Source organism: Staurois parvus, unplaced genomic scaffold (genome assembly GCF_062004578.1).
Source record: "Staurois parvus isolate SC_StPar_1 unplaced genomic scaffold, SC_StPar_1.0 ptg001532l, whole genome shotgun sequence".
Taxonomy (NCBI): domain Eukaryota; kingdom Metazoa; phylum Chordata; class Amphibia; order Anura; family Ranidae; genus Staurois; species Staurois parvus.
The window spans coordinates 189,437-261,525 of record NW_028319328.1 but is presented as its reverse complement, the minus strand read 5'-3'; the positions used below and the strand labels follow the sequence as shown (position 1 = coordinate 261,525).

The 72,089-nt window shown below is 47.3% G+C and overlaps 1 protein-coding gene across 1 annotated transcript; it reads right to left on the bottom strand.

The window, feature by feature from the left end:
* Positions 1–20,597: 20,597 nt before the first annotated feature.
* On the bottom strand, positions 20,598–70,654 carry LOC149435348 (uncharacterized). The gene is made up of 2 exons (XM_089662748.1): positions 70,546–70,654; positions 20,598–26,644 (listed from the first exon to the last, which is right to left on the bottom strand). Exon 2 carries the CDS (start codon positions 26,336–26,338, stop codon positions 24,863–24,865), a length of 1,476 nt encoding a protein of 491 aa, XP_089518874.1. The 5' UTR covers positions 26,339–26,644; positions 70,546–70,654; the 3' UTR covers positions 20,598–24,862.
* Between the last annotated feature and the right edge of the window lie 1,435 nt (positions 70,655–72,089).

Here is a 72,089-nt window from a genome sequence, read left to right as displayed (position 1 = left end):
CGAATACTGCTGCCTCGACCCCTTCCTCTGCTGCCACGTCTGCTCGCTCCTAAAACATTGCCTCCTCTGCCACTCCTCTGCATGTTGTCTGACATACTATTTAATTCAACGATTAGGTGTCCCTGAGTAACAATTCTCTGGCACTCAGTAACAATTCTGTCTGTCCCTGAGTATGAATTCTGTGGCCCTGAGTAACAATTCTGTGTCTGTGCGAGTAACAATTCTGTGTCTGTGCGAGTAACAATTCTGTGTCTGTGCAAGTAACAATTTTGTGTCTGTGCGAGTAACAATTCTCTGGCACTCAGTAACAATTCTGTCTGTCCCTGAGTAACAATTCTCTGGCACTCAGTAACAATTCTGTCTGTCCCTGAGTAACAATTCTCTGGCACTCAGTAACAATTCTGTCTGTCCCTGAGTAACAATTCTCTGGCACTCAGTAACAATTCTGTCTGTCCCTGAGTATGAATTCTGTGGCCCTGAGTAACAATTCTGTGTCTGCGCGAGTAACAATTCTGTGTCTGTGCAAGTAACAATTTTGTGTCTGTGCAAGTAACAATTTTGTGTCTGTGCGAGTAACAATTCTCTGGCACTCAGTAACAATTCTGTCTGTCCCTGAGTAACAATTCTCTGGCACTCAGTAACAATTCTGACTGTCCCTGAGTAACAATTCTCTGGCACTCAGTAACAATTCTGTCTGTCCCTGAGTAACAATTCTCTGGCACTCAGTAACAATTGTGTGTCTGTGCAAGTAACAATTCTGTGTCTGTGCAAGTAACAATTTTGTGTCTGTGAGAGTAACAATTCTCTGGCACTCAGTAACAATTCTGTCTGTCCCTGAGTAACAATTCTCTGGCACTCAGTAACAATTCTGTCTGTCCCTGAGTATGAATTCTGTGGCCCTGAGTAACAATTCTGTCTCTGTGCGAGTAACAATTCTGTGTCTGTGCAAGTAACAATTTTGTGTCTGTGAGAGTAACAATTCCCTGGCACTCAGTAACAATTCTGTCTGTCCCTGAGTAACAATTCTCTGGCACTCAGTAACAATTCTGTCTTCCCTGAGTAACAATTCTCTGGCACTCAGTAACAATTCTGTCTGTCCCTGAGTATGAATTCTGTGGCCCTGAGTAACAATTCTGTCTCTGTGCGAGTAACAATTCTGTGTCTGTGCAAGTAACAATTTTGTGTCTGTGAGAGTAACAATTCTCTGGCACTCAGTAACAATTCTGTCTGTCCCTGAGTAACAATTCTCTGGCACTCAGTAACAATTCTGTCTGTCCCTGAGTATGAATTCTGTGGCCCTGAGTAACAATTGTGTGTCTGTGCAAGTAACAATTCTGTGTCTGTGCAAGTAACAATTTTGTGTCTGTGAGAGTAACAATTCTCTGGCACTCAGTAACAATTCTGTCTGTCCCTGAGTAACAATTCTCTGGCACTCAGTAACAATTCTGTCTGTCCCTGAGTAACAATTCTGTCTGTCCCTGAGTATGAATTCTGTGGCCCTGAGTAAGAATTCTCTGGCACTCAGTAACAATTCTGTCTGTCCCTGAGTATGAATTCTGTGGCCCTGAGTAACAATTGTGTGTCTGTGCAAGTAACAATTCTGTGTCTGTGCAAGTAACAATTTTGTGTCTGTGAGAGTAACAATTCTCTGGCACTCAGTAACAATTCTGTCTGTCCCTGAGTAACAATTCTCTGGCACTCAGTAACAATTCTGTCTGTCCCTGAGTATGAATTCTGTGGCCCTGAGTAACAATTCTGTCTCTGTGCGAGTAACAATTCTGTCTCTGTGCGAGTAACAATTCTGTGTCTGTGCAAGTAACAATTTTGTGTCTGTGAGAGTAACAATTCTCTGGCACTCAGTAACAATTCTGTCTGTCCCTGAGTAAGAATTCTCTGGCACTCAGTAACAATTCTGTCTGTCCCTGAGTAACAATTCTCTGGCACTCAGTAACAATTCTGTCTGTCCCTGAGTAACAATTCTGTCTGTCCCTGAGTATGAATTCTGTGGCCCTGAGTAAGAATTCTCTGGCACTCAGTAACAATTCTGTCTGTCCCTGAGTATGAATTCTGTGGCCCTGAGTAACAATTGTGTGTCTGTGCAAGTAACAATTCTGTGTCTGTGCAAGTAACAATTTTGTGTCTGTGAGAGTAACAATTCTCTGGCACTCAGTAACAATTCTGTCTGTCCCTGAGTAACAATTCTCTGGCACTCAGTAACAATTCTGTCTGTCCCTGAGTAACAATTCTCTGGCACTCAGTAACAATTCTGTCTGTCCCTGAGTAACAATTCTCTGGCACTCAGTAACAATTCTGTCTGTCCCTGAGTAACAATTCTGTCTGTCCCTGAGAATGAATTCTGTGGCCCTGAGTAAGAATTCTCTGGCACTCAGTAACAATTCTGTCTGTCCCTGAGTAACAATTCTCTGGCACTCAGTAACAATTCTGTCTGTCCCTGAGTATGAATTCTGTGGCCCTGAGTAACAATTGTGTGTCTGTGCAAGTAACAATTCTGTGTCTGTGCAAGTAACAATTTTGTGTCTGTGAGAGTAACAATTCTCTGGCACTCAGTAACAATTCTGTCTGTCCCTGAGTAACAATTCTCTGGCACTCAGTAACAATTCTGTCTGTCCCTGAGTAACAATTCTGTCTGTCCCTGAGTATGAATTCTGTGGCCCTGAGTAAGAATTCTCTGGCACTCAGTAACAATTCTGTCTGTCCCTGAGTATGAATTCTGTGGCCCTGAGTAACAATTGTGTGTCTGTGCAAGTAACAATTCTGTGTCTGTGCAAGTAACAATTTTGTGTCTGTGAGAGTAACAATTCTCTGGCACTCAGTAACAATTCTGTCTGTCCCTGAGTAACAATTCTCTGGCACTCAGTAACAATTCTGTCTGTCCCTGAGTATGAATTCTGTGGCCCTGAGTAACAATTCTGTCTCTGTGCGAGTAACAATTCTGTGTCTGTGCAAGTAACAATTTTGTGTCTGTGAGAGTAACAATTCTCTGGCACTCAGTAACAATTCTGTCTGTCCCTGAGTAAGAATTCTCTGGCACTCAGTAACAATTCTGTCTGTCCCTGAGTAACAATTCTCTGGCACTCAGTAACAATTCTGTCTGTCCCTGAGTAACAATTCTGTCTGTCCCTGAGTATGAATTCTGTGGCCCTGAGTAACAATTGTGTGTCTGTGCAAGTAACAATTCTGTGTCTGTGCAAGTAACAATTTTGTGTCTGTGAGAGTAACAATTCTCTGGCACTCAGTAACAATTCTGTCTGTCCCTGAGTAACAATTCTCTGGCACTCAGTAACAATTCTGTCTGTCCCTGAGTAACAATTCTCTGGCACTCAGTAACAATTCTGTCTGTCCCTGAGTAACAATTCTCTGGCACTCAGTAACAATTCTGTCTGTCCCTGAGTAACAATTCTGTCTGTCCCTGAGAATGAATTCTGTGGCCCTGAGTAAGAATTCTCTGGCACTCAGTAACAATTCTGTCTGTCCCTGAGTAACAATTCTCTGGCACTCAGTAACAATTCTGTCTGTCCCTGAGTAAAAATTCTGTGGCCCTAATAACGTTTCTGTGGCCCTAAGTAACAATTCTCTGGCACTGAGTAACAATTCTGTCTGTCCCTGAGTATGAATTCTGTGGCCCTAACTAGCGTTTCTTTGTCCCTAAATAACGATTCTGTGGCCCTCATTAACAAGTCTGTGTCCCTGAGTAATGGTTCTCTGTCCCTAAGTAACTTCTCTCTGTCCCCAATTCTCGTTTCTGTGGCCCTAACTCTGTCCCTGTCCCTAGTACAGAGCGGTCTGCCTCTGTTCAATGACTGCAGGCAAATGAAGATTTCCAAAATGGCCGCTATATATACCTCGACCATTACACAGTGCTGGCTGGCTGGCTGCTGATTGGCTGATGCGATCACATGTCGTTGAGGAATGCATTATGGGGCAGCGCGCCTTGTCTGCGCGCCTTCCCCGACATCCCCGCTCCGTCGCCGCACATGTCAGCCGCCATTTTCGGAAAAATTTCGATTCGCGCGTCCGAATTAGGCTGTTTTTCGGATTCGGCACGAATCGAAATTTTTCCGATATTCGACTCGAATTCCACTTCGGATACTTCGATTCGCTCATCTCTAATTAACATGATAGATTTGTTCGGGTTTCCTTTTTCCTGGCTGGTAAACTTTATAATTTACTTCCCCCACTTTCTCCCTAATTTCAAAGGGACCTTGCCACTTTGCGAGGAATTTACTTTCCACGGTGGGGACTAGCACCAGCACTCTATCCCCAGGGTTGAAGGTACGGATCCTGGCACCCCGGTTATAAACCCTTCTCTGGACCTCCTGGGCTTGCTCCATGTGTGCTCCCGAACAAGTGGCATGACAGCTGCGATTCTATCCTGCATCTGTGAGATATGCTCGATGACACTTCTATAGGGCGTGGACTCTGTCTCCCAGGTTTCTTTGGCCACATCTAGCAATCCCCTGGGATGTCTACCATACAGTAATTCAAAAGGTGAATATCCTGTAGATGCCTGAGGTACTTCCCGTATAGCAAACATGAGATATGGTAGCAAAAAATCCCAATTTCTCCCATCTTTGTCCACCACCTTTTTTAACATATTCTTCAGGGTCTTGTTAAACCTTTCCACAAGCCCATCGGTTTGGGGGTGGTAGACCGAGGTACGGAGATGGGAGATTTTGAACAATTTGCATAACTCTTTCATAACTCTAGACATAAATGGCGTGCCCTGATCCGTTAATATCTCCTTTGGAATACCTACACGACTAAACACCCGGACAAGCTCTTTGGCGATATTTTTAGCGGAGGTATTACGCAAGGGGATGGCTTCAGGATACCGGGTGGCATAGTCAAGTATAACCAGTATGTGCTGATGGCCCCCGGGCAGACTTTACTACTGGACCCACTAGGTCCATGCCCACTCTTTAAAACGGTACTTCAATTATGGGTAGAGGTACTAGCGGACTGCGAAAATGGGGTGAGGGCGCAGAATATTGACATTCCGGGCATGACTCACAATGTGCTTTGACGTCTCCATGTAAGCCTGGCCAAAAGAATCTCTGGGTTATTCTCTCCTTTGTTTTCTCTACACCCAAGTGTCCCCCCATTATATGCCCATGGGCTAAATCCAGTACCATCCGGCGAAAGGGTTTGGGGACCACTAACTGTTCTACCACCTCCTCCCCTTGCTTTACCACTTGGTATAGCAAGTTATTTTTGAGAGCCATATAGGGAAAAGACACCCCTACATCATTGTCAACTGGTTCCCCATCAACCATTTTAATATTATCTCTGGCTCTATTAAGAGTGGAATCTTTCAGCTGTTCTGTACAGAAATCCTCTTTTCTGACCTCCAGGTCAGGCATGACATTCTGTCCACTCCCACTAGAACCCGAGATAATTTCTTGTTCCGTATCCTCAATGTCTGGGTTTGGATCCAACTCCTCCTGCTCCCCCGCCATTACAGAGAAAGGGAAAAGGTCTACACCTTCCTTGGACACACCAACAGTTTCCCCTTCCACCTTGCCATCAAAGGGGTCAGGAGTGAGTTCAGGAGTTTTCAGTGTTTCCCCAGCAGGGGGAGCTCAGTCCTCCGGACTCTTCTCCTTATCCCATAACTTCCAGAAATGGGGAAAATCTCTCCCCAATATGGCTTCATGAAGCAGGGAGGGCACCACTCCTACTGAATGTGTCACAGGGCCCCAGGGAGTATCAATCTCCACCAGAGCAGTCGGGTAATTACGTGTATCACCATGAATACAGATAACCCCAATCATGCTAGGGTGTAGGCTGGCAGGGTTTACCAAATCACTCTTAACTAAGGTCACAACACTACCCGAGTCTAGCAGAGCAGTTACTGGCTTTTCATCAATGGCAATCACACACATTTGCTTTTCCATGCGTTTCTGACATGCTGCAGTACATACCACCTGTGCAAAAAGAGACATGCGTTTTCCTAAATACGCATTTTCACATTGCATAGGTTCATCATTTAAAGGACAGTTTGCAGCAATATGACCCAACGCATGACACCGATAACATTTGAGATGTTCAGTACCTAAACCTCTAAACGGCTTCGGGGACCTTCCTGACCTATTTGGCCAGTCTCTAGGTCCTAAGCCTACAGTCTCATTATCTGACACAATAGTCTTATCATTTTTTTCTGAGCCTTTGGCCCATGGAACAGTCTTACCGGATCCTCCAGATAGTTTTCCACCCCTAGTGACCTTGGGGTACGGCCCAGGTGAATGAAAAATGTCCTCAGCGTCTGCATATCTCTCCACCAGGTCCACCAGCTCGTTTGCAGATTTAGGGTCTCCACGGCCGACCCACTTCCTCAAAGGGGCAGGGAGCGCACGTAAATATTGGTCCATGACCACACGCTCCACAATCTGAGGGCCTGACAATACCTCTGGCTGGAGCCACTTTTTGGAGAGATGGATCAAATCGAACATCTGAGATCTGGGTGGTTTGTCAGCCCTGTAATGCCACTGATGCACCCGCTGAGCCCGGACTGCAATGGTGACGCCCAGGCGTGCAAGGACCTCAGCCTTCAGTTTCTTGTAGTGCTGGGCATCCCCTGGTTCCAGGTCATAATAGGCTTTTTGGGATTCACCTGTCAAAAATGGTGCAAGCAGTCCTGCCCATTGCTCCTTTTTCCATCCTTCCCGAACAGCAACCCTTTCAAAAGTTGTGAGGTAGGCCCTCCACATCATCCGCAGGTGTCATCTTCTGCAAAACATAGCTGGCCCGCGCCATTTTCTGCTCCCCTGGCAGCGGATCTGCAGATTCCTTCTTTAATTCTAACAGGTGTTGGGCCACCTGCTTAAGCAGCTCTCGGTCTACTTGTTGGGCTTCATATTGTGCCTGTTGGGCTTCATGTTGTGCCTGTTGGGCCTCCGCAAACTGGCGATTTGTCTCCCGTTGTACTGCATTGGCCTGCAGTAAGGCTCTTATTATTTCCTCCATCTTCCCACTTGCTCAGGAAGTTGCCCGCATCCTCCACCATATGTGGGGTTAGCTCAGATGGGGGATCTCCTTCCCTGGGATAAAGGTAGACCGCACAGCAGGCTTTCTTCACAATCTGACTGGTTGTCAGTTTTATTTAAAAGGTTTGCAGAAAATATCAAAATAAACAAAACATGAAAATAAACCCTTGCCATCCAGGCACTAACTAAACAGGAGACGTTTCCTCTCTCAGAGATGAAGGGCTTCTCCCTGTCACCAAAACAAAACAAACACAAACCTTTTCTTGTAGGTATAGTACACACACAGCTCTCTCAGAACACCTCTCTGAGTCCCAGGCCACGAGCCACTCCTTGCTCCAGCCCTGCCCTTTTTGTATCACCTGTTGGTGGACATCAGTGGAGCCCAAACTCTGGCCCGGACCCACCTGCTTAACTGTGGCCCCGAAAACCCGGAATGGACTCCACCTAAACTGTCAGGTATGAGCGTATGCGAGGAGACACATAGCGTCCCTCTATCACCTCGCCATTCATTCTGTCACAGTATGTATATCTATGTATGTATGTATGTATATCTATGTATGTATATGTATGTATGTATGTATGTATATCTATGTATGCATATCTACGTATATGTATGTATGTATGTATGTATGTATATCTATGTATGTATGTATGTATGTATATATATCTATGTATGTATGTATGTATGTATGTATATCTATGTATGTATGTATGTATGTATATATATCTATATATGTATGTATATCTATGTATGTATGTATGTATGTATATCTATGTATGTATGTATGTATGTATGTATATCTATGTATGTATGCATGTATATCTATATATATGTATGTATGTATGTATATCTATGTATGTATGTATATCTATGTATGTATGTATGTATGTATATCTATGTATGTATGTATGTATGTATATCTATGTATGTATGTATATCTATGTATATCTATGTATGTATGTATGTATATCTATGTATGTATGTATGTATATCTATGTATATATGTATGTATATTTATGTATGTATGTATGTATGTATGTATATCTATGTAAGTATGTATGTATGTATATCTATGTATATCTATGTATGTATGTATGCATATCCATGTATGTATATGTATGTATGTATATCTATGTATGTATGTATGTATGTATGTATATCTATGTATATCTATGTATGTATGTATGTATGTATGTATATCTATGTATGTATGTATGTATATCTATGTATGTATGTATGTATATCTATGTATATATGTATGTATATCTATGTATGTATGTATGTATATCTATCTATGTATATATGTATGTATATTTATGTATGTATGTATGTATATCTATGTAAGTATGTATGTATGTATATCTATGTATATCTATGTATGTATGTATGCATATCCATGTATGTATATGTATGTATGTATATCTATGTATGTATATCTATGTATGTATATGTATGTATAGTGCCACTGATAACGATAGTGACATATAAACATGTACACACAAACAAACAATAACAATGACCCCGCTACAATAGGGGATAAATATCAGTGCTGAGTGCAGGAAAGTGTCCACACTTCAATACTGGACAACACTAAATAATCCAAGCGTCCATATTTCAATAAATAAGTGATGACGCAAATCTGTGACCGTCAACACACTTCTTCTACCGTGGCTACAATGCCTCCTCACCTCCTTCCGGTGACCCCTAGGGGCCAAAAAGCCTTCAGGATCACCCTGGATCCTTTGTCATTGGGGCTGCTACCAATCCTCATGTAGTGGGTCTCCTATAAGCTCCCGTTTCCCCAGATAGGACGTTTCTGTAGGACAATAGCTCACCAACACAGTCAGCAAACAAAGATCCTCTATAGTGCAGCATTTCTATAAACCAAGAACTCCTTTATGAAAAGTAGATAAATGGCACTCACATGTCAAGCAGTTCCCCTTCCTCACCGATGTATGGGTGGACTGCATGTGTATGGGACTTCCTGGGTATACCAAGATGGCGGTCAACGCCGGAAGTGAGTCACCGCGCAGCGGAAGCTGCGTATTAGAGTACCTACGCGTTACGTCACTGAAAACTCCTGACTTCCTCAGGGTATAAGTCACTTTAGTTATCAGTGGCACTATACATATATATACATAGATAGATATATATTTGTTTTTGTTTTTTTTGCACTGCATTGTGTATTTTTTGCACTTTTTAGTGTGTTTAGTCATTTATGTACACATATTTGTTTGTGATTTTATTTGCATTCTTGGAGAAAGTGCTGCACTATTATTTGTTAATATTTCCTTTCAGTGACACCACCAACATGGGACATTTATTTTCTTCCAGTGACACCACCAACATGGAACATTTCTTTCCTTCCAGTGACACCACCAACACAGGACATTCTTTCCTTCCAGTAACACCACTAACAGGCCTTTTGTTTCCTTCCAGTGACACCACCAACACAGGACATTTCTTTCCTTCCAGTGACACCACCAACACAGGACATTTCTTTCCTTCCAGTGACACCACTAACACAGGACATTTATTTCCTTCCAGTGACACCGCCATCATAGGACATTTCTTTCCTTCCAGTGACACCGACAACACAGGATATTTATTTCCTTCCAGTGACACCGCCAACACAGGACATTCTTTCCTTCCAGTGAAACCACCAACACAGGACATTTCTTTCCTTCCAGTTACACCGCCAACATAGGACATTTATTTCCTTCCAGTGACACCGCCAACACAAGACATTTATTTCCTTCCAGTGACACCAACACAGGACATTTCTTTCCTTCCAGTGACACCACCAACACAGGACATTTCTTTCCTTCCAGTGACACCACTAACACAGGACATTTATTTCTTTCCAGTGACACCGCCAATATAGGACATTTCTTTCCTTCCAATGACACAGACAACACAGGACATTTCTATCCTTCCAGTGACACCACCAACACAGGACATTTCTATCCTTCCAGTGACACCACCAACACAGGACATTTCTTTCCTTCCAGTGACACCACCAACACAGGACATTTATTTCCTTCCAGTGACACCGCCAACACAGGACATTTATTTCCTTCCAGTGACACCGCCAATACAGGACATTTCTTTCCTTCCAGTGACACCACCAACACAGGACATTTCTTTCTGCTGATTGTCTCTCTGTGGAAACCAATCATTGCCATCCAGGACTCTCGGGGTTTTCTCTATGGAAGAAACAAATACAGAGAGAGGTGGGCTGAGAGAGAACTCCGCTTCTGTCAGTGTTTAGTCCCCGGTCACATGGGGTGTCACTCGGCATGCCATTTCCATGCTATGCTTCTTGCAGATCACAAGTCGCCCCCTACTGCCCACAATGACGGGTCATATCGGGGGGTGTGACTTGGTGGGAGTCGCAGCGATTTCTAAAGTCGTCCCTGCACTACTATTGGTGGGATTGGCATAGACATCGGTGTCACTCCTGAAATCGGCATTTCCCCTGAATTGGAAATCGTACAACTTCACTGTAACCTGGATGTGACCGGGGGGTTAGAGGACAAAACCGGGAACTCCGCAAATGAGGCGTCCCACCATGATTAGTGACACCATCTTTCCTTCTTTCTCTTTCCCTCTCAATTCAATGAGCTTTATTGGCAGGAACAAATGACATTGTAGCATTGCCAAAGCAGTTTGTATGGGAAGAGGGGAAATATAAAGGGGGAGGGGTCCATGGGAAGGATTATGAAGTCCTCAGTGTTTCATGTCCCTTTCAGTCTGTGGCATGGTGTCACATGTGGTGCAGCTATTTCCCCCATTGGCTCCTCTTCTCCCAGTAGAATTTGGAGTTTCCTCCTTTCTTCTATAGAAGTGAAGTCCGGGATGAGAGCGGAGAGTCTCTGGAAGTGAGTGTCCCTCACTGATGAGTACTTGGGGCCCCGTACTGTCCTCCTCCCTCTCTCCTCCCAGGTCCCAGAGGACGGAGACCCATTCACAAAGTGCAGTGCAATTGGCCCATGGCAGGAGGAAACCGGCTGTGGGGAGTCATGAGAAACGTACAGTTCCTGGTGTGACCGGAGCCTGACCGGGAAAACGTTTATCTGGGGTGACATTTGGGGACAATGTGATCAGTGACACCCACTTATGTCTGATCTCACTATTACTTTTCTATCCGAGTTTTCACTTCAATACGGGAAATAATGTGAAATCTGAGGGAAATCTGAGAGCCATATGAAGACTTTGGGCCGTTCTATTGTCTGTTCATATGTCTGTGTGTACATCACACCGAAAAGAGGGACATTTACAGGGCAAAGAGGGACAGAGAAATATGGTGTCACACAAGGGAGAGTGATGGGAGATATGATCAAATACAATCTCATTACCTCCTCTGCTCACACTTCCAGCAACGTCTCCTCTATAATTCCTCCCACATGGAGCTTCCTGTCTGTGCCTGACGTCACTTCCCCTCTGTGCCTGACATTTCCTGTCTGTGCCTGACCTCACTTCCTGTCTGTGCCTGACCTCACTTCCCATCTGTGCCTGAAGTCACTTCCTGTATCTGACCTCACTTCCTGTCTGTGCCTGACATCATTTCCTGTCTGTGCCTGACATCACTTCCTGTCTGTGCCTAACATCTCTTCCTGTCTATTCCTGACATCACTTCCCTTTGTTCCTGACCAGTTCCCTTCGGTTCCTGACATCACTTCCGGTTTTCACTTCACTTCCTGTCTGTGCTGACCTCACTTCCTGTCTGTACCTGACATCACTTCCTGTCTCTGTATATGTGTGATCATCACCTTGTGGAGCTCAGAAAAATGGCATCCTGAGAAATGTAAGAAAATGAAACCAAACTGTACGATGACAGGAAGATTTATTACCTACTTCAGCTCTGGAACGTTTGACCCACTTCATGATCAGGGCATTTTTTTTGCTGTTCAGCACTGCACTACTTTAACTGGCAATTGTGCGGTCATGCTACACTGTACACAAGTTTCATTGATATAAATAGAGCTTTCTTTGGTGGTATTTGATCACCACTGGGGGGGGATTATTTTTTAATTATGAAAACAAATGATATCTTCTACTTTGTTATAAAACATATCCCATAAAATCAGATTTCTTCATACATGTAGTACAACGTGTATTCTGCTCCGTGTCTTTGGTAGAAGCATAGCTGAATCCGTGGATATTGATTGGTTTGTGTGAAGTTATGGCGTCTACAAACTATGGGATATAGAATGGAATTTATTACAGTACATTTACAGTTTTTGTCATAAGTTATTGGAAAATGAAAAACAAAATCTCTTTACACCAAGTTGTCATTTAATGAGCTATTTCTGGCACACGCCATGGGGATATGTGGAATTACACCCCAAAACACATTCTGCTACTTCTCCCCAGTATGAGGACACCACAAGTGAGAGACTTTCTGGCAGCCTTGCCACATACAGGTCCCAAAATCCAATGACCACCTTAAGGAGGCTTAGGCAACTATCTTAGGGTGCCAGGATAGGGGGGGGTGGTAAAATATGAACCTACAGCCACTTTCTGGGGATTTGGATTTTTAACAATGCTGCAGACTTGTTTTTTCCCCCCACACTGCCCACCGTTATACAGCCGGGAGTGTGAAGACTTTAGTAAATCCGAATGTTGGCTGTCATGTGGAAGTGATACAAGTGGCTGTGAAGCCGCCTATCATTCCCACACCCACCACTGAGATGTGCCCCTCCCCCTGACACCATGTGGGACTGCAGAGCCCGGTGCTGTCATGGTGGGTGTCACTGGGAAGGACAGAAGGACAGAGGGAGCTCAGCGGACCTCCTATACACAGACCAGGACATGACATGTACATTGGGGTGCCTACATAGGTACACAGTGATCCCCACACACGTTACATATCAGCGCACACGCCGGAGGGAGAGCAATGATTGGAGCACCAGTGCTCCTGTCTAACTCTATACTGATGACCTGGAGGGGCTATTAAAGCGTTCCAAGTGCACACAGTGTTACGGCTTGACATGTTGGGAATCCGATTTCCTCGGCACAACCTCATCTTTTATATTTCACCAGAAAATAGGTCATGAATTGCATTTATGTGCTCAGAAATAAACGTTACTATATTGTTCCTGAAATGTTGCCTTTCATAAACTGTTGTGCTAATATCATGTAACATAGAAAATGACAACTCCCAACATTGTATTATATAGGGTGTCTGCTATCAAAGAATACATCAGATTTGGGGTTTAGTGATCTTCAGGAATAAAATGATTTTTAAAAAGTGTAAACAAAAAATAGAAAAAATATCTCTAGGATTCCATGGACCCCTTCATTCCACGCCGTCTCCAGGAACCGGGAAACCACAGAAAAGCCAAGTGTCCCCTGACCTCCTCTCCAGGCTGGAATGTCACTCTGGTCGGCGCCACCTACAGGGGAAGAAGCAGACTGCACCGGCCTACATCTGCTCTATACTTTGTCTGATCAGGATGGCGGCCATTTCTCCCTGAACACAGAGCGTCTTAAAGGGGGGTGGTAAACATGGTGCAGCACTGAGCTCTATCCAGCTGTAGTGTAGACTTTGACAGGCTGCAGGCAGCGGGGCTGGACGCTGTACCTGTGCCTACCAGGTGTATTATAATGCCAGCTGTCAAGAGAACCAGAGAGCACACAGAGACAGATTGCACGGAACCCAACGTGCTTTTATTGGGGAGGTTTTTGGGGCACAGACAACCGTTCCTTTAGTCCACAGATCCACACCAGACACAGCAACACAGTACAGTTCTCTGGAAGGCAATATGGAACAACAGGGGTATGGTAATCCACAAGGTTAGTCCACACAGGAGGCTCCAGACAGGGAAGGGTTAAGTCCAGGCAGGTTCATGGAGAACAAGGGGTTAAGTCCAGGTAGGTGATAGATCCAGGCAGGTTCACGGGGACAGCAGAAGATTCCTCCACAGTGCAGGGATTCCAGGCAGCATAGACAGTCCAGGAGATGAGGAGGAGGACGGGGGATTTTCGGATGAGAGAAGCTGGCCCTCAGCACAGCCGTCCCTCACACACGCAGCCAGAAGAACACAATGGAGGTTTTCCTGCTCACCCTTAAGAATAGAGCTGGTAACCGGATACTTCCTATCGGGTTACCATGGCAACGGGCACTGTCTCTCAGGTCTCCAGACCTGCCCAGGAATTCATGCATGAGGGGGAAGGGAGGAGATGTTTGTGGATTCCTTCAGCAGGAGGCCAGGCTGCAAGCCAGGTGAGGGGCTGTGTCAGGGACAAAGAGGACTAGAAGTCCCAGCATGGATGGGACAGAAGGGTGGCAGCCGGCAAACCTGGGGGATGGGGAAGGAAGGACCAGCTCCGTGACACCCCTCCCCCCTCCATTCTACAAGTTCCGCCAGGGGAACCTCAACAGGTTCCCGTAGAGGCACTTGTGGACTGCATTTACTGGGGGTCTTGCTGACGGGACAGCCCACCTGCATTGTGGTGCTGGCTTCCCCGTCGGTATTGGATGGTGAAATTGTAGGGTTGTAAGGCCAGGCTCCATCGTAAGAGGCGGCCATTATCCCCGGAGACCCGATTCAGCCAGGTGAGGGGGTTATGATCCGTGAGGATGGTGAACTCCCGGCCATACAAATAGAGTTGAAGTTTCTTCAATTCCCACACTATGGCCAGGCACTCCTTCTCTATGGTGGCATAGTGTCAGGGCAGGGGCCGAGGAACGGACAGGCAGGCCTAACAATGTAACGCACTGGCTGACGACAACCACTACCCACAGACCGAAGTCCCTCAGGGCGCGGAGTCTAAGTCCCAGGCTGCCCTTCACCAGGGCCCCTGATGGTGGGGATGGACTTGACGCAGCCAGGAACCAGGTCACGGCCCCCGAGACACCTCAGCTGCGGTAATGGCCGCCGCCAATGGCGTGTAGCTGGTGGAAGAGACAAAAGAGTAGTCAGACAAGCCGGGTCAACAACAACAGGACAAAACAGTACAGGACAGCAGACAAGAATCACAGGTCACGAGCCAGGTTCAGCAACAGAGGGTCAGATCAAGGGAGAATACAAAGAATAGTCAAGTCACAAGCCGAATCAGATACCAGGAGAGTCATGAGAGTCAGAACAGAGTAATAGCAACACAAAGACACAAGACACAAGTGCAAAGAGCATGTGCGGGCCACAGGCTTATATGTCATCAGCCACACCCCTCTGGGGGATGGACCACAGAGACCTGAAGGCATAAAAGGATTCCCATCATGCACAGCAGAATCCAAGATGGACGCCAGCACATGGAGTAACATAACCTCAGGGAAAAGGTAGGACCTTGACACATAGGCCACCTCCCGGTCTAATAGTTTCCTGCTAAGGAAGGCCACAGGGTGCTCCTCCCCCTCCTCATTTACCTGGCTGCCCATAAGTGGAGGCATCTGTCTGCACAATGAACCTTCGCTGGTAGTTGGGCGCTGCTAGGACGGGGTCATGGGAAAGGGCCTCCTTCAGCCGATCAAATGCGGTCTGGCAGGCCAGGGTCCAGGTTACCATCCGGGGCATGGTCTTCTTGGTGAGATCTGTGAGGGGCTTCGCAATCGTGCTGAAATGAGGAACAAATTTGCGGTAATAGTTAGCAGTGCCCAGGAACGCCATAACCTGTTTCTTGGTCTGGGGGGTGGGCCATTCCCTAATGGCTTCTATTTTAGCCAGTCTGTACAGCGTCAGGGTGCACCACTCGGGGGTCCACAATGGTGAGGAAGGCCCCTGAGTCTCGGAAGCCCACCGCCTTTTGTCCATCCACAGTGACCTCTTGCAAGTGCTTTCCTTGGAAGCTCTGGGTAGGGGCCCCCACCGGCTGTAGGCCAAAGACTCCTGGGGGGGTGTCCTTGTCTGCAGGAGCAAGATCCCAGTCTGAGGGGGGTGGTGGCAAGTCCTCGGGAGCTTGGTACAGATCCACAGAATTCACTGGCCGGGGCAAGCTAGGCCCGAGAGTCTGTTTTTTGGCGGGGCAGCTGGCCTGGTAGTGACCAATCTGTCCACAGCCAAAGCACCGCCTATCTAAGGCCGGTCTGGGGCCCCGTTGTGAGGTGGCTGAATGAGGTGGTAGTAAGGGCCGTAGCGCTGGCACTATTTATGGGGCCATCCGGCGATGGGGAGGCGTGTAGGGCACCGGTGTAGGATGGGGCATCCTTGCCGCTCGGGGTGCCTCGGCCGCAGGCTTCTTCCATTGCGGGTTAATGAGGAGAGCCTCATCCGCTAAGGCTGCAGCTTCTTCCAGGGTGGCAGGTTTCCGCTCACGCACCCACTGTCGGAGCTCGGGGGGGCACTTGAAAAGGAATTGTTCCTTCAGGATGGCCTGGATGATCTGCTCAGGGGAGGTTGCCTTCTCCCCTTCCAGCCACCGGCGGCAGGCTACCGACAACTTGTGTGCAAACATTTTGAAGGAGGCCTCTGTGAGGCGGGGGGTAGTCCGGAACTGGGCCCGATATGACTCCGATGAGACCGCGTAGTAGTCCAGTACCGCCCTTTTTATCTCCTCATAGTTCCGTCTCTTGAGGGGGTCCATCATTCGGTAAGCTTCAGCAGCCCCTCCGTCAAGCAGCCCTACCACATCTCGAGTCCAGTCTGTGGGTGGGACCTCCAGTAGTTCGCACTGGTATTCAAAGTCCTGGAAGAACCCATCCACATCTCCGGTGTGCTCTTGGTAGGGCTTAAAGTCCTTCCTGGATATTCTCTGGGCCTCCCGTGCCACAGGGACAGCCACAGGAGCAGCTGCTTGGTACTTTGCAGCTTCCCACTCTGTTTGTCTCTTTTGAGCCTTTTCCATGGCCGCCAGCTTTCTATCTAGGGTGGCATCCCCCCCCAGAATGGCCATCTCTTCCTCGTACCAGATGACCCAAGGGCTCTTGCCGCTTGTGCTTTGAAGTTCTGGTCCATCTCCTCTCAGGACCGCTTGGCTCCTGTCTGTGCCCGCATCTTCCCGTTGCTGTTGGATGGTTTCCTCCAGCATCCGGACCAGCTGATCTTTGTTAAGTCCCTTGTAGTTGAGGCCCAAAGTTCTGGCCTTTTCTTGTAAGCTGGTTACCGTCCAGTGTTGATATTCCGGGGCCACCGCTTCCATTGTATGCAGACTCTCATCTGCCATCTCGAGTGCTCTCGTCCCGCTGCTGCCAACCAGTTGTCAAGAGAACCAGAGAGCACACAGAGACAGATTGCACGGAACCCAACGTGCTTTTATTGGGGAGGTTTTTGGGGCACAGACAACAGTTCCTTTAGTCCACAGATCCACACCAGACACAGCAACACAGTACAGTTCTCTGGAAGGCAATATGGAAAAACAGGGGTATGGTAATCCACAAGGTTAGTCCACACAGGAGGCTCCAGACAGGGAAGGGTTAAGTCCAGGCAGGTTCACGGAGAACAAGGGGTTAAGTCCAGGTAGGTGATAGATCCAGGCAGGTTCACGGGGACAGCAGAAGATTCCTCCACAGTGCAGGGATTCCAGGCAGCATAGACAGTCCAGGAGATGAGGAGGAGGACGGGGGATTTTCGGATGAGAGAAGCTGGCCCTCAGCACAGCCGTCCCTCACACACGCAGCCAGAAGAACACAATGGAGGTTTTCCTGCTCACCCTTAAGAATAGAGCTGGTAACCGGATACTTCCTATCGGGTTACCATGGCAACGGGCCCTGTCTCTCAGGTCTCCAGACCTGCCCAGGAATTCATGCATGAGGGGGAAGGGAGGAGATGGCCTGTTTGTGGATTCTTTCAGCAGGAGCCAGGCTGCAAGCCAGGGGGGTGAGGGGCTGCTGAGGTCTGCCTGTGTCAGGGACAAAGAGGACTAGAAGTCCCAGCATGGATGGGACAGAAGGGTGGCAGCCGGCAAACCTGGGGGATGGGGAAGGAAGGACCAGCTCCGCGACACCAGCATTGCATCCACAGGGGCCGGACCCCCCATGTACAATGAGCCTAAGAGATGCCATCAGCTTGTGTCCCATTCCACCAGACTCCTAGAACTGGAAGAGGACATTTTTGGGGGGATGTGTTGTAGAAGAACCCAGACCACGGTATTGTGCGGTGAAAATATCATCCAACTTTATTCATCATATACATGTGACACTTTAACAACAGAAGGAAAGAGATAGATTGTTTACATTTCAAGGATCTATTTATACAATTTATATCATCTATGCTAAGAAACTGATTAACATGTGACACGCCCCTCATTAATACCAGCCCCGCCCACTTATGTAACCCTCTAAACATCCAAATCCCTATAACTTCCCAGAAGACACTTTCATCTTTTATCCATAACAAGCTGATTGGGTACAAAAGGACCCCGAGCCCCTCCTGATCATTCCCACACAACAAGTCCATGTCACCATCTACAAGGTGAGAGGACCTGAAGGAGAACAAGACCATGACCACCAGGACCATAGCCTGACTGAAGCCATGCTCACATTTCATTCTAATGCTGCTTCTATGGTCTACTCAGATACAGATTTGGCAGATGTACATTTGTGTCTTCAAGGAGCTGATCAAACATGATCTGTGCTTGACCATCTTTTTTGGGGTCCAGAGGTGACATTAGGGGTCTGATAAACTTCTTGTGTTTCTTTAAAGAGGATCTGTGACCAGCAATATGTTATCACATGCGAGGCTATTAACCCCCTATATGGCAATAATAAAGTTCACAGAAAGAAAAGTATAAAGTAACACACTGTAAATGAAAAAACACACAAAACACATTTTAAAGCCCCCAGTTTCCGTATACATGAGCAATTGCAAGGGTTGGGTGCGGTTATGTAGGAAAACATCAATCACACTACACATTGTACATATCTCTGCACACACCAGAGGGAGAGGAATAACTCTAGGGCCATCATTCATGGTTCACTATATAAACTGATGACTGTAAAGGCTTTTAAAGCGTCACCTATGAACAATATTTGGTACTGAAGTTTGTGACCATTTCACAAGCACATGCCATTTTAAAGTTTGACATGTTTGGTATCTATATACTTGATGCCAACCTCATCTTTCATATTTCATCAAATTGGGTCATATATTGTGTTTGTCTGCACTGGAATTATCATTAGTGTTTTTTTTTTACTGAAAATATGCATTTCATAGACAGCTGTGCTAATATTGTGTGATAAAAACCACCACCATTTTATTCTCAAGGGTCTCTGCTTTCAGAAAATAAGAAAAAGTTTTTGGGGTTTTAAATAATCTTCTGGCCTAACAATGTGAATGTAATCATGTGCATAAACAAGCAAAATCAACTGGCAGCAAAACACACAACAGCAGCAATGTATAAAATTATCATTAGTAGCAACTAATGGCCTAAGAAGCAAAGCCACCATATTACTCAACCAAGTTCCAACTAAACCCATCCAAGAAAATGGATCCCACTTCCCCCCACCCAGGTGACTGTTGGAACTCCTTTACCTTGTGTAGATATCTTCTTCTGAGATCCTCATGATCTAATATAAATGTACAACAGTCTCCGACACCAGATTGTAGACTCCACCTTGATCTTCCGAGAGATAGTCAGCCACCATGCAGTTCTGTGACACCACCTTAGGTGATGGAGCCACTTCTGCTGTCAGCTCGGCTATACCATCAATGGTGTCATTGGTTATCTGATCCATGACTCCAGTACACCGGTTCATCTTACTTATCTTAGATTACTTAGATTCCCCATCCCACATCCCACTGCATAAAAAATCTCCACTCCAGAGAAAATGATTATTCTCACTGGAAGGCCAGGGGAGTATTGGGAGAAATTGAGGCATTCCCTTACAGATATGGGGGAGGGGCAACATCACCTAAAGTACAGCTATGGGTGGAATTGAAGGGAAGACATTTTAGGGTGCTCCTTCCACACAAGAAGCAATATCATCTGGAAGGACTAGGAATCCATTGGACCAATGGGGATTAAACATTCTGCAATACATTGAGACACCATGAAATGTTACTGGCCTGTGATTGGCTCTCCTATTGTTAGTGAAGTGAGACTCCCCTTGTCGGTGTCATTAATGGAAAGAAACCATGTGAAATGTTTCTCCCAAATCCAAAAATGTGACCCCATTGGGTAGGTAGCCATCCTACTATTCCTGATATGAGTTTGTAGTCCCTGCTACTACAGGAAACATGCGGGCGATCATTTACACCTTTTACAGCAGGACAGTAAATATCAGAACACAATTCAAACATCAGACCAACAGCAGGAAGTCTGCTAACTGAATGTGTAATGCAATCTGTCATTAGCATTCCCAGAGTTCCCTCTGCAACATAGTTGTATCAGCTGTTGGTCCTGTCTGTAGATCTGTTATTTTCCCACCTACTGTAACAGGGTGACAACCCTGATCATTCTGCAGGAACATTACACAGCAGCGTTGTCACCCTGTACAGGGAAGTCTTAGATAGTTTATAAGTAAGACACACAACAAGTAAAGCCCAACTTCAGCTAACGCCTCTACAGCAGTTACAGCAACAGGTTCTCTATAAGGTCCAACCCCCCATATGAATGACAACTGACAGTTGTGAGCACCCCCAGCAGTGTTATAGGATTTGCCCCAACCCCTCCAACTGCCATCTTTCCCAAAAAACTTGGCCTTCAACAGGAAGTAGACAAAAAATATGTACTTGGAGGGACAACAAAACATAAAACAATAGGAGACTCGTAAAAACAAAGCCTGCTCTGCTAATGACAGATTTCATTATTAATGTCATTACTGATTTTGCCCATAGTTACACTTTGGTGCCAACGTTGTAATATTTCCAGGGAGAAGAAGTTTTCTTTACAAACTTTACACCAAAAAGAGATGTGTGCACTCAGAGTGATTATTGTGAACCCCAATCAGAGGAATGTCAGTCCCCCGGAAGAAGTGGTAGGAATATGACCGCACACTCAGCACTTTGTAAGTTCAGATCTCTGGCAGTTGTATTGTGTGATTAGTCTATGGAGAGGAGTAATAGCTGGAAAGAGAAAACATGGAACAAGGATTTCTGATCTTCACCTGATGGAATCCCATTTGGCAGAACCACATGGAACACAAGTGGCCAGCTGGGCTTACGGTTTACTGCTGAATACATCCCCTAAATCAGCAGTAACTCAGTATTGGAAGGCCTGCATCAGCTTGGGATGTTGTTTTCTCACTGAACAGAGACTTCTTTCTAGCTGGTGTCACAGCCGCAGACCTGCCTGAAAGGTTGTCACCCATGAGATGATATCCTACAACCTCACAAACACCCCCTTTCCTCTCTCTGATCACAATCTCATCACCTTCACAGTCTCCTCATCTTCAAACACTTATCCCTCCAATCAGCAATCACCTGCAAAAACCTTCACAACCGAAACCCTTCTCCTTTCCACTCTGCAACTGACCAACTCTATGACAGAATCTCTCCCCTGTCCTGCCCTGACCTGGCCACTGCTGTCTACAACAGTTCACTTTCATCCACATTAGACTCACTTGCTCCCCTAACAACACAAAGCACCAGGCCCCGACCATTACAACCTTGGCAGACTGACAACACCAGAGATCTTAAATGACATAGTCGTGTGCTGGAGCGAATGTGGCGTAAAACCAAATCTCACCAAGCATTCACCCAATATAAATCTGCTTTCTTAACATACAATTCCTCCCTCCATGCTGCCAAACAAGCCTACTTTGTCACTCTCATCAATAGCTTGTCATCCAGTCCTCGTCGTCTCTTCTCTACTTTTTTTTTTTTTTCCAAAAAAGAGGTGTTTATTGAAAACAAAACACACAGATTGATACAAGACAGAATAAAATTTCAAACGGGTTGAACATAGGTCATGTGGCAAAACATATATCATACAGAAGAGCATGCAATCCAATGCAGAAATGAACAAATTGGATGAGTACTCTTCTCTACTTTTAACTCTCAACTTTCTCCACCTCCACCCAGTGCCTCACTCACTACTCACGAGATTGCAAATCATTTTAAAAACAAGATTGATGCAATTCGTAGGGGCATCTCCACTGCACAGACATCCATCCCACTTAGCATACCTTATACTAAACCTCCCTCAACACTTTCCTCTTTTGACCTTGCTACTACCGAAGAGGTCACTAAGGTTTCCTCAGAAGCCCATCTCACTACCTGCCCACTGGATCCTGTCCCCTCACAACTACTACGGTCATCCTCTTCTTCCATCCTATCCTCCCTCACTCACATCTTCAATCTCTCCCTCTCTACTGGTGCCTTCCACTCCCCTCTAAAGCATGCGCACATCACTCCCATACTTAAAAAGCTCTCGCTGGACCCCACCAACCTGAACAACTTAAGACCCATCTCCCTGCTGCCATTTACCTCTAAACTCCTAGAATGCTTAGTCTACAATCGCCTGAGCTCCCACCTCACCAACAACAACCTTCTTGCCCCTTTACAGTCTGGCTTTCGCTCACTCCACTCCACTGAAACTGCCCTACTAAAACTCACTAATGATCTACTAACTGCTAAAACCAATGGCCACTACTCCATACTCATCCCAACCAATGGTCACTACTCCGTACTCATCCCAACCAACGGCCACTGCTCCGTACTCATCCCAACCAACGGCCACTACTCCGTACTCATCCCAACAAATGGCCACTACTCCATACTCATCCTAACCAATGGCCACTACACCGTACTCATCCCAACCAATGGCCACTACTCCGTACTCATCCCAACCAATGGCCACTAATCAGTACTCTTACTACTTGACCTCTCTGCAGCTTTTGATACAGTTGACCATCCCCTCCTCCTCAAAAAACTCAACTCTTTTGGCCTCCAAGACTCTGCTCTCTCCTGGTTCTCCTCCTACCTATCGCAGCACTCCATCAGCGTTACCTATAACTCTGCCTCCTCCTCTCCACTCCCTTTTTCTGTAGGGGTTCTTCAAGGTTCTGTCCTTGGACCCCTACTCTTCTCCATCTACACCTCCTCCCTTTGTCACTTGATAAACTCCCATGGCTTTAAGTACCACCTCTATGCTAATGACACACAAATCTATCTTTCTACCGCTCACCTCACCCCTTCAGTCTCCTCCTCACCTCTCTCCTTCAGTCTTCTCTCGCATTACTAACCTACTAAGCGACATATCGGCATGGATGTCACTCCACTTCCTCAAACTCAATCTTTTTAAAACTGAGCTCTTAGTATTCCCTCCAGCCTGTGCCCCCTCCCCCGACTTCTCCATCAAGATCAATAACAAAATCATCAGTCCCTCCCCTCATGTCAAGGTACTTGGTGTAATCCTAAACTCCCATCTGTCTTTTCAGTCCCAAATCCACTGTCCAAATCTTGTAGACTTCACCTCCGCAGCAGCTCCAAGATATGGCCGTTCCTAACCTCGGAAACCAGTAAGCAACTTATTCACTCCCTTGTTATATCTTGCCTTAACTATTGTAACTCCCTCCTCATTGGCCGACCACATTGCAGGCTATCCCCTCTTCAGTCTATCATGAATGCTGCTGCCAGACTCATCCACCTTACTAACCATTCTGTATCAGCCACCCCTCTCTGCCAATCCCTCCACTGGCCTTCACTCAGTGTCCTCCACCCCTCTCTGCCAATCCCTCCACTGGCCTCCATTCAGTGTCCTCCACCCCCCTCTGCCAATCCCTTCACTGGCCTCCATTCAGTGTCCTCCACCCCCCCTCTGCCAATCCCTCTACTGGCTTCCCATTGCCCAATGGATAAAATTCAAAACATTAACAATAACATGTAATTTGGGGCAGAGTTATAAATGACTTTATATCACCAATATTGTCTCCAAATATCACCCAAACCGTACTCTCCGCTCCTCACATGACCACCTGCTCTATAGCTCCCTTGTCTCCTCCTCCCATGCTCATCTCCAGAGCTTCCCCCATCCTCTGGAATGCTCTACCCCAATTTATCAGACTATCGCCTACTCTGCTCACTTTTAGGCGATCTCTGAAAACCGATCTCTTCAGGGAAGCCTATCCTGCCCTCAGCTAATAATGGAATCTTCTACTCTTCCAGCCAGTCCATCCCACACAGTTACTACCTTTTGTACCACTAGCCCCTCCCTCCTAGATTGTAAGCTCCTCCTATCCTTCTTGTATTTAACTTTATTGTTGCTGTATTGTCTTCCGTTATATTGTAAAGCGCTGAGCAAACTGTTGGTGCTATATAAATCCTGTATAATAATAATAATGAGAGGAGATGAAATGTGGAAAGAAAGCATTGATAATGGGAGAGTAGATGGAACATGTAATGGGAGGAATGGACAAGGTGGGCTTAGCTGGAGACCTCAAGCCTGGCTGATCATGTATCAATAGTCAGAAGAACCTGGAATGGACTCTCCCACTGAGGCTTCAGAGACTTGGTAAGATGACAATAGACCCCATCCTAGTCTCTGGTACTGAGGCAGTGCTGGTCATGTATTACTTCAGGATCCAGAAATGAATAAAATGTTTGGAAACACAACTCAGTTGGTGAATTATGAAAATGCATTGCATGTTCATTCAAAGCTCCATAAAAAAGATAAAGATGAGAATCATGAGGGAAGCTGTTCAGTTATTGATGCTTATCTTAAAAAAATTGTCAAAAGATAAAATATTAAAATCCCTTCTAGTTGTGTGCTTGATGGAGATAAGCACTAAACTCAGTTCATCAAATCATTACATTCCAGTTTGCTCAGATTTTAGTTTGTTTCTTTTAAGGTAACATTTTATCTTCTCCCTTCTTCTCTAGCTTGTGGGATGACATTGGAGATGTGAAACTAACTTGTGACACCTGAAACTTCTTTAATATCTCTTTTCTTCCAGAATTTAATCAATGCAGAAATTTGTGAATCCTCCGGTGATAGATTAGACCAGCATTAGCTGTAAAGTTTTGCCACATTGAGAGCATTAAAATGATTTCTCTCCAGTGTGAACCCTCTGGTGTCTGATAAGATTTGACTTCTGTGTAAAAGCTTTATCACATTCAGGACACTGATATGACTTCCCTCCACTGTGAATCCTCTGGTGTCTGATAAGACTTGACTTCTGTGTAAAAGCTTTATCACATTCAGAACACTGATACGACTTCTCTCCAGTGTGAATCCTCTGGTGTGTGATAAGATGTGACTTCAATGTAAAAGCTTTATCACATTCAGAACACTGATATGGCTTCTCTCCAGTGTGAACCCTCTGGTGTTTGAGAAGATCTGACTTCTGTGTAAAAGCTTTATCACATTCAGAACACTGATATGACTTCTTTCCATTGTGAATCCTCTGGTGTGTGATAAGATGCGACTTCACTGTAAAAGCTTTGTGACATTCAGAACACGGATATGGCGTCTCTCCAGTGTGAATCCTCTGGTGTGTGATAAGATGTGACTTCACTGTAAAAGCTTTATCACATTCAGAACACTGATATATCTCTCCAGTGTGAATCCTCTGGTGTTTGAGAAGATTTGACTTCTGTGTAAAAGCTTTATCACATTCAGAACACTGATATGACTTCTTTCCAGTGTGAATCCTCTGGTGTGTGATAAGATGTGACTTCTGTGTAAATGCTTTGTGACATTCAGAACACTGATATGGCGTCTCTCCAGTGTGAACCCTCTGGTGTGTGATAAGACGTGACTTCACTGTAAAAGCTTTATCACATTCAGAACACTGATATAACTCTCCAGTGTGAACAATCTGGTGTTTGAGAAGATTTGACTTCTGTGTAAAAGCTTTATCACATTCAGAACACTGATATGACTTCTCTCCAGTGTGAATCCTCTGGTGTCTGATAAGATATGACTTCACTGTAAAAGCTTTATCACATTCAGAACACTGATATATCTCTCCAGTGTGAATCCTCTGGTGTATGATAAGATGTGACTTCACTGTAAAAGCTTTATCACATTCAGAACACTGATATGACTTCTCTCCAGTGTGAATCCTCTGGTGTGTGATAAGATGTGACTTCTGTGTAAAAGCTTTGTGACATTCAGTACACTGATATGGCTTCTCTCCAGTGTGAATCCTCTGGTGTGTGATAAGATGTGACTTCACTGTAAAAGCTTTGTCACATTCAGAACACTGATATGGCTTCTCTCTAGTGTGAATCCTCTGGTGTGTGATAAGACTTGACTTCTGTGTAAAAGCTTTATCACATTCAGAACACTGATATGGCGTCTCTCCAGTGTGAACAATCTGGTGTGTGATAAGATTTGACTTTTGTGTAAAAGCTTTATCACATTCAGAACATTGATATGGCTTCTCTCCAGTATGAACTCTTTGGTGTACTATAAGCTCGCTCTTGCGTGTAAAAATTTTGTCACAGTCAGAACAATGATATGACTTCCATCCATTGTGAACCTTCTGGGGTGTGATATATTTTCTCTCCATTGTAAAATCTCCAAACAAGAAGTAGTTTGAAATGACTCCTCTTATGTATACGTGGGTTGGACTTTATTGTAAAGCCATTGTCACTTCCAGAACACTGAAATTACTTTTCTCCTGCTGGATCAATGTGGAAGAGGATCCAAACCATGACTTTTACAACACAGATATGACTTGTATCCCGTGTGAATCCTCCACTGAACTGCAATAAAGATATTCAGTCAATTAAGACATCGATATGTCTTGTTTTCCATGTGACTCAGCTGTATTCATGAAGATCAACATGACCAAAAACTTGGTTCATCAATCCACCTGTAGAGAAAGAAAAAAGGTAGAATTCTATATAAAGGGCTACATAAAGTTGCTTTCTATTTTTAATGTTCATTACTAAATATATCTTAGGAATAGAAAGAATATGTACAGCATTATCTACAGTATTTTTTTAATCAAATAGATTTTATTAATAAAGTTTATAAGTGCGCACAGTATTCCCAACATTCAGCCCAGACAATGGAGTCATACATTCTCACGTATAGGCAGTTGTGGCACTGTTACAGATCATACAGAACAATAACTTGCTTTGTTTATGGTGTCACTTTTACCTTTTATAAACAAATGAACAGAGAAAAGAAGAAACAACCTAAAACAATTCAGCTGTACACGGCAAGTAACTCCCCCCAGTAAATACATAGATAGCTGACACCGATCAATGAGGCCTGTGTCTACAGGATCATACCCCAAGTATGGGTCTCCATTCAGTAGGATACAACTGGCCGTTCTCCTTCTATGGGGCTAAAAGAACTAAGATTTTAAAAGCCTATGAAGAACTAACTAGGAGTGAGAAGGAGTATCCAGCCAGTTCTGCCAGACATACATCTCCTGGGGGAATTACAATGTTGGTAAGTTCGTTTTTTCACATGTTAATGTGGAGATCACCTGCTCAATCCACTGTTGTCTGCTGGGAGTTTGAGATGATAGCCAAGATCGGGATATTTTTTATGGTCAATAAACAGCAGCCTCACTATTGCTCTATGACTGTCCATCCATCCGACTGTCGCCTTCCCTCCCCACATTCAGGCGCTCCCTCAAAACCCATCTCTTCAGGGAAGCCTACCCCACCCTCACCTAACGGCCATTCTCCCTCATTCCTCCCACCACTTCATCCCCCTCAGCCACTTCCTACTGTTCCACTACCCCCTCCCTCCTAGATTGTAAGCTTGAAAGAGTAGGGCCCTCTTCCCCCTCGTATGCTGTCTGTTTTTGTTGTACTGTGCTATGTATTGCCCCCCCTATTGTACAGCGCTAAGCAAACCCTTTGGCGCTATATAAACCTGATGTAATAATAATAATAATAATAACTTGTAATAGGAGGAGGTGTAAATAATTCCTCCTCTATTGACACCAAGAGGCACACCCGAGGAATATTGAACACCAACATTATAATGCTGGTCATATCGTTCCACATTTTGAATAATTTTGGACATCTCCAAAACATGTGTATCAAATCCCCGACAACACCGCTACAATTGGGGTCATAAGGGGAAATCCCTCCTGCCCTAGCTGAACAATTGAGCTGGAGTCCTGAAAGCTCTATGCAAAAGAAATGACTGAGTTTCTGTGAAGAGGACAGAGAGATGAGAGGTATGGAGGTCACAATCACCTCCCAGCACTCTCTCTCATTTTCTCTGTTTCCCATTTCTTTCTATAAGTCTTCGGTAAGAGTCAAAAGACTGGAATAAATATATGAGAGATCATGCCTTTCCCGCTGGTGCCATCTGAAGCCCATTAACAAGTGTGAGAGTGATGTGAAATCTGTATCTGATGGAAGTAGCAACCGATGGATGGGATCTAATGTGTCTACTAAGTCCCACCTGGTAAGATGCTGAAGTTGGGCAGCTATAAAATAAAGTCTAACATTTGGTATTGCTAGGCCTCCTTGGTCTTCACCATACTGTAGAGTAGTGAGTTTGATTTTAGCTGATGGCTTTTTCTAAATGAGTTCTCCAAACTGGGAGTCTATACTGGAGAACCACTTACGAGGTGTCCACATGGGAGAATTGTGGAGTATATAGAGGAATTGTGGGGTCCATATCTTCTCTTGTTCATAGATTTTATTGGAAAGAGATAATAGTTTTACAAGGAGCTCATAACAATGTGATTGCAGGACTCACCAACAGTAAGTCAGAAGGGGTACAACCCTTAGAGGTAACGTACAGGTTGTAGTTTGTACAGTACAAATAATATCTTCATACATTAAAGTGGAGTTCCAGTGAAAATAAAAAATAAGTCAGCTGCTACAAAAACTGTAGCTGACGACTTTTAAAAGACGGGCACTTACCTGTCCCTCGATCTCGTGGTGTCCTCCCCGCAGCCCATTTCACCGGCCGCCGTGTGTTGCCAGTGCCGGCATCTTCAGTGTGGGCACCCAGCTGTGACAGCTTGCGGCTTCACATCCGAGTGCCCACTGAGCATGTGCGAGTATCTCTGTGCTTTGTGAATGGTCCTGTAGTCTTCTAGAACCTTTCATGTGTCCCAGAACACTACAGGGAGGGAGGCGGGAGGACAACTTCCGCTTCTGATCACCTAGGTGATTGCAGTAGAAGTGGGAGCGGGTACCTGTCAATTTCGATTACCCCCCAAAAGGTGCCAGTGGGGTCCTTAACCACTTGCCTACCAGGCATTTATACCCCCTTCCTTACCAGGCCAATTTTCAGCTTTCAGCATTGTCGCAGTTTAAATGACAATTGCGCGGTCATGCAACATTGTACTCATATGAAATGTTTATCATTTTTTTGACACAAATAGAGCTTTCTTTTGGTGGTATTTACTCCCCGCTGGGTGTTTTATTTTTTGCGCTATAAACAAAAAACGAGCAAAAAAACTTGAAAAAAAAGTTTTTGTTTCTATTATAAAATTTTGCAAACAGGTAATTTTTCTCCTTCACTGATGTGCATTGATGAGGCTGCACTGATAGGCGGCACTGATAGGCGGCACTAATGAGACGGCACTGATAGGTGACACTGATGAGCTGGCACTGATAGTAGGCACGGATAGGCAGCACTGCTGGGCACTGACTGGCGGCACTGCTGGGCACTGACTGGAAGCACTGCTGGGTGTCACTGGTGGGCTCTGACTGGCAGCACTGCTGGGCACTGACTGGCGACACTGCTGGGCAAAGGTGGATGGCACTGCTGGGCACTTGTGAGCAGAACTGGTGGGTGGCGCTGCTGGGCACCGATCCTCAGCGCACTGATCATCAGTGTCCTGATGATTGGTGCCAATCCCTCCTCTGACAACTACCGGCAGTACTTTCCTCATGCTCTGACAGTGTGAGGAAAGTGCAGTCAAGAACCGGCAATTGCATTTCCCAGTGACCAGTATGTCATAGGACACAGCAATCACAGAGATCGCCGGGGGCATGCAGGAGAGCGCGCTCTGGGAGGACGTCATATGATGGCCTCACAGAACTGACCGGCTGCAGTGCAGCCGTCATTTGGCTACCTGCAGTCGGCAACTAGTTAAAGCAGGACTTCCCCTTTTGGGTGGAGCTCTGCTTTAACTTAAGCAAGAGATAACAGTGCTATAGTATCAAGGGAGGAGTGAATGTAGAGACTGAAACATGTTATATACTCTATAATATCATTTCTGGTACTCTCACAGTGGGAGTATAGATTTAGTACTTCAACCTGTATGCAGATACCAGTGGCAGACGAGTGGGTGACCTGTCCGCCTCACTGAAAATTCAAACTGATAGTGTAGGTTGCCCCAATTGGGAAAAACCCCAAAAGGAATAAAGAGCTAATGAGAGGAAAGGTGAAAAGGAAGAGAGCAATGGAGAGATAAGAGCAAGAGTAGTGAAGAAAGGGGTACAGATAAGGGGGGAGGAGAGGAGGTCCCCAGGGGGGAGGGTGTGTGCCTGTATAGAGCAGCAACTGAGTAGTGGGTTACCTAATGGACTCAGGACTACAAAGAGAGTAAGGTTTCATCAGAGTTTGAGGGTAGGAAATGGTCAACCCATGGTTGCCATAGTTGTTAATTTTTATGCACTCCGTCTAATAGGACGGCTTCTACTTTGACATGTATCGTGGCTCGAGTGACACTATTCTTAGTTTCAGTGGTATTGAGGTGGAGGGATTTCCAGGCCTTCGCTATGGTTTGCTAAGCCGTGGTGGTGACCTACAGGAGTAGTCTGAATTGCCAGTGTGTCACTTCTTGGGCCTTATGCAAGTAAAGGAATGGACGCTGGTCAACCGACCCCAGTCCAGTGTTGAGGAATGGCCTCAGCTGCCATTCTAGCCACGCCCTCTGATGCATTTCACCCCACCCACTAGGACTTGGTCACACTGCATCCATCCCGTTACTTGTATTGGCTGACACTGGAATCGCTCTGACTCATGCTCCCCTCTTCTCACTTGCCGGTGGGGTGATCCCTTTCCTTCCATCCATAGCTTGGAGACATGCCATAAGGTATACTTCTTGGGGCTTGTTATTAAATGAGGCAGTGGCCGGATGGATATATATACTGTAACTTCTTCATAAAGAACTGTAGGCATATGGAATATTTTATACCAATACGTTTGAACAACTGGGAAGGTCCACCAAATGTGGATACCTGCTTCAGAGCTGCCACATAAACAAGTCAGGGATTAGGGATGGATTTAGCGATCCGGGCAGGGACCAGGTACCAGTGCATGAAAGTGCTGTGGTTAGTCTCCATAGCAACTATATTTTGGGAGGAGGATTTTGCAGCAGACCATATGTCTGCCCAATCGCTTTCAAATGAAGATTTAAATCCCATTCCCACTTGGATGTATATGGTATGGAAGTGTAAAGTGGTGGAGCTGGTAACTGTGCATATATTGTGGAAATCAAACCTCTGGCATGGGGGTCACGTTTACATATGTGTCCAAACCTAGTCATGTCTGGGAGAGAGGTGTTCATGTGTAAGTGGGAGGAATAAAAGTGATTGATCTGAAGATATCTAAAAATTTCAGATGTAGAGATTTTGTTGGAGTCACATAGGGTTTGGAAGGGTATAAAGGAGTCTGGTGTTGAACTAGACTAGCTCTAGGACAAGCATGAAAAGAAGATGGAGGCGTCCATGCCGGATAAAAGCCTGGATTGAAGAGGTATGCAATGAGTGGGTTATGGGGTGACTGAAAGGTGTATCAGAACTTTAGACTGTCCCAGATAGATGGGTAGTGTTGAGAAATTGGGTGTTGGAGTGAGCGACGGTCTCTTGGGTGTAGCCATAGTAAATTGGCAACTCCTGAGGGGTTACAATCTACTGACTCTATAGTGACCCATAGGAGGGGGTCACTTTTACTGTGTGATATTTAGGGAGTTGAGCAAGATGTGCACTCAATGGGGGATTGCAAGGGGGGTGACAGTGCCCAGTATGGGAAATAGCAAGGAGAGGGCCCAAAATAATTGTAGTCCAGCCCCAGGGGCAAAGTTAAAGTCTCTACAGCAGTTTGTAATCCAAACAGGGAGGAGGAGAGGGAGTACAAGAACAGTTCAGGGAAAACAGGGGAGCATACACTCACAGATCCGACAGGGGCGCCCGGATCCACAGGGGAGCAAGGTAGTATGACATCAAGTACTTGCCCTGAAAGTGGAGTATGAGTGGCATAGTCCGTGGTAATAATCCCCCCCGAGTCCTAGATGCCTGCAGAGGGCAGCTGGTGTAGTTCTCCCCTATACATGGGGCTTGCAGTGGGCAGCTTGTGTGGTGCTCCCCCTTATCCTTGGGGCTTGCAGAGTGGCAGCTTGTGGAGGACTCCTCCTTCTTTGGGGCTTGCGGTGGGCAGCTGGCGCGGTTCTCCCCCTTAGCTTGGGGCTTGCAGTGGGCAGCTTGCAGTGGTTTCCCCCTTCTCTGGGGCTTGCGATGGGCAGCTGGCGCGGTTCTCCCCCTTAGCTTGGGGCTTGCAGTGGGCAGCTTGCAGTGGTTTCCCCCTTCTCTGGGGCTTGCGATGGGCAGCTGGCGTGGTTCTCCCCCTTAGCTTTGGGGTGTGCAGAGCGGCAGCTTGCAGAGGCTCCCCTTATCCTTGGGGGGTCTATGCAGAGTGGCCATGAGGGTCCCGCCTCATCTGGGATCCCTCGGTGGCTTGGCAGCGAAATGGATGACCAGGAAGAGCCCGACATCAGTCTCTTAAACCGATGCAGGACGCTTGCCGGTCGTCCTGGCAATGGTGGGCAGTGAGCCCTGTTGCTCGGCAATGAGGCACACCCCCCTGGACGCAGGTCGCGCTCTCGTGATCACGGCCTTTGTCCGGTGGCATCTGCAAGCGCAGGAACTCCCCGCACATGTGGTGCAGATGCTGGGATCGTGCAGCGTCATTCTGCAGAGAGGTGGGAACCTCACTATCTTTTCCCCTAAGGCCTCGCAGGATGTGGAGAAGACAGTGGCGGAGGTGAGAGGAGCCGCACCTCTTGTCCTGCACGGCTCGGCTTCAAAAAGCCATGGCAGGACGAGAGGCAGCAGGGGGGGGGAAGGTCATCCTGACAGGGGGGAAACAACTACTGAAATGGGAGCCAAGCTTTATTAATTACATTTCAATGTGCTAAGTGAATTGGGGGAAACTGGCTAATGAAATTGGGACTGGAATGCACTTTGAGGGGCTGAAATGTACTATATTTGGGAGGGAGATATAACAGATTTGGGCACCCTGGCAGCACCTGTATTGTGACATTATATATATGTAGGACCCAAAAAAGGTATAATATTTTGGGCAGAATTGTAATTTTTTACAACCGTGATACAACCCATCCATAAGAGGGGTAGTTTGGACCAGGATGTCATAAGATTAGTAAGGTGTGTTAACATAGGAGGGTAGTTAGCAGAATATAGAATATTGAGGTCTGCCATCAGCTTGGGTCCTTGTCACGGTGTGCCAGGCTTGCTCTTCTCCCTCCCTGTAGCTTCCCCCACCTCTCCCCCCTCTCATCCTGTGAAAGGTCGGAATCAGTGTCACGTGCGCCCGGCTCACTCTCTTTCCACTTGCCACACACAGCCGTGAAGCAGGATGAGGGGAGGGGACCACTGTGACCCCCCCTCACCAGGAAATCCTGGTGGGGGCCGCTGGGAGGTCTTGCGCACCCTCAGCAGGCACAGGGCTTCCCACGCTCGGCGCCCCGCCGGAGGCAAAAGCCGCGCTCCCTGCGCGTGGCTGGAGTGAGGGGGGGCGTGCCTCGTTACCCTGGCAACCTGGCGCTGGGCCGACCGTTGCAATGAGGAAGTGTCGTGCGCAGCTTTTAAAAAGGCCAGCGTGAGACCAGGCTTGCTCTCTCTCTCCCTTCCTCCTAATGCCGTCCGGCCGCTCTCCCTTGGCCCACCGCCACTGCTGTCGTGGGAGGTCCGGGTGGGGACCGGGCCTCCGCAGGCCTTCCTGCTGAGCACTCAGCATGAGCCCCCCTGTTCTAAGGTCAGACCCCGTGGCCATGCTACCCCCGCTGCTGTTCCTGGCCTCTGTGAGGGCCCCTGCTGCTGATTGCTGTGCCCCTGGAGGAGCTGGCCATTGTGAGGGCTCCTGCTGCTGATCGCTAGGCCCCTGGAGAAGATGGCCGCTGTGAGGGCCCCTGCCTGCTGATTGCTGGGCCCCTGGAGGAGCTGGCCACTGTGAGGGCCCCTGCCTGCTGATCGCTAGGCCCCTGGAGAAGCTGGCTGCTGTGAGGGCCCCTGCCTGCTGATAGCTGGGCCCCTGGAGGAGCTGGCCACTGTGAGGGCCCCTGCTGCTGATCGCTAGCCTGCCGATCGCTGCTTTCCCTTGAGAAGCTGACCACTGCGAGGGCCGCCGTCCGTTGCTGAGGGTCCCTGGAAGCTGCCTGCTGTCGAGCGTCCACAAGTCGCCTACCACCCTGGGAGCTGCCTGCTGCTGAGTGTCTGAAAGTCACCTACCATGCGTGTCCCTAGAAGCCATGAACTGACCGTGGTGTGCGCACAGACTACCCGTGTCCTGAACTGTCCCTGTTGTGCGCACCGACCTCCCCTGTGTCCAGAACTGTCCTTGTTGCGTACACAGACTACCCGTGTCCTGAACTGTCCCTGTTGTGCGCACCAACCCTCTCCGTGTGCACACTGACCTTCCCCATGTCCTGAACTGTCCCTGTTGTGCACACAGACTACCCGTGTCCTGAACTGTCCCTGTTGTGCGCACCGATGACCCTAGAAAGCTGGGTGGGAGCTGTGCTAGGCCAGACTCCACAGCTAGAGTCCTGTTGAGTCCCCGTGCCCCCAATGTCCCTAGAAAGCTGGGTGGAAGCTGTGCTAGACCAAACTCCGCAGCTAGAGTCCCATTGAGTCCCCGTGAGCCCACTTACTGTGGGTGTCCCTACGAGCCACATGTTGCGGAGTGCCATGAACTGTTCTGATTGAGTGTCTTTCAGAGTTCAATAAAGTTTTGTGCGTTCCCCATCTTCTTCATGTGTTCTGACCTGCCAACACTTTCGTTACAGTCCTAAATCAGGAATATATTGAGTGGACCAAGAGAAGGGTGGAGGGCGTTGTAGTTGTGACACAGTTAAGGAGGGTAGAGAGATATTAAGACCTGTAGACTTTTTGGGATTTACAACAAGGTCTGAAATCGCTGCAAATTGGTCCAGGCATTGGAGAAGGTTGGGTGCTGAGATCAAAGGAGAAGACATGAAGAGGAGATTGTCATCAGAGAAAAAGCATAACTTATGATGATGACCGCCAAGTTCTAATCCTTTAATATTTGTGTTAGTTCTTATCAGCTGTGCTAAAGGTTCATTCGCTAGAAAAGGAGGGGGGGCAAGGGGCAGCCTTGCCTCATTCCCCTTTGTATGGAAAAAAATGTCTGATTTGTAACCCACATACCTCAAGTAAGCCCTTGGGGAGGTGTAAAGGGGTGATATCCATTGGAGTCAAAGGCTTTTTTTATGTCTAAGGAAAGGAAACAGCCGGGTATGCGGCGTATGCAAGCTGCATGTTCTAGACAAATCACTCTGTGGTCTCGGCTTGGCAGAGGGGGGTTAAAACCCATCTGATCCTTGTGTATCAAGGTGCCAATGATAGAGTTCAGCCTTGCAGATAGGATTTTTCTAGGATTTCAACATCCAAGTTAAGAAGGGAGATTGGTGTGTAATTAAGCCATGTGGTGTGATCTGATTGGGGTTCAGGTAGCATAGAAATGACTGCGGTTAGGGAGTCTGAGCAGAAAGAATAACCTTTGAGTAAGGCATTAAATGCATTAACCAATAAAGGTGGAAGGAGGTTAGTAAATATTTTGGAATATAGGGCTGTAAGCTGTCTGGGCCAGGCCGCTTATTAGACTTTAGGGACTTGATGGAGTTCGGGACCTCAAGTTCTGTAATAGGTGTTTCCAGGGAAGAACATTGAGAAGCTGAGAGTGTTGGTAGAGATAGGCTTGAGAAAAGTCCAGTGGCCTGCGATTCATCATAGGAGCCGGTCTCAGAGTATAATTCTGCTAGATGTTTGTGGAAGACCTGTAATATTTTATTAGGATGGCTGGTGTGTGAAGTTTTTGTAATCTTTAAATGGACAAGTCTGTGTGTGGTCTGAGGGTCGCAGTGCCAGGGCTAGAAAAGTGTCAGGTTTGTTTGCATTCATATAATGTTAATGCCTGGATTGGCGTAGAACTTTTTCGTCTGATTCTGTCAAGAAAACATCTATTTCTAGCCTGGTCTTGTCCAGGACAATCTATGAGAAGGTGAGGGGTCTGATTGGAAGGCTTTGTTGGCCTGATGAAATGAGGTTTCTAAGCGGTGATGGATTGCTCCCTGTCCTTTCTTGAGATGTGAGGCTTGGCTGATACAGGCTCCTCTAATTACAGACTTATGGGCTTCCCAAAAGGTCAGGAGAGAGATGTCATCAGTTGTGTTATGTGCCAGGTATTCTTTGATGGCTAGTTCAATGTCCAGTCTGTGGGATGGGTGGGCCATTTAGACTCCATGTAGTGCTAGTTTGTTGGGGTACTAAGGAGGAGAGGGTCAACAATGGGGATTTGTCTAAAAAGGGATAAACTAGCTGACTGGAATTGCCACATAGTAAAAGTGTACCCAATTTATGAAAATCTATTACTTGTAGCAAATGGGAGTTACGACTGCAATTGGGGCATAGTATGAAGTTATAGTGACCTCTGAGTCAAGGAGGTGACCCACTAGAAAATATAACGGCTCTCTGAGTCCCAGATCCCTGCCTTCGGTGCAAACGGAGTAGAGCAGTGGAAAGCTTTGAGTACACCTGTGCGTTTAGTTGCGGCAGAAGCCATATAAACCTGTGGGTAGGAAGAGCTGAGATATTTCGGCATATGGCTGGCAGTAAAATGAGCCTCCTGCAGGCACACCACGTGTGCTTTGGCAGAGGCAAAGGAATTGAAGACCTTAACTTTTTTATTCCCCGAACATTCAGGGTAAGTATATTTATTGGAGCCATGATAAAGGACAGATGCAAAGCTGATTGTAGGTGTCGCATCATGGTGACATCATCACTCCTGAGAAAGGAATAAGAGAAAGAAAGAGGAATGGGGGAAGCAAGGTTAGTAAAGAGAGAGAAATGTCTGACAAAACAGGTCAGGAGGCCAAAAGGCCACGATGTGAAAACAGGTAGGTTGTCCATCTGTCTATGTCACTGGGATATATATGGATGGAAAAAAACAGTCCTGGGCAGGCCAAACTCAGTCTACCAAGGAAAATGTGGGGGAGCAGTGTAACGGACATGTAAAATTTATTGTAACGAACATGTAAGATTTGAGTGGAAATATGGAATCATAGCCATAACAGGTGAGTAGATTAGATTACGTCAGGCCCTTTCATTGCAAAGGTGTGTTCAGGAACAGTCTGGTAATTAAGGATGTACATTGAGCCCCTGGGCAGTAGGGAAATGAATAGATGTAACAAACAAGGGGTCATCAATTGATCTGGGATACAGATGTGTATGTATACACAATGACTCAATAGGCCTTACAGACTCAATCATCAATTAGCATTAATTAGTCTAAAGCCCGGTTCCTGGAGGTGACACCTTTTGTGTGTCAATCAGGTTATCACCTTTCTGGGAAAACAGGTTTGGAGTGAAGGACAGCAGACAGACTGTCTGCCTTATGTGGAAAGCTCTATAAGTACATCATACATCAAAGAAGGATGTTTCATCTCTCATAAAAGCTAAAATATTAGTTGCAGAGAGATGAACATACTCCCTTCTTGTAGGCCATTCTGTACGCTGCATTCGCATATGAAAATCATATTTGTGGCTTTGGGTGAAAGCCAGGAAAATGCATGAAACGGTTAACTGGCGTTGCATCGCGACGGTCAGATGGTGTCTGTCGCGATCGGGCTGACGTGCTGGTGTCAGAAATCCAATCCCCAACTTGGTGTTCAGGCCAGTCTTGGCCCAACTGAACTTGGGCAGGTCCACGCACGGTACCTCTTGTGGGCAGGTCAGGACCACCTCCCCCAGAGTCAATTGGCCGAAGACTAATGTCCCGCCCATGTCCAAATCCCAATAAATTGAGCGCATGGACATTTGTGATCCTTACGGAGTTGGTCGATCGACTAGCGGATTGCTGATTTTCTGGCTTGCTCCAGCCGCAGGGTAAAGTGTTATTCTGTCTTTTTATTCCCTTTTTATTTTATAGTAATTAGTAATTTGTGTGTCTTCTTATATCTTTTGTATTTCTGTAACTTTTTATATTTTGTACATATTTTATGCACTGCCCACTTTGGGAAATTAAATCTTAGAATTAATTAGTGAATTTCTGTGTATTTAAGCACGTGCTCATATCTTCGAAGAGACTAAATCGGAGAGATTAGATTGGATTAGATTAAATTGTTGTATTTTAGTGCCTTTTAGATGCTCGGTTAAGCTCATTGCCAATCTGTATGCAATTGATCTGTGGGTGGGCAGATTGCGTGCAGATTGTAAAAGATAACAGATCGGCCAGACGGAGATCTGTGTGTGTGTGGTGTCTCAACAGACCATTCTGCGGATAAACTGTTGGGTGGTGGCAGGCTACCTTTTGTGGTGTGTCTGGTGCAGGGGAGTGTGGACAGTGGAAGGGTTATCAACACCGGGGTTCAAGCTAGGATAGCTGGAGGGACCTTAGAAGGGTGTGTGATTACTAAGCTGGTCCTCAACTCTAATCAGGGCACCAGGTTGTATGTAAGATCATATCTGCCAGTGTGTGGTCGACCAGCTGGATTGGAGTGGAGTCTCCATCTGGTGGTGGCCAGAGGTAGTGCGGGCTGTGAAAATGTATCAAGGCTGATCTTATATACGAAAAAAAAAGTATGGGTAAATACTTGTGAGCTACTATGACTGAGGTGTTCGTTTAATTATTAGTAATAGTAAACTGCCTAGGTGTAATACTGGGTGCGCTGACACATTCACAAACTCACTTGGTTATGTGTCTAATGATCAATTAATATATATTTATAGTGCCGCGCTCCTACTATAGGTTTTTTATCACATATAGTGTGTCACTCATCTAAATAAATAAATAAATTAAATAATGATAATAGATAATAAGTGATTGATGTGACATATAAATCAATATTAGAATTATACCAATAAAAGTGCTAACTTATACCATATGTGCTCAGTCAATAATAATATTACAATAAATAGTGCAAGTATAATTCATATAGTGCATAAATAAATAAAAAAGTCTTTTTTATATATAAATTGGTGCAATATGCAATGTGCAGGTGAACTCCTTAATCCCACTTTCCAGGTGCCGTGTGATCTCAATATGCGCTCACCTTAATATTTGCCCAAATAAATTTAGGCAAATAAACTTTTTGTCCTTCCAGGACTGGTGGGATGATGCTCCTATATAAGGTATTCCAAATGGGAGTGAAGGTCTGCTCAGATCCTCTTTTTATCTCCTCTCACTCCATACACATAGCCACTCATGGATGGATCTTTGGATCATATGTGAATCTCTCCTCTAGGCGCACTCAGGTTTACGACTGTAGCCTGGTTCCTAAGAAGGAACCAGGCTACAGTCGTAAACCTGAGTGCGCCTAGAGGAGAGATTCACATATGATCCAAAGATCCATCCATGAGTGGCTATGTGTATGGAGTGAGAGGAGATAAAAAGAGGATCTGAGCAGACCTTCACTCCCATTTGGAATACCTTATATAGGAGCATCATCCCACCAGTCCTGGAAGGACAAAAAGTTTATTTGCCTAAATTTATTTGGGCAAATATTAAGGTGAGCGCATATTGAGATCACACGGCACCTGGAAAGTGGGATTAAGGAGTTCACCTGCACATTGCATATTGCACCAATTTATATATAAAAAAGACTTTTTTATTTATTTATGCACTATATGAATTATACTTGCACTATTTATTGTAATATTATTATTGACTGAGCACATATGGTATAAGTTAGCACTTTTATTGGTATAATTCTAATATTGATTTATATGTCACATCAATCACTTATTATCTATTATCATTATTTAATTTATTTATTTATTTAGATGAGTGACACACTATATGTGATAAAAAACCTATAGTAGGAGCGCGGCACTATAAATATATATTAATTGATCTTATATACGGTTTTAGATATTCAAGTGAAAGTCCCCTTTGTTCCCTCTCTTTACCACCTTGTCACGGCCGCACGTGCACGTCTCGGTTAGCTAGTCGCTGTGGGCGTGGCGTGTGGGGGACACGTGACAGGGTGATCTTTGACAGATCGTTAGCAGATCCTTGACAAGCAGTGAACATCTTAAGAAGCCACAGAGGCCAAAAACAGGATATTAAACATCTGTTGTATAGAGGAGTCAGGCCAAGGATAGACTATTGGGAATAAGATGTTATCCTGCAGATATAAGCAGTTGGTAAGTGTATGCATTGTTCAAAGAGGCTATGCTTGGCTGGGTATCATGGGCATTAACCAGCATTAGACCAACGCTGGATGAAAGGGTGATCCGTTTGTTATTTTGTTGTCCAGCTATTGGTAGAAGGTTTAGCTAACAGCATTGAGCTGTTAGTTGCAAAAAGTGTAGAACTATACTGAATATATATTTTTTTGTTTACAAACATTTTTATTTTTTAAGAAATAGACTTCAAAATTGCATTACAGCTTCAAATAGAATATACAAGAGAAACAAGGAACAACTGCAGTATTCATTTCAAAGGTGCAATTATGTAGAATAAAGGGAAAAAGAGAAAAAAAAAAAAGAGAAAAGCAATTAAGTACATGAGCAATATAGGTAGAGAGGTAAGCAGAGTTATAAAACGACCAACAAAGTAACTCAATCAATCAAAGCATAAATGGTCCTTATTTATCTAGTAAATGCCTGTGAGTTCTCCAAAGTTCCCATTTTCTGTCAAATAAATGCATCTTATCCAATAGAGTATAATGAATTCTCTCCATGAGCATCACCGCATCAACTCTGCAGAACTGTGGTCAATGGTACTGTGAGGGATTTCCAATGTAGGGCAATAGCCCATAGGGTGGATATACAAATGCTATGGATTAGCCTCATAACCTCAGTCTGAACTCCCGAGATAGGGGCTCCCAGTAGGCAGCACTGCATAGACAGATGCACCGGAGCACCTGCCACTGCAGAGGCAACTTCAGAAATTTTGTGCCACACCAATGAGAGGCTTGGGCAGGCCCAAAATATATGCACTAGAGTACCAGCAAGACCACAGCCCCGGAAACAAAGGTGGGACGTCCCCGGATACATGGCGTGTAGTCTAGATGGGGTATGATACCATCTGGTTATTACTTTGAGGGCCGTCTCACGGACAGAAAGATCTAGAGCTCTTACACACATTATCCACCATGGAATCCCAATCCTCATCAGAAAAAGTGACATCACTATCAGCCTCCCATTTCTGTCTATAAAGAGGGGGTGAGGGAAAGAAAGTAACCAAAAATTGGCAATACAAATCTGAAATAAGACCCCTGCCCCTAGGAGAGTCACGGATAATACATTCAAAAAATGAAATCGGAGATGAAGGCGTAAGACCAAAATGTTAATTAAAAAAATGTCTAATCTGTCGATAATGATAATATTCACAAAGCGGAATATCAAAAAGTATGCGTAGCATCTCAAAAGTGATACAAGATCCTCCTCTCTGAAAGTCAGATGACCTAATAAAGGACCTATCATACCACCAACGGAATACCTGTGAAGATGAGAAAGCTGTAATAAAATTTGGGTCACCAAAAAAATGATGAACCTGGTGAGACAGAGGAGACAAGATTCAATTTAAGTTTATAACGGGACCAAAACATCAATGATTGGGCAACAATGGAATTATACAGCAATAACGAGGGGGGGGGGAATTATAGACCATAATACACCTGGTAAATAGAATGGATGTATAGACTGAGATTCAGATCTGATCCATGGGACCTGGGAAGTAAATATTTTCAGATTATTGTTCATCACTGAGATTGGTCTATAGTTTTGAGGTAAATGATGGTCTTTCAGGGGTTTAGGTAATAGAGACAGGTTACCCAAGAGTATCTCCTCAGAAAACCTACCGTCCTGCAAAACATCATTGAATAATGACATCAAAAGGGAGCCAATGTAGGGGTAAAATGTTTATAATAACTGGCCGTGAACCCATCAGGGCCAGTGCTGTGAAAGTTTTTAGTGTGCTAATCGCACAGGATATTTCCTTCAAAGTGCATGGGGCATTGAGAGAGGATATCTGAGAGGGTGAGAGAACAGGGAGGGGTATAGAATCAAGCCATGAGCCGTTTGAGGAAGCGGAAGTTGGTTGCGGGGGAGCTAACAGGGTGGAATAAAAATTTTCAAAAATACCCAGGACTTCACGAGGAAGAGAGGAGATACTGCCGGATTTAGTACGTAACTTGTAGATATGTGGGGGTTGTATTGAATGGTTTAATTTCTGTGCCAACATAGTAGACACTGAATTACTATGTAATAAAAAGGAGGCCTTCGACCAGCGGAGAGCTTATTTAGTTTTCTTGGAAAGTATTCAGTTCTAGATGCTTTTGCGATATCATCGTTTTGTTAAATAGAGATGGATCGCCAACATGGGCCTATAATGTGCTTCTAATTCTCGGGTAAGTTTCTGAATTTGTTTCCACTGCTCTCTATTTCTACAAGAAGCCATAGAAATAAGGTGGCCTCGCAGGACTGCCTTATGGGCTACCCATAAGATGGCCGGGGAGATATCGGGAGTTGTGTTTGACTGAAAGTATTCTTGAATGGAAGTAACTACTTCTTGGTGAGAGTTAGTATCCGTACGTATAGAGTCGTTAAGTCGCCAGGAGTAGGGGCTAGACCAGGGGTGGGCAAACTTTTTGACTTGAGGGCCGCAATGGGTTCATATATTGGACCCGGGGGCCGGACCAAGAGTAGATGAATGATGTGTATGTGTCATCCATAGTAAGTATAGTAATATTCCCCCATAGTAAGCATAGTAATTAATCCCCCATATAGTAATTCATGCCCCATATAGTAATTAATCCCCCATAGTAATTCATCCCCCATATAGTAATTCATCCCCCCTATAGTAATTCATTCCCCATATTAATTCATCCCCCATATTAAGTCCCCAAGTCCCCCCTGTGTCAATTCACTTACCTTTGCTCCACGCGTTCCTCTCGCCGTGTTCCCGCGCCGTTCCGGTGTAGCATGAAAATCTGTCTCCTATGAGGATCTGTCCCCCTCGACGTATCTGCGCATGTGCCAGTTTCAGGCATTAGCAGCCGATCGGCGATCTCCGGCACATGCGCAGATACGTCGAGGGGGGCAGATCCTCATAGGAGACAGATTTTCATGCTACACCGGTCTTCAGGGCGGACTGTGAGAGGAGCCTAGCGGGAGCCTAGCTCCGCGGGCCGGATTAAAAGGTCCGCCGGGCCGTAGTTTGCCCATTGCTGGGCTAGACATATAAAAGTTATAGATAGCACCACAATATTATGATCCGACCGGGGGCTTAAATGAATGCAAGCTTTCCTAGAGTTAGCCAGCAGAATGGGGGAGCAATAGATATAATCTAGTCTAGCATAAGAGTCATGTGGGTGGGAGTAAAATGAATACAGTGATCCCTCGTTTTTCGCTGTTAATGGGGACCAGAACCTTCCGCGAAAGCTGAAAAACCGCGAAGTAGTATTTGCCCCCAGGAATTTTTGTGTATGCGGGTACTGTACAAGAATGTTTTAAATCTGTAAACAGTATTCATACTTTACACATTTAAGACAAAAATTACAACAGTACTGTATACATATTTACTTAAACGTGTCAGTGCTAATTACAATTATAATTACTAATTACATCATGGACAAAACTGGAGAGATACAACAAGAGAAGATGCTAGGTAAGGCTGCAATGATGCGCAGACAATCAACTCACAGGGATAAATCCACTCGTACTCTTATTGGTTGATGTCACACTGGAAACCAAGCCCGTGGTATGTACTATACTCTGAGTCATCTCATCTCTTTGGTTAACATGCAGGGATCCTTCTCTCTCGCACATCAACATGAAACAACGCTCCTTTCCACAATGTGGCTGCTGACCCGCGAAGCACTGAAGCCGCAAAACATGAAGCGCGAAGTGGCGAGGGAACACTGTAATCTCTAGCTCCTACATTATGTGCCCTCCAGGAGTCTACCAGTTGAAGTGTGTCTAATTTTTTGGTAAGGGATTTTGGGAAGGCTTGGGAGGATGGGGAGAACGAGCTTTGATCTAGAAGGGGGTTAGCTACCAAATTATAATCACCTCCCACCAATAAACGAGGGGATAGAAACCTATCAAGAATTTTGAAAAAACAGGAAAAGAAGGATGCTTGCGCCAAATTTGGTGCATAGACATTAGTGATCGTGAGTTCACAACCCGAGGGGGTGTCTTTAATAATGATAAATCTGCTCTCAGGGTCGCGTGCCCGAGGGTTTTTCTACTACAAGCACATGGGAATAACATCCCGTGCCCTGCTTGTCCCGGGGAACTCTGGTAAGGACCTGCTGATCTACCAGGTCCCCAATTAGGACACGCAGGGCCTGCACCCTTTCCCGATCCTTGGGAAGGTGGGTTACCAGATACCTGGCGGGGGGACTGAAGTTGAACTCTAACCTGTACCCCTTCTTGATCAAGTCCAGGATGTACAGATTCAAGAAGATTGAAGCCTACTGAGGGAGAAAGGTCCCCAGTCTTCTTTCCATTGGGATGTTCAAGTCATTGAGATGAGACTTGGTGGGCCTTGAGGAGGATTGAGTAAGATTCCTCCTCTTCCCCTATTCTTGTGCCCTGTCCAATGTTTCTTAGGCTGAACCTCCTTAGCCTGCTGGGCATGTGTTTTTTGACAAAAAACCCTACTAGAGTAAAACCTTTTCTTACTCCCTGGGAATGTCCTCTTTTTATGGACCGTACATTCCAGAGCCTCCTCGAGACCTGGACCAATAAAGGGTAAGGCAAAAATGCGCAGTTTGAATGCCGAGTTCCCTGCCCAGGTTTTTAACCAAAATGCCCTTTTACCTGAATTTACTAGGGCAGAGTTTCGAGCGGCTAGCTTAACTGATTTGGCCGAGGCATCCACAAGGAAACCAACTGCTTTAAACAGCAAAGGAAATTATTTCAGGATTTGCTGCCTGGAGGTCCCTGCCGAGAGATGTGACTAACTGGTTAAGCCAGCATTCCAGATTTCTGGCGACACAGGTAACCGATAAAGCTGGCCTAAAGCTGATCAAAGTAGAATTCCAGGCCCTGTGTAGTAAGACTTCATCCCTCTTATCCATAGGGTCTTTCAGAGCCCCCATATCTTCAAATGCTAAGTCTGTCCTTTTAGAGACTTTAGATAAGGGGGTATTTAATTTCTGAACCTTGTTCCATTGCTGGGACCAGTTATCCTCAAAAGGAAACCTCGTTTCATGGTTACTTGAGAAAAAGGGTTTCCTCTCAGGGCTTTCCCATTCCCGGTATCAACCAGGGAACTATGGACTGGAAAGACCCTAGTCTTTCTAGCATACAAACCTTGATACATGAGGTCATGCTTAGATAGGCAAACGTCCTCCTCCTCGATCTCTAAGGTTTCTTAGATAGCTTTAAGGAGGTTTTCCACATCTTCCAGGGGCAATTTGTTCCTGGAACCTCTGGAGGAGCAAACTTCACTGTCCTCCTCTTATGAGCCTGAATCTACCCGTGAAGAAGCAAGAGACCTAGGATCCTCTTCCGGGTCCTCCTCCCCTCTTAATGCATCTGCTACCTCCGAACCCTCCGATTGGGTCCAAGGACCCAATGGCAACTGCATTTTTCCAATAGGGATCTAAAGGATTGAAATGTAGAGAACATGTCATCCTTAATGGAGGTGAGAACTTTATGGCAGGCTGTAAATTACTTATCCTTAATTAGGCTAGCCACACAATTGCGGCATAATGGTTTTTCCCAGCTGAACCCAATTTAGCTGCACAAACTGCACACTTCTTCTTGGGGGTCTGACTCTGCATGTTGTCCTGGGCTTTAACCTACAATGAGCAAGAAAAAAAAACACAATACAGAAAATAATCGGCCCAGGGCCCCTCATACAAAACCACTGTGCTGGGGGAGCAAGAAAAGGAAGTGTGCCCACCAGGGTCAGCAAGAGGGATCAGAGTCCCCAAGCTTACCATAGAGAAGACAGTGCCTGAAGGACCAGGGTCTGCCTGAGAAGTGCCAGTGCCTTCCATCCATCCCTCTTGGTGTGGAGCTACAGGCTCTGCTGGGTCTGTACCCCAGACTGGCTGCTTGACCAGATGCTTGTGCCGCTATGGAGACTGGAACCACGAGTCTCTAGCGTCCGTTCATGACGTCACCGTGGCCAGAACTTCTGGTTCCTGGACAGCACCCAGAGGTTGCGGCTACTAGCACGCCCACTTGGCAGTCACTCTGCCCCACTGTGCATCGGATGCTGGAGACCCCCGCATGGGAAGGAGAACAACAGGCATCAAAGGTCCTGGACCCCCCAGGACACCCCCGATGGTCATCATCCACTGAGGCATGGAAAGACATAAGGAGCGCAGCCCCACTCCCCCTGAAGGGATCGCTTCGGGCAGGAGGAAGTAAGACAGACCAGGATCCACCAGCAACCTCTAGGGCCCAGGGCTTCCAGACAATCAGTTCCTTGATGACTGCACCTATCCTTCCGGAGGAAACACTGAAAATTGTACTTACGTGTTTCCTGTCCCAGAGGGAGGAGCTCTGTCTCAAGGAGGCTGTCCTGGAGGACGTTTGGAGAAATGAACATTAGAGTGTCTGAGAGACAAAAGCCAGAAATAGATTAGTGGCTGCATGCACGCCTCATTGTTAGGCTGCAGGTAGAGAGGCAGAGATGAGGCAGGATTTATCATGAAATATAAAATTAAAAGTGTATTATTTTAAAAACAGCCAAGCACTTCTGGTTCCGGCGCCGCATGGAGTAAGGAGGACATCCCACGGCTCCAGAGCGTCCTGCATACAAATACAGCCTCCTGCACCGGAGGACTGCGGTACAAGGCACGGGAGTGCCGCCCCCCCCCCCCCGCTCCTGACCAGCTATGGAGCGGTATTTGCGGGCGGCGGCATCCAGCCAGGATTCCGCTCCCTGCACACAGAGGGACAGGTCTCCCATCCGTGCAGCGAAGATGGCCGCCGCTGACAACGCTGCAGATAGCAGCCCTCACTCACCTGAGCCAGCTACACAGCGCAGTAGCCACAGTTCCTCCACCCTGATGACCAGCATGGAGACAGAACGAGGGCCAGACCCAGATCCAGGGTCAGGAGAAGGTAGGGGAGAAGCACAGCCACCTCACACTCTCTTGATAGGACATGCTGATCACAGTAGTCCCACGGACCAATATGCACAAATCTCACAGGCTGTTGCTTCTCTGTTGCTACCGAACATTACACAAGCAGTAGACAGAGCAATAACCCAGGGAATAGAACAGATTAGAAGAGATTTGGGAGAAAACGCCAAACGCATAACCGAAGTTGAACAACACCTCTCTGACTTAGAGGATGAATGCCAAGCTATGCAGGCGAGTGCTACGCAAGCCAAACGTGAGCAGCAAGCCATCCTAGAAAAGCTGGATGATTTAGAGAACTGCTCACGTAGGAACAATTTACGGGTGGTGGGTCTCCCAGAATCCTTCAGCTCAGGCCAATTGTGTGAAATCTGCTCTAAACGTATACCCGCAGCATTGGGAATTACAACACACTGCCAAGTTGAAAGGGCGCGTAGACTGGGTGCCCCCTCAAACGATCGCCGTACGCCACAGTCCACGATTGTCAAATATCTTAACTACGCTGACCGAGTGGCCATTCTTAATTCGTTTCGTAACTCACGATCCCTGCAGCTGGATGGGCACAAGCTGTTATTGTTTGCTGATTATTCGCCAGAAGTCTCCCGCAAACGCAAATCGTTCCAGTCAATTTGTACTACACTATTTCAGAAAGGGGTAAAATACCCTTGCCTACCCCGCTACACTTCGCTTCACTACGCCTGCGGGGGAATCCAAATCATTTATGCACCCAGAGGAAGCCCTTCTTTACTTGCAAAGTAATTTTCCTGATGCCGTCGGCTCCCAACAACCGCCACGTGATCTCGGTCCGCGAGACCAACGCAGTCCCAGAAAGGACTCACCAAAACGCCAACGCGTCCATCATGCACCGGCAAAACAAAGACCACCTTGACGGCCGAGCCACGTCACGTATTGATAATGCCTAGTTTAATTGCGTTACTATCGGTCAATCGCGATGTTTAATTTGTTTTTTTTCCCTCTTTGGAATTGATATCTCTTTTGTACGCTTATAATAGCCTGTTTATAACCTGTCTACACTGTGTTATCACATTTTTGGCTGCCGCGCTGCCATAGATGATGGGGTGATCTGATCCCTTCCCTTTCCTCCTTTACTAATGGCCTATGCTGCTGTAGGGGGCTCCACTTTCCTCCTGTTTATATACCTCCTTGGTGCGGGATCTACATTCCATCATTTCTGGTAACGCAGGCTACAGAAAGGAGACCACATGCGGAATAATGTTAAGTCTAGGATGATTATGCAGTTTTTTGTTCTTCTTGTTTTTCCAAGCGTCCCATGTTGGGTTGGTCGGATTATTGTCTGTTCTCACCTCATTCTCCCTCCACCTCCTCCTCTTCCCTTTCCTTTCTTATTACTCTGAGACCCCACAACGCCTCTTCTTCTTCTCCTGCAGAGTCGAGGGGGCGCAGACCATGAGACTGATTTCACGGATCTGCGGCTAGTTAGGGACGATTTCGATACTTTTCTGATCATCTTTACACCTAATTCTTTATGCTTCGGGTGATTTCCTGGAATGTTAAGGGCCTGAGATAGCCACATAAATGCATGGCCATTCTTAGACATTTAAAACGCATGAAGGCGGATATTGCTCTTCTTCAAGAAACTCACCTGACCCAAACGGACATTATGCGTATGAAAAAAATATGGGTGGGACAGGTATTGGGGTCACCATCTCCCTCTGGCAAAGCGGGGGTGCTCATCCTTTTCCATAAACGTCTTACACCTGACATTGTCAAATTGGTCAAGGATGAGGAGGGCCGATACGTTGCAGCACAAGTCATACTAGACTCCTCCCCTTTAGTATTGGCCAATATATACGCACCAAACTCCTCACCCAAACCTTTTTTTCAAGATTTGTCCTCAAAACTGTCCACTTTTTTACACCTCCCTGTGCTAGTGGGCGGTGACTTCAATCAATGTATGCACATACGGGAAGATAAACAAAAACCTTTTATACCGAATTGCCCAACTAATCACATCTCCTCATTAGTGCCGTCACTATTACACAACTTCACAGAGTCGCTGCAACTCACAGATGTGTGGCGTTTATCCCACCCAGAGGGGAGGGAATTCACGTTCTTCTCTCCCGTACATCATACTCTGTCCAGAATTGATTACTTTTTTGTTAACCGCGCACTTTTACAAAACATCTCAGATTCTGAGATACATGATATAGTGATCTCCGATCACTCCCCGATTTCTATTTACATACGACACGCGCAAAATAAATCACCATCCGCGTACCTGGCGTTTCCCATCTTTTCTGGCACACAATCGGGACTTGCTTCGATTACTGAATACTGCATGGAGCGAGTTTTGTGAAACAAATGCAGAGCACCAAACAGATCCCAACCTTTTTTGGGAGACAGGCAAAGCGGTTTTACAGTTGCAAGAAAAAGTATGTGAACCCCTTGGGATTACGTGGAGTTTTGCATGAATTGGGCATAAAATGTGCTGTGAACGTCATCTAAGTCACAACAATAGAAGAACACAGTCTGCTGAACATAATACTACACAAACATTAGATGTTGCCATGGTTTAATTGCACATAACATGTAAACATTCACAGTGCAGGGAGGAAAAAGTATGTGAGGCCCTAGCTTAATGACTTCTCCCAGAGATAATTGGAGCCAGGAGTGAGCCAACCTTGACTCCAATCAGTGTGATGATATTGGATGTGTTGCTGACAGCTGTCCTGCCCTTAAAAAACACACACCTGTTTTGGGTTTACTGGTTTCAAGAAGCACTGTCTGATGTGAACCATGCCTCGCAGAAAAGAGCTCTCAGAAGACCTACCATCAAGAATTGTTGACTTGCATGAAGCTGGAAAGGGTTACAAAAGTATCTCCTTGAGCCTTGATGTTCATGTGTCCACGGTAAGACAGACTGTCTACAAATGGAGAAAGTTTAGCACTGTTGCTACTCTCCCTAGGCGGGGTCGTCCTGTAAAAATGACTGCAAGAGCACAGCACAGAATGCTGCATGAGGTAAAGAAGAATCCCAGAGTGTCAGCTAAAGACCTACAGAAATCTCTGGCACATGCTAACATTTTTGTTGACACATCTACAATAAGGAAAACATTAAACAAGAATGGAGTACATGGGAGGACACCACGGAGGAAGCCATTGCTGTCCAAAAAGAAGATTGCAGCACATTTGAAGTTTGCAAAAGAGCACCTGGATGTTCCACAGCACTACTGGCAAAATATACTGTGGACAGATGAAACCAAGATTGAGTTGTTTGGGAAGAACACACAACACTATGTGTGGAGAAAAAAAGGCCCAGCACACCAACATCAAAACCTCATCCCCACTGTGAAACATGGCGGAGGGAGCATCATGGTTTGGGGCTGCTTTGCTGCCTCAGGGCCTGGATGGATTGTTGTCATTGATGGGAAAATGAATTCCAGAGTTTATCAAGACATTTTGCAGGAAAATGTACGACCATCTGTCCTCCAACTGAAGCTCCGCAGAGTATGGGTGATGCAACAGGACAATGACCCAAAGCATACAAGTAATTCAACAAAACAATGGCTGCAACAGCACAGAATACGCCTTCTGGAGTGGCCCAGTCAGAGTCCTGACCTCAACCCGATTTAAATGCTGTGGCATGACCTTAGGAGAGCGATTCACACCAGACATCCCAAGAATATTGCTACACTGAAACAGTTTTGTGAAGAGGAGTGGTCCAAAATGACTCCAGATCGTTGTGCAGGTCTGATCTGCAACTACAGGAAACATTTGGTTGAGGTTATTGCTGCCAAAGGAGGGTCAACCAGTTATTAAGTCCAAAGGTTCACATACTTTTTCCTCCCTGCACTGTGAATGTTTACATGTTATGTGCAATTAAACCATGGCAGCATCTAATGTTTGTGTAGTATTATGTTCAGCGGACTGTGTTCTTCTATTGTTGTGACTTAGATGACGTTCAGAGCACATTTTATGCCCAATTCATGCAAAACTCCACGTAATCCCAAGGGGTTCACATACTTTTTCTTGCAACTGTACGTGGCAGAATCATAGCGTTCACTTCCACATACAAGAAAAAACCTTCTCTGCAATTACTCAGCGGCGAGTCTCCATCTGAGACAAGCACAGCAGGATCTCGCAAATATAAATTCCCACGAACACAGGACTGCATGGTCAGAGGCCAAGCATCAATTTGACATGTGGGCTGCTGCCCAAGAGTCCATGTACAAATCATACAACGACCTGCATTTTTATAAATTCGGCAATAAGCCAGGCAAATTGTTAGCAAGGTTGTGCAAAAAACCGTTCACACCTACTCTTTTTACATCCCTGAGAGATGCACAGGGAGTGCTGAAAACGGACCCTCTAGACCAGCAATGGGAAAACTACGGCCCGCGGGCTGCATACGGGCCGGCGGACCTTTTAATCCGGCCCGCGGAGCTAGGCTCCCGCTAGGCTCCCGCTAGGCTCCTCTCACAGTCCGCCCTGAAGACCGGTGTAGCATGAAAATCTGTCTCCTATGAGGATCTGTCCCCCTCGACGTATCTGCGCATGTGCCGGAGATCGCCGATCGGCCGCTAATGCCTGAAACTGGCACATGCGCAGATACGTCGAGGGGGACAGATCCTCATAGGAGACAGATTTTCATGCTACACCGGAACGGCGCGGGAACACGGCGAGAGGAACGCGCGGAGCAAAGGTAAGTGAATTGACACAGGGGGGACATGGGGAATGAATTACTATAGGGGGGATGAATTAATATGGGGGATGAATTACTATATGGGGGATGAATTACTATATGGGGGATGAATTACTATGGGAGATGAATTACTATATGGGGGATGAATTACTATGGGGGATGATTTACTATATGGGGGATGAATTACTATATGGGGGATGAATTACTATGGGGGGATGAATTACTATGGGGGGATGAATTACTATGGGGGGATGAATTACTATGGGGGATGAATTACTATATAGGGGATGAATTACTATATGGGGGATGAATTACTATATGGGGGATTAATTACTATGCTTACTATGGGGGAATATTACTATACTTACTATGGATGACACATACACATCATTCATCTACTCTTGGTCCGGCCCCCGGGTCCAATATATGAACCCATTGCGGCCCTCAAGTCAAAACGTTTGCCCACCCCTGCTCTAGACATTATACACGTTTTGGAACAATTCTATCAGACTCTGTATGGCCCGGACCCTATAGACATATCTGAAGCTACCTCTTTCTTGGACCAGGTCACATTGCCTAGGTTAGACCCCACCTCATTTCAAGCTCTAAATGCTCCCATTACTTTATCGGATGTGTCCCTAGCTATTAAATCGCTTGCAAATGGGAAAGCCCCGGGCCCGGATGGCTATACAGCCGAATTTTACAAGTTAATGGCAGACTCCATTTCTCCCACATTACAATCGGTGTTCCAGATCATCCTGGCAGGAGGAGATTACATTCCCTCAGGTTCCCAAGCCTACATCGAATTGATAGCCAAAAAAGACAAAGACCCGCTGGAGCCGGGCTCGTATCGGCCTATATTGCTGCTGAATCTAGATGCAAAACTTTTATCAAAAATCATAGCATCCCGCCTAGCATCTATCTTACCTGCTCTTATACACCCTTCCCAAGCGGGATTCGTACAAGGGCGCTCAGCGGCTTCAAATATTCGGAAGGTGATATCCGCTTTGAGTCAAGCCACGACAGACACACTCCTAGACGCGGCAATAGTTTCATTAGATGCTGAAAAGGCTTTTGATAACGTTAGTTTTGAATGGCTTTTTTTAGCGCTCGGAAAGTTTGGATTTGAGGGCTCGTTTATGCATTTGATTCACACCATGTACTCATCTTCAACAGACCGAGTTGTAGCAGCAGGACACATATCCAACCCTATCCGCCTTCATAAAGGCACAAGACAGGGGTCCCCGCTACTTTTCAATCTAGCTCTAGAACCATTAGCTCGCTTCTTATTGTTTAAATCTGATCTACATGGCATCAATATTGGACAAGAAGAGTTGAGACTCGCGCTATTTGCGGATGATATTTAAATTTTTACTTCCAGCCCCTCCCTCGACTTGCCCTATATTCAACATATCTTCTCTTCCTTCCGCCTATACTCCGGACTCCGTATTAACTTCTCAAAAAGCGAGTTGCTCCCGCTATTCCACTTCCGCCTTCTGGTATGGACTCGAAATTCGCAATTCAAAATCGCTCCCAACTATATTACCTATTTAGGTATAAAGATAGGGAAACTTGCTTCATCATTATATACATTAAATTATACGCCAACAATTACAAAGATGATTGGGGAATTGGACATGTGGAAGGAATTACCACTTTCCCTCCTGGGCAGATCACATCTCTTCAAGATGGTCAGCTTTCCGAAACTCCTTGTCAGGGATCGAGGCGTCCTGTCGGCCGGCGCATGTGCGCTGGCGACGGCTCACGCTGGGACACAAGCACCAGGTCTCGGCAAGCCGCAGATGACAGGACGCCGTGCATGCGCAGTGGGAGTCGCGGGCGTGCCTCAGCGGCCAATGACAGCCCGGGGGCGCGTCCTGGGCGGCCAATGACAGTACAGGGCGCAATATTTAAAGATGCCCTGCGCTGTCACTGATCGCCGCAAGGTCTGAGTTCCTGAGTCCTGTACCTGTGTTATTGACCCTGATTAACCCTGACTACGCTGCCTTCTCCTGTATTTGACCCGGATTGTCCCGACTACTCTGCATTCTCCTGTGTTTGACCCGGATTGTTCCTGACTACTCTGCCTTCTCCCATCCTGATCCCCGGCTTGTTTGACCCATCTACGGACTGACTTATCCTGCTGACCCTGCGTGTGACCTGACAATTCTCCGCCTGCCAATTCTGTACCTCGCCTACCCCACGGGCCCACTACTCGTGATCCATCCTGCTAGGTCCTGCTGGCCTCCTCACATCTGGCTCTCCCGGTACCAATACATCCCCGGAGGTTCCCTCTGCCACTGGTGGGCCTGCTCAGAGGTTGTGACCTGGTCCTGGTCTGTTTCAAGTCCATCCCCACCATCAGGGGCCCTGGTGAAAGCACAGACCGGGACTTAGACTCCACGCTTTGGGTAGGTCTGTCAAGTGGGCAGCCAGAGGCACCACCTGGCGGATCCCAACAGTACCTTGCGGCCATGACTGAGCCAGGAAGAGGACCGACGTCCCTAGAGGATATATGCCAGCACCTGGCGACTCTGACCCAGGCTGTCCAGAACTTTCACAGCCGCTGCACCCGTCTTGAGGACCGCATGGAGACGTTAGCCACCCAGACTCCCCCTGCTCCAAGTTCCGCAACTGCAGAGTCACCCGCTACCCCAGCATCCGGAGCAGTTGCTGCACCCCTAGCTCCTGAACCCCGCGTTCCCCTGCCGGAATGATTCCGTGGAGACCGAAGCCGCTTCCGGGCCTTCCAGAACGCGTGCACTTTATTTTTTGACTTGCAGCCCCGCACGTTCACCGCCGAGACTGTCAAGGTGGGGTTTATAATCTCTCTCCTTCAGGATGAGCCCCAGGATTGGGCTCACCGCCTGATGGAGAAGCGCGACCACCATCTTGATTCCGTGACTGAGTTCTTTCAGGCCATGGCCGTCCTATATGACGACCCCCAGCGGGCTGCCTCCGCAGAGGCTACTCTATACTCTCTGCGGCAAGGCCGCCGGGCAGCCGAAGAGTATGCGTCCGATTTTAGGCGTTGGAAGGGAGATACCAGATGGAACGATGCGGCATTATGTCACCAATTCCGCATCGGGCTGTCTGAGTCGCTAAAAGACAAATTAGCACGAGTAGGACTACCTGACTCTCTTGAGAAACTGATAAGAGTTGGCCATCCAAATTGACCGCAGACTGAGAGAGCGTCGCCTGGAAAGGAGCAGCCAGGGTCAAAGGGTGGCATGGATTCCACCGAGAGAAGCAGCTCCAACCCCAGGGAACCATACCCGAAGCACGGAAGCAGGGGACACCTCAGAACCCATGCAACTGGGACTGGCCCGTTCCACTTTATCGGCTGAGGAACGTCAGAGGAGACGATCGCAGAACCTATGTCTGTACTGTGGGGAAGCTGGTCACCAGGTGCGCTCCTGTCCTGCAAAAATGAGTAAGTCCGCTTCCTGTTATTTTCCTTTACCTACAGAAAGGGGTGATCAATCTAGTTACCTGGCAATACCTGTGTCTTTACAGCTCCCCGGAGGAACCCTGTCGGTGACCGCAATCATTGATTCGGGAGCATGTAGTTGTTTCATTGATCTTACTTTTGCTCACCGGCAAAAAATTCCCCTCCAGACCAAAGAAAGGGGGTTTAACATCTTCCTGGCAGACGGGTCTAGCATAAAGTTGGGAGTGGTGGATCAGGAGACGCCCCCTATTTTTACCACGATGTCTGACCATCATCAGGAGTTCCTCCGTCTGGATGCCATCACATCCCCCCTTTTCCGAATCATTCTGGGGCTTCCTTGGCTGCGGGCCCATAACCCCCAGGTTGATTGGGAGAAGGGAACGGTTCAATTTCGGTCACCATACTGCCGGGATCACTGCCATGTCCCAGGGCCCATGCCTCCCCGGTTTCTTCTGTGCATGGCTGGTGATACGGATCTTTCTCAGGTTATCCCTCCGGCCTACCACGATTTCCTAGACGTGTTTAGTAAGCGAGGAGCACATTCTTCCCCTGCACCGTTCATACGATTGCCCCATAGACCTCCTACCCGGATCTGAGATTTTGTTTGGTCGCATTTTCCCTTTATCTGAACTAGAATCAGGAGTTTTGAGGGAGTATATTGATGACAATCTGCGGAAGGGATTTATTCGCCCATTCACATCCCCAGCCGCGGCTGGGTTGTTTTTTGTAGAAAAGAAAGACAAAGCGTTACGGCCCTGTATTGACTACCGTGACCTGAACAAGATCACAGTAAAAAAAAAAATCGCTATCCATTACCCCTGGTCCCTGAGCTCCTCCAGAGATTAGGTTCAGCAGCGATTTTTACTAAATTAGACCTGCGGGGGGCATATAACCTTGTTCGTATCAGGGAGGGGGATGAATGGAAGACAGCCTTTCGTACGAGATTCGGTCATTTCGAATATCTGGTGATGCCGTTCGGGCTCTGTAACGCACCGGCCACCTTCCAACACTTTATCAATGACATCTTTCGTGATTTCCTCGATGTCTTCGTGGTTGTCTACCTAGATGACATGCTGATATTTTCACCCTCACTGGAGGCTCATAGGGAGCATGTGGCAAGGGTCTTAGCACGTTTACGTCAACACGGGCTTTACGCCAAGGCAGAAAAATGCTGTTTTGAACAGTGTAAAATCACGTTCTTGGGACTGGTCCTCTCTCCCGCGGGGGTCACGATGGATCCCCAGAAAGTCACGGCGATCTTAGATTGGCCAACACCCACCTATAAGAGGGGGGTACAGCGTTTCATTGGATTCGCAAACTTTTATAGAAAGTTTATCAGGAACTTCTCAGGGCTGGTCTCCCCAATCATGCAACTGACTAAACAAGGGATCCGTTTTAAATGGACTCCCGAAGCTCAGACCTCGTTCGACACGCTCAAGAAATTGTTTACTTCTACTCCCATTCTCTGCCATCCAGATTCTTCTCTTCCATACGTTTTGGAAGTGGACACCTCCGAAAACGCGGTAGGAGCGATTCTTTCCCAAAGGAGTGGTACCAAGGAGCTACTGCATCCTGTGGCGTTTTTCTCCAGGAAGTTGACTCCGGCGGAGCGCAATTACGATATTGGAGATCGGGAAGTCCGCTCTAGAAAAATGGAGGTATCTCCTGGAAGGAGCCACACACCCAATCCTAATATTCACGGATCACAAGAACCTCGAGTATTTAAGGACGGCAAAATGACTGAGACCACGCCAGACGAGATGGGCTCTTTTCTTCTCTCGGTTTACCTTTCATATAACGTACCGACCTGGGTCTAAGAATACGAAACCAGACGCTCTGTCCCGCATGTTTGAGGACCCCGACGATACAGTGTTACCCGACACAATTTTGCCATCCGGAAGCTTCCTCGCCCTGAAAAGGGAACTTCGCTCCAGACTGATTGACGCTTCCGTTGGACTGCCAGTCCCGCCTGGGTCGCCTCTCCAGAACCGCGATGGTCTGCTTTGGAAGGAAAATCGGATCGTGGTGCCAGAAGGAGTTCAAACTTTGGTCCTGGGGCACTGCCATGACCATCCAATGGCAGGGCACTTTGGGGTGACGAAGACTCAGGAGCTACTGTAGCGCTCATTCTGGTGGCCAAACATGGTCAAGGACTGCGAGCACTACGTCCAGACCTGTCCCACTTGCCAAAGGAACAAGCCCTCCAGAAGCAAGGCCTGGGGATTGTTGCGTCCGTTACCGATACCCAAACGGGCCTGGCAAATAATTGCCATGGATTTTGTAGTCGAACTCCCACCATCTCAAGGCTACACTGCTATAATGGTGATCGTGGATCGCTTTTCAAAGATGGCTCATTTCGTGCCCCTGGAAAGGACCCTGTCGGCGCCGGAGACTGCACGGATATTCATTAAGGAAGTAGTGAGGCTACATGGGATTCCCGAAGACATAGTATCGGATCGGGGAGTCCAGTTCACATCAAGATTCTGGAAAGCCTTATGTGAAGCATTAGGAATCAAACTGTCACTGTCATCCGCTTACCACCCACAGACCAACGGGCAAACGGAAAGGACCAATCAAACGTTGGAACAGTACCTAAGATGCTACACCTCCTACCGTCAGGACGACTGGCTAACACTGTTGCCTTCTGCAGAGTTCGCCTATAATAACTCGAACCACTCAGCTACGGGACAATCACCATTTTTTACCAATTTCGGATATCATCCTACATTTCTCCCCGACCTAATGCCCAAAAATCCGGTACCAGCTTCTCAAGATGTCTTGCATTTCTTTTCTGTCAATAACAAGACGATTCAGGAGGCCATCACTAAAGCCCAAGAAGACAGTAAAAAGGCGTTCGACAGGAAGAGAAGAGGAGAACTGTTGCTCCAGCCAGGGGATCAGGTTTGGTTGGCTACGACCAACTTGAAGATGCTGTGTCCTTCAAGGAAGCTAGGACCGAAGTACCTTGGTCCGTTTCCCATTAAACGGGTAATCAGCGAAGTGGCCTACAAACTCGAGCTCCCGGAATCTTTCAAAATACACCCTGTGTTCCATGTCTCTCTCCTGAAACCATCCAGACCAGATTCCTTCCCGGATCGCCAATCCAGACCTCCCGAGGCAGTCACCATAGGTGAACAAGAGGAATATGAGGTAGAAACTATTCTCAGTTGCCGAAAGAGGGGGGGGCCAGACGCAGTTCCTGATAAAATGGAAGGGTTATGGCCCTGAGGAGAACTCTTGGGAACCCATCCAGAATGTTCACGCCCCCAGGCTCATCCAGGAATTTTTTCGTGGCCACCCGCAGTGGAGAGATCGGTGGGGCTCTCGGAGGGTGCCCATGGGGGGGGGGCAATGTCAGGGATCGCGGCGTCCTGTCGGCTGGCACATGCGCTCTGGCGACGGCTCACGCCGGGACACAAGCACCAGGTCCCGGCGAGCCGCAGATGACAGGACGCCGCGCATGCGCAGTGGGAGCCGCGGGCGCGCCTCAGCGGCCAATGACAGCCCGGGGGTGCATCCCGGGCGGCCAATTACAGTACAGGGCGCAATATTTAAAGATGCCCTGCGCTGTCTCTGATCGCCGCAAGGTCTATCTGAGTTCCTGAGTCCTGTACCTGCGTTATTGACCCTGATTAACCCTGACTACGCTGCCTTCTCCTGTATTTGACTCAGATTGTCCTGACTACTCTGCATTCTCCTGTGTTTGACCCGGATTGTTCCTGACTACTCTGCCTTCTCCCATCCTGACCCCTGGCTTGTTTGACCTATCTACGGACTGACTTATCCTGCTGACCCTGCGTGTGACCTGACGATTCTCCGCCTGCCGATTCTGTACCTCGCCTACCCCACGGGCCCACTACTCGTGATCCATCCTGCTAGGTCCTGCCGGCCTCCTCACATCTGGCTCTCCCGGTACCAATACATCCCTGGAGGTTCCCTCTGCCACTGGTGGGCCTGCTCAGAGGTCGTGACCTGGTCCTGGTCTGTTTCAAGTCCATCCCCACCATCAGGGGCCCTGGTGAAAGCACAGACCGGGACTTAGACTCCACGCTTTGGGTAGGTCTGTCAAGTGGGCAGCCAGAGGCACCACCTGGCGGATCCTAACACTCCTTTACCCACTCCAAACCATACCTCTTTTGCTCAAACACAAAGACATAGCGAGACTGAACAGGGCTATATCTGCTTTCTTGTGGAAAGGCAAACGTCCCCGTATAGCACTGGACAAGCTGTTTCTACCGAGATGTGAGGGAGGCTCTGGGCTCCTGAATATTCGCATTTACAATCTTTCCTGTCTACTTCGTATAGGACTAGACTGGCTCACCCACTCTTCCAAATATTCTAATTACCGCTTAGAATCTGCATTAGCATTTCCGTATGATCTCTCGGCCCTACTACACTCCAAGGTTAATTCTCTGCCGCCCCACTTAAAACATAACCCACTCATCCGAGACACCCTTATTACATGGAGGGAAGTCAGGCGAAAATTGGGAGTCTCTCCTCGGCTTTCACGCTTCTTTCCTATTCATCATAACCCCTCTTTTCCTCCCCCTCAATCTCATGATGCATATGATACTTGGCGATCTCAACAACTGACTTCGGTACACCAACTATATGACACTTCTACAGGTTCTCCGAAACTTCTCAATAGTATTCTACAAACCTATGGACTTCCGGCACATCACTTCTTCTATATACTACAAGTAAGGAACTTTGTTAACTCCATGGCCCCTATTAAGTCTACCAGATTTCAATCGACATTCATTGACGTCTTAGCGAACTCTCGCAAATACAACATCTCAAAAATATATAGTCCGCTGAATCTTCTTTTTACCAAGCCTTTAGAGACATTCAATACAGCGAAATCCTGGGTCAAAGACTTCAATAATACAATTACAGCAGACCAACTATTGTTAGGTTTTCAATCCACTTGTGCCTTTAACAGCAACGAGTTCTGGCGTGAACAACAGCTTAAGATTCCACATCGTGCTTACATACCTTGTCTTTACTCTAAAACAGACCCGGCTCTGTCTACCTGCCCTCTGTGTGGAATTCAAAAACAGTCTCTACAACACAGATTGTGGACCTGTCCCCCTATTTCAACATTTTGGCAGCAATTGGTTCATTTCATATCTGTCATCACAGCTTTCTGCTTACCCATCCACTCGCTGCTGCTGCTCTTCGGCTTTCTGGAACATTCAATTATTGGCCTCTTTTCTTCACAAACATCATCCTTCAGAGACAATAAATCCTGGATATCAACATGCCTTTTAATTGCAAGACGTCTCATTCTCCGTCAATGGGTGTCCGACTCCCCCTCAACCATGACGGGGGTCAAGCAAGAGCTCAACACGCTCTTACACCTGGACAGGCTTCATCTGATCACTTCTCCGACTACATCAAAGGAATCCAATTATTATAGAAAATGGAACTCATATATTGAAGGCTCATTATCCATACAAGAGCAGGCTTTCTTTACCCAGACAAGGACTCGCTATAACTTTATCTGTTGATCGGCTATATCAGCAATGGGCAAACTACGGCCCGCGGGCCGTATACGGCCCGGCGGACCTTTTAATCCGGCCCGCGGAGCTAAGCTCCCGCTAGGCTCCTCTCACAGTCCGCCCTGAAGACCGGTGTAGCATGAAAATCTGTCTCCTATGAGGATCTGTCCCCCTCGACGTATCTGCGCATGTGCCGGAGATCGCCGATCGGCTGCTAATGCCTGAAACTGGCACATGTGCAGATACGTCGAGGGGGACAGATCCTCATAGGAGACAGATTTTCATGCTACACCGGAACGGCGCGGGAACACGGCGAGAGGAACGTGCGGAGCAAAGGTAAGTCAATTGACACGGGGGACTTGGGGACTTAATATGGGGGATGAATTACTATATGGGGGATGAATTACTATGGGGGATGAATTACTATAGGGGGGATGAATTACTATATGGGGGATGAATTACTATATGGGGGATGAATTACTATAGGGGGGATGAATTACTATATGGGGGATGAATTACTATATGGGGGATGAATTACTATATGGGGGATTAATTACTATATGGGGGATTAATTACTATGCTTACTATGGGGGAATATTACTATACTTACTATGGATGACACATACACATCATTCATCTACTCTTGGTCCGGCCCCCGGGTCCAATATATGAACCCATTGCGTCCCTCAAGTCAAAAAGTTTGCCCACCCCTGGGCTATATGCTTTGGTTACCTATCTAATGGCTTGTGTCCATCTCTAATTTCCATATTCTCATACATACTCCGACTCCATAATCACTTTCTCGATCTATGATCCTTTATAAACTCAACGATGTTCTTACACATTTGACCTTCACTAGCCAGAGGGAAGATGACCTTTCCTTTACATCACATCACCCAAGGTGGAACCTGTACCAGTATATATATGGTACATATGCAAGCTATCTGATCGATGACCTGTATCTTGTTGTTTTCTCCATACCTTGGTCTCTTGTCTCTTTTTTTCCCTTTCTCTTTATACTATCTCTACACCTTCTAGTATAATCTTCTCCATTCTTGTGAGTTTACTGATTTGAGGACAAATTCTCCTCACCTCCACATCCACACTGCCTTATTTGATTCTTCACAAACTTTTCCCCCTGTTTTTTCCTACTCATTTCCTTTCTCTTTTTCTTCTCCTGCCCCCTTTTCCCACTGTTATTTCTTCCTGCCAACTAATTCCTCAGTCGTTCTCTCCTGTATTGTGTTTTGGGCACGGTATGGGCGGTCTACTGTGGGCATCTATGTACACATTACATAACAGCAGATACTGGCAAGTACACCATCGTCAGCTCATAATTGGACTGTATAATCCCTATGGGATGCTATTGTTCTCTCCATGCACAAACCTCTTCTTTCACACCTTCTCATACTACTTTTCCTACCTGTTTGCCATCATGATTAGTGTATCATAGTATTGCAATAGCGCCCTTATATAGCGGCTATCATTAGAGATGAGCGAATCGAACATGACGAAGTGGAATTAGTTTAGAAGATTAGGAAAAATTCGATTCGCGCCGAATCCGAAAATTAGCAAACTTCGGATGCACGAATCGAATTTTCCCAAAAATGGCGGCGACATGTGTGGCGACGGAGCGGGGATCTCTGGGAAGGCGCGCAGACAAGGCGCGCTGACCCATAATGCATTCATTCATTACATGTGATCGCATTAGCCAATCAGCAGCCAGCCAGCCAGCACTGTGTAATGGTGGAGCTATAAATCGCGGCCATCTTAGAATTCTCCATTAGCCTCCGGTCATTCAAGAGAGACAGACCTGTCTGTATTAGGGACAGAGTTAGGGCCACAGAGACTTTAGGGACACAGAATCGTTACTCAGGGACAGACACAGAATCGTTACTCAGGGACAGACACAGAATCGTTACTCAGGGACACAGAATCGTTACTCAGGGACACAGAATCGTTACTCAGGGACACAGAATCGTTACTTTCTGCTTCACAACCACTATTGTACGTTCAAAGAGTTAAATCCCGTTTTATGTTTGGGGTGCTTATTGAATTAAAGAGTATGTCAGACAACATGCAGAGGAGTGGCAGAGGAGGCAATGTTTCAGGAGCGAGCAGACGTGGCAGCAGAGGAAGGGGTCGAGGCAGCACTAGTCGCAGCCAGAGGCCAGTGCTCCCGGTGTCATCCAGCGGTCGTGTCTCCACCGACAACCCTGCCGTCATCGATTGGTTGACTCGGTCGTATTCCTCTTCCCAGGTCACCTCTGACACCTACAGCCAACGGTCGGTGGGTACGTCAGACACAACCGTTAGTTGGCATGGCCCGGGACCAAGCCCACTGAAATCACGTGTCCTCGACCTGCCCCTGTCCTTTGGTGTTCCCTCACCAAGCGAAGTATCGCATGCTGTGGGCTCAGCCCCACTGTACAGTGAGGAAGAGCTAACAGAGGGCGGTCAGGAACGGGGGGAGACATCCGCCTCTTCAGCAGCCAGGCGAAGAAGTACTGGCGAGGAGAGTGGCTCGGTAGCCGGTCTAGAGACAGGACTGTCTCCTGACCCACACGCAGCCGAGGGGGCTAGTAGTGACGCGGAGACCCTAATTGATGATGATGAGGCTGATCGCACTTGGCAGCCTCGTCGTCATCAGGCTATTGCTTCCGCATCATCAGGAGAAGAGGGTGCCAGCTTGCCAGCGAGCAAAACAGTCGGTGGGTTGCCCAGGAGGCAGCAGGGTCGCAGCAGTGTCAGTGGAGGCAAACGGCCACGGAGTAGAGCACCAGCTCCACTGCAGCCTACCACCATGGCCAGTAGTGGTGCCGGTGTGCACGGAGGAAGTAGCAGTCAGCCAGTGAGGAGTAGCGGGGGCAAAGTTTCCTACTCGGCGGTGTGGCAATTATTCGTCAAGTCGCCCGAGGAAGTAAACGTAGCCGTATGTCGACTATGTGGCCAGAAAGTCAAGCGTGGCCAGGGGGCCCATGTTGGGACTACAGCGTTGCGTCAGCATATGCAGCGTCGCCATTCGGTGGCCTGGGAAAACCGTGATAAAGATACGGCGGTTCTGCCTGCCCCAGCCCCCGCTCCATCACCCGCTCCGTTACTTGCTCCGTCACCCGACGCCAATCGCCCTCTATCAGCCAGTCAAGGCTCCAACACCGTCAGCAGTCTTTCTTGGAATCCATTTCCAAGAGACAACAGTTTGCGAGCACGCACCCGACGGTGCAGAAGCTGAACGTCCTCCTGTCCAAGTTGCTGGTACTGCAGTCCCTCCCTTTCCAAGTGGTGGACTCAGCACCTTTCCGAGAAATGATGGCTTGTGCCGAGCCGCGGTGGAGAGTGCCAAGCCGGCATTTCTTCGCCATAAAGGCAGTGCCAGCCCTGCATTCACATGTAGAAGAGATGGTGGGCCAGTCTTTGAGCATGTCGGTCTCTGCCAAAGTGCACGGCAGCGCCGACGTGTGGAGCTGTAACTACGATCAGGGACAGTACATGTCATTTACGGCCCACTGGGTGAACGTGGTGCCGGCACAGCCGCACCAGCAACTTGGACAGGTCACGCCGCTTTGCCTCCACGTTTGCACGTCCTTGGTCCAGCAAAGATGTCCGCCTCTACCACCTCTTCTTCCGCCGTGTCCTCAGCCGCCACCCCCGTGCCAAGTCCCATTACCCGACCGGCATATCACATGTGCAGGGCGCAACGGTGTCACGCTGTGCTGCACCTGGTATGCCTTGGCGAACGTAGTCACACAGGGGAGGAACTTCTGAGTGTAATGAACAGAGAAATCGACAGATGGCTGTCTCCGCGCAAACTGAAAATCGGAACCATGTTGACAGACAACGGAAAGAACATGGTGTCTGCTCTGCGTCAAGGAAGGTTGTGCCATGCGCCATGCATGGCTCACGTGTTCAATCTGGTTGTCAAGCGGTTCCTAAAATCCACCATCCCACTGCAAGACATCCTTAAAATGTCACGTAAACTTTGCATGCATTTCAGCCATTCCTACACCGCAAAGCACACCCTCCTTGAGCTGCAGCGGCAGAACGGAATTCCACATCATCGCCTGATCTGTGACGTTGCAACAAGGTGGAATTCAACCCTACATATGTTAGACCGCCTTTACGAACAGCGAAAGGCCATCACCGATTTCCTGATGTTACAAGCGGATAAAGGTACTCCCCTGTGTAACTTAGATGTCAGCCATTGGCAGCTCATGCGTGACACCTGCCGCTTGCTCAGGCCCTTTGAGGAGGCCACGCTATTCGTGAGTCGGCAGGACTATGGGATGAACGACATCATTCCTCTGTTGCACGTCCTGGAACAAATGCTGTTAACAATGGCTGGTCAGGGTGCGGTAGACGTGGCGCACAGATCTCAACGCCACATGACCCCTGTGGGGGCAGGACAGGAAGAAGAGGAGGAGGTAGAGGAGGACATTGGTGCTCAGGAATTATTGAGTGAAATGGGTGGTTTTTCCACTCAGCGGACAGGAGTGGAGGAGCAGGAGCATCTGGTAGAGGAGGAGGAGGAGACAGAGGACCCAGACGCACCGTGGCAGTATGCTGTGGAGATGGAGGCAGGGAGTCCCTCGCATTCCTTGGCACAAATGGCCCATAGCATGCTCGGTTGCTTGCGTATCGACAGCCGAATAATAACCATCAGACAGAGGGATGACTTTTGGCTGTCCACCTTGTTGGACCCTCGCTACCGTTCAAAAATGGTGGCCTTTTTCACACCTGCTGAGAGGGAGGCCAAAATAAAGTACTATAAAAACCACCTATGTAGTCAGTTGGTCTCTGCCTTTCTGCGCCAACGTCCATCCTCAGACACTGTGGGCCCTGTGCGCTCGCGTTCCGCTGCCATGGCAGCAGGGGAGGGGTGGGGTGGTAGGAGCAGTTGCAGCTCCACCAGCAGCGGCTGCCTCAGTCTGCAGTCGATGATGAGTAGCTTTCTTCACCAGCGCAGTGAGGAAACTACTAACCAGCCGCAGCAGCAGCAGCATCAGGTGGACCTGGAGCAGGACCTCAAACAACAGGCTCGGGCCTACTTGGACAGCACCCTGCCAACCGAGGTAGACAATCCCCTTGACTACTGGGCAACGAAACTTGACCTTTGGCCCCAACTAGCTGAATTTGCCCTTGAAAGGCTGTCATGCCCGGCCAGTAGCGTGGCATCGGAGCGCGTGTTTAGTGCGGCAGGAGGTATTGTAACTCCGCGGAGGACACGACTGTCCACCCAAAGTGTGGAGAGACTCACGTTTGTGAAAATGAATCAGGCGTGGATTAGTCTGGATTTCAAACCACCAGTTCCTGACACAACTGACTAAATCCGCCATGAATCATGCCTCAAACATGTTATTATTTTTAACATAGGCTTCTGTATGGCCTTCAATTTAAGCTGCTTACGCTTCGCCACTCTGCCATGGGCCCCTGTACCGCCTCCTCTTGCTGCTGCCAGGTCCAGAGTGTGTCATGGGTCCCTGTACGGCCTCCCATTGCTGCTGTCTCCATCGCCACACTCTGCCATGTGCCACTTTCAGGTCTCCTTACACTGTTGGTGGGTTCCATTTTGTGATAGGGTGCTGTATGGCCTTCCATTGCTGCTGCCTCCACCGCCACCCTGCGCCATGTGCCTCTGTCGTCTGCTCACGCTACTGACGGCTTCCGCTTTTTAACCGAGGCCTGTGTTTGGCTTCCGAATACTGCTGCATCCACCGCCACCCTGCGCCATGTGTCTCTGTCGTCTGCTCACGCTGCTGACGGCTTCCGCTTTTTAACCTAGGCCTGTGTATGGCTTCCGAATACTGCTGCCTCCACCGCCACCCTGCGCCATGTGTCTCTGTCGTCTGCTCACGCTGCTGACGGCTTCCGCTTTTTAACCTAGGCCTGTGTATGGCTTCCGAATACTGTTGCATCCACCGCCCGCCCACTGCTGCTGCCAGGCCCGTAATCTGTCATGGGCCCCTGTACCGCCTCCTCATGCTGCTGCCAGGTCCAGAGTGTGTCATGGGTCCCTGTACGGCCTCCCATTGCTGCTGTCTCCATCGCCACACTCTGCCATGTGCCACTTTCAGGTCTCCTCACACTGCTGGTGGGTTCCATTTTGTCATAGGGTGCTGTATGGCCTCCCATTGCTGCTGCCTCCACCGCCACCCTGCGCCATGTGCCTGTCGTCTGCTCACGCTGTTGACGGCTTCCGCTTTTTAACCGAGGCCTGTGTTTGGCTTCCGAATACTGCTGCATCCACCGCCACCCTGCGCCATGTGCCTCTGTCGTCTGCTCACGCTGCTGACGGCTTCCGCTTTTTAACCTAGTCCTGTGTATGTCTTCCGAATACTGCTGCCTCCACCGCCACCCTGCGCCATGTGCCACTTTCAGGTCTCCTTACACTGTTGGTGGGTTCCATTTTGTGATAGGGTGCTGTATGGCCTTCCATTGCTGCTGCCTCCACCGCCACCCTGCGCCATGTGTCTCTGTCGTCTGCTCACGCTGCTGACGGCTTCCGCTTTTTAACCTAGGCCTGTGTATGGCTTCCGAATACTGCTGCATCCACCGCCCGCCCACTGCTGCTGCCAGGCCCGTAATCTGTCATGGGCCCCTGTACCGCCTCCTCATGCTGCTGCCAGGTCCAGAGTGTGTCATGGGTCCCTGTACGGCCTCCCATTGCTGCCGTCTCCATCGCCACACTCTGCCATGTGCCACTTTCAGGTCTCCTCACACTGCTGGTGGGTTCCATTTTGTCATAGGGTGCTGTATGGCCTCCCATTGCTGCTGCCTCCACCGCCACACTGTGGCTCCACACTCTGGTTTTGGCCCCGTGACTGCCCAAATGAGTGAAGTGTGTGGTGATTCTAAGATCGACGGCACTCATCTGCATGTCATACTGACTGACAGTATTATTTCTCTTCCCCAGCAGACTCCAAGGGCATTTAAATTAAAGGTACAGTGTTCTGCACTAATATAAAGGCTCTCTGAAGCCTAGAAACACCCTTTTTATAAGTTAAATTCGCAGCGAATATATTCGCCTCGAATCAAATTTATTCCGCGAATTCGGCGAATCAGCCGAATCGAATTTTTGAATAATTCGCTCATCTCTAGCTATCATCACCGATTTAGGGTGGTGTTCGGTTATTTGCCACACTATCGCACCCCGCTAGAACTAATGTCATATGGGTACTATAACTGTGTTATTATTTCTTTATGTTTGTAATTTGTTAAAACCTAATAAAATTTTTCTCAAAAAAAAAAAAAAAAGCCAAGAATATTTCACAAGATCTGAAAAGTATGTAAGTCATCGAGTTAATCCACAATTTAAGAAGAAGAGCATAACTGCAGGTAGTAAATGTAAGAGAGGAGTTGCAGATGATATGATGGTGGGTAGTATGTACAGGAGAGGAGTGTGAGGGGTCTGCAAATGATATGATGGTGGGTAGTATGTACAGGAGAGGAGTGTGAGGGGTCTGACAGTGATCGGTACATACAGGAGAGGAGTGTGGAGGTATGACAGTGATGGGTATGTACAGGAGAGGAGTACGGAGGTATGACAGTGATCGGTATGTACAGGAGAGGAGTACGGAGGTATGACAGTGATCGGTATGTACAGGAGAGGAGTGTGGAGGGTATGACAGTGATCGGTATGTACAGGAGAGGAGTGTGGAGGGTATGACAGTGATCGGTATGTACAGGAGAGGAGTGTGGAGGGTATGACAGTGATCGGTATGTACAGGAGAGGAGTGTGGAGGGTATGACAGTGATCGGTATGTACAGGAGAGGAGTACGGAGGTATGACAGGGATGGGTATGTACAGGAGAGGAGTACGGAGGTATGACAGTGATGGGTATGTACAGGAGAGGAGTACGGAGGTATGACAGTGATGGGTATGTACAGGAGAGGAGTACGGAGGTATGACAGTGATGGGTATGTACAGGAGAGGAGTACGGAGGTATGATAGTGATGGGTATGTACAGGAGAGGAGTACGGAGGTATGACAGTGATGGGTATGTACAGGAGAGGAGTGAGGAGGTATGACAGTGATGGGTATGTACAGGAGAGGAGTGAGGAGGTATGACAGTGATCGGTATGTACAGCAGAGGAGTACGGAGGTATGACAGTGATGGGTATGTACAGGAGAGGAGTGAGGAGGTATGACAGTGATGGGTATGTACAGGAGAGGAGTGAGGAGGTATGACAGTGATGGGTATGTACAGGAGAGGAGTGAGGAGGTATGACAGTGATGGGTATGTACAGGAGAGGAGTACGGAGGTATGACAGTGATCGGTATGTACAGGAGAAAAGTGTGGAGGGTATGACAGTGATCGGTATGTACAGGAGAGGAGTGTGGAGGGTATGACAGTGATCGGTATGTACAGGAGAGGAGTGTGGAGGGTATGACAGTGATGGGTATGTACAGGAGAGGAGTGTGGAGGGTATGACAGTGATGGGTATGTACAGGAGAGGAGTGTGGAGGGTATGACAGTGATGGGTATGTACAGGAGAGGAGTACGGAGGTATGACAGTGATGGGTATGTACAGGAGAGGAGTACGGAGGTATGATAGTGATGGGTATGTACAGAAGAGGAGTGAGGAGGTATGACAGTGATGGGTATGTACAGGAGAGGAGTGAGGAGGTATGACAGTGATGGGTATGTACAGGAGAGGAGTGAGGAGGTATGACAGTGATGGGTATGTACAGGAGAGGAGTGAGGAGGTATGACAGTGATGGGTATGTACAGGAGAGGAGTACGGAGGTATAACAGTGATGGGTATGTACAGGAGAGGAGTACGGAGGTATGACAGTGATGGGTATGTACAGGAGAGGAGTGAGGAGGTATGACAGTGATGGGTATGTACAGGAGATAGAGTACGGAGGTATGACAGTGATGGGTATGTACAGGAGAGGAGTACGGAGGTATGACAGTGATGGGTATGTACAGGAGAGGAGTACGGAGGTATGACAGTGATGGGTATGTACAGGAGAGGAGTACGGAGGTATGTCAGTGGTGGGTATGTACAGGAGAGGAGTACGGAGGTATGACAGTGATGGGTATGTACAGGAGAGGAGTATGGAGGTATGACAGTGATGGGTATGTACAGGAGAGGAGTATGGAGGTATGACAGTGATGGGTATGTACAGGAGAGGAGTACGGAGGTATGACCGTTCCCAGGGAGGAGTATCTCAGGAAGGGTCTATACTCCACCATAACTCTGGTTCTCGGAGTGTCAGGTCCCAGCGGGTTCTCCTGGTGTCTCTCCTGTTATTCTGTCTCGGACACATCAGAGGAACATGGTGGGAGATCGGCCTGAATGTCCTTCCTAGGAGGGAATACCGGAGCCATTCTGAGGCCCATTTAATGGCCAGCAATGAGGAGGAAACCAACACTGAGAAGTAGATGCTGAGATATATACAGCACGGGGCAGCACAGTGGCTGAGTGGTTAGCACTTCCACCTGGCAGTACTCGGGTTGTTGGTTCAAATCCCAACCATGGCACCACCTGCCTGGAGTTTGCATGTTCTCCCTGTGCCTGGGTGGATTTCCTCTGGGTACTCTGGTTTCCTCCTACGCTACAAATACATGCTGGGAGGTGAATTGTCTCCTGTCTAAGTTGTCCCGTGTACGTATGAATGTGAGTTAGGGCCCTTAGATTGTACGCTCCTCGGGGGCGGGGACTGATGGGAATGTACAATATAGATGTAAACTGACGGCGCTATATAAGTACCTGGAATAAATAATAATAATACACCCAGATCATCGATGACGAGGAGGAAGGTTCGGCCACAGATGATTGGTCCGTCTATAGCAGGGACAGGAGCCGGGACCAGGAATAGGAGATCCACCTGACTTACCCGTGTGCTCTGACATGGAGAAGATCCTATGGTGGCCGTGTGTTCAGGATGGAGACTGACAATCACAGGACCTTCTAGAAGCAGATATAAAATGGCTGAGAGGAAGAAAGTGTTCCCAGGACAGGAAGTGACACCAAACAGGAAGTGACACAGACAGGAAGTGATTCCAGAAAGATTTATACAGAGGGTGCAGTATGGAGAGCAGACACTAGATGGTGCTGGTCCAAAAAAAGCTGAATAGTATAAAACAACAGGGAAAAAAACCTGAAAAGCAAAAGACGATGGCGGCTCGTAAACTTCCTATTTAGCAGCTTGATGTCATTGTCCCACTCTACAGGTTACATCACATCATGTGACTTCCTCAGGAGTTGGCCATCGGACGTACAGCTGCCTATATATACCATTATAATCCTTAATAGACTAATCGGGTGCCATTTTGTTATAGCCTGTCTGTCCCTTATTCGGGCGCCATTTTCCCTTGGTCTAATTTCAGTTATATCTCATTTATCACATTACAGTGCAGTGGACTAGGTCTCCAACCTCCTTTTTTTTGTAGACCACCTGTACTTTCTTTGGTGGCCATTTTTCCTTGGTCTATTATCAATGAAACACAGTTATCACATTACAGTGCAGTGGATTAGATCTTCCTCCTCCATTTTGTTGTAGTCCGCCTGTCCCTCCTCCGGCGGCCATTTTCCCTTAGTCTGATATGAATGCTGACACATTTTGTCCCCTGATATTAGACATTAGCCGGGTGATTGTATACACACAGCGGGCAGATCTCAATCAATGTCACCCACTAGTCTATACTGTCACGGGGTTGGCCAGCCAATCATGTGGCTCCTATTCTGTCCTTCCAATGACCATTCCTAGTACATAGGACTCATCTTCCATACTACATTCATGATACAACAAGATGGAAACTGTTATAGAGTCATTGTACAAATCCTGTGACCCGACTTGTATCCGGGAATATTGCATGGCCTTCTACTTCCTGCTTCCTGTTCTATGCTGACCTGGATGCAGTTCTGTTGTACAACATGATTCCTCACACCAGCAGCTTGTGTTGTCTTCATTCCTGTACATGAAATATGGTGTCAGAAGTGACTGGAATCAGGACTGAGCCTCTTGTTTGGAGCGCAGCAGCTTTGGGAAACCCAGGTTTGTGAACTACAGCCTGAGACTGAGGATTGTCTGAGATTTGATAGCTCAGAGGCTTCCTGACAATATGGCTGCCATGAATGGCATACCTCCCCCAGAGGGGATGACAATGAGTGGGGATTGGAGCAGCAATTGGGAATCTTTCAGAGCTGAATGTGAAGATTATTGTCTGGCTACAGGCTGGAATGAGAAATGTGCAGGAGTGCCGGCAGCAACTCTGAGAAGAGTCATGGGCAGTGAATGCAGGCATGTGTATAAACACAATGTGACCCTCACAGCAGATCAGCAACACAATGTGACAGCCATTCTAAATGTACTGGAAGATGATCTCATACCTGCTACAAATGTCATTTATGAAAGGGATGTGTTTGGATGCTGCAAAC

Excerpts from the sequence above, each read along its gene's own strand:
- LOC149435348 (XM_089662748.1), bottom strand. The coding sequence starts at position 26,338 with ATGGAGAGAAAATATATCACACCCCAGAAGGTTCACAATGGATGGAAG.